The following is a 72,089-nucleotide window of genomic DNA, read 5'->3' as shown; positions in this document are numbered from 1 at the left end:
ACCAACAGGGTTTTCAAGGGAAAACTGCAGGAACTTCGATCCGGCACTAGAAAACAGAATGAGATACCAGAGAAAGTTTTTCTCCTGCTACAAGATTCCTTTGTGCTAGATGAACAACCATTTCTCCACATGATCTGTTCTGATGGAAAAGTGTTTCTTAAAGCTGCCCTTCACATAGCTTTTTGGGAACACAAGTTTCTTTTCAGTTAGAAAATACATGACAGATAAAAATACGGGGAGATACAAGCTCCAACTCAGTTTTACAGTGACAACTGCAGGAACTTCAATCTGGTACTAAGAAAAATTCTGAGAAACCAAAGTAAGTTTTTCTCATGCAACCCATTCCCTTTGTGCTAGTTGAATGAACGTGTGTCCACTTTCTAATTTCTAAGAGATAACTGTGTGTTAAAGCCGCACTTCAACTAGCTTGTTGGGAACACAAAGATTGTTTTCAGTTGGAAACTACACTACATACATATATATGGTGTGGTACTAGCTCCAAAACGGTTTTCAGGGGAAATCTGCAGGAACTTCGATCCGGCACTAGGAAACAGAATGAGATACCAGAGAAAGTTTTTCTCCTGCTATGAGATTCCTTTGTGCTAGATGAAAGACCATCTCTCCACATGATTAGTTCTGATGGAAAACTGTTTCTCAAAGCGGCCAATCACCTAGCTTGTTGGGAACACAAAGTTTCTGTTCAGTTGGAAACTTCACTGCATACATATTATGGGGAGGGTCTAGATCCATCTCGATTTTACATTGAAAATGCAGGAACCTGAACCTGGCACTAGGAAACAAAGTGAGAAACCAGAGTGTGTGTTTCCCTTGCAACTCGTTCCATTTGTGCTAGTTGAATGAACGTCTCTGCATGCTCAGGTCTGAGAGATAAGTGTGTGTGTAAGCCGCCCATCACTTAGGTTGTTGGGAACACAAAGATTCTTTTAAGTTGGAAACAACAATACATACCTATATAAGGGGATGTTCTACCTCCAATTAAGTTTTACAGTGAATACTGCAGGAAATATAAGCAGCACAAGGAAACAGAGTGAGAAATCAGAGTAAGTGTTTTCCCGCAACCTGTTCCCATTATGCTAGATGAAATAACGTCTCTCCACATGCTCAGTTGTGAGAGTGTAGTGTGTGTGAAATCAGTCCTTCAACTAGCTTGTTGGGAACACAAAGTTTCTTCCCAGTTGTAAACTACACTACATATATATATGGGGATGTACTAGCTTCAACTCGGTTTTACAGTGTGAACTGTAGGAACATCAAACCTGCCCTAGGAAACATACAGAGAAAACAGAGTAAGTGTTTCTCCTGCAACCCGTTCCCTTTGTGCTATTTGAAATAACGACTCCCCACATATTAGGTTCTGAGTGATAATTTGTGTGAAAGCAAACATTCAACTGGCTTGTTTGGAACACAAAGTTTATTTTCAGTTGGTTACTACACTACATACATATATATGGAAAGTAATAGCTCCAACACGATTTTACAATGAATATTGCAAGAAATTCAAACCGGCACTAGGAAACATATTGAGAAACCAGACAAGTTATTTCCCCTGCAATTCTTTCCCTTTATGCTAGTTGAATGAAAGTCTCTCCATATGCTCAGTTCTGAGAGATAAGTGTGTGTGAATGCCGTCCTTCACCTATCTTGTTGGATCACAAAGTTTCTTTTCAGTTAGATACTACACTAAGTACATATATATGGGGAGGTACTAGCTCCAACTAGGTTTTACAGTAAAACATGCAGGAACTTCAAACTGGAACTAGGAAACAGTCTGAGAAAACGGAGTAACAGTTTCTCCTGCAACCCAATCCTTTGTGCAAGTTGAACGAATGTCTCTCCACATGCTCAGTAATGAGTGACAATTGTGTGTGTAAGCCTCACTGCAACAAGCTTGTTGGGAACACAAAGATTCTTTTAAGTTGGGGGCTACACTACATATATTTATATGTGGAGGTTTTATCTCCTATTAACTTTTACAGTGAAAACTGCAAGAAAATCAAATTGACCCAAGGAAACAGACTGAGAATCTAGAGAAATTGTTTCTCTTGCAACCCGTTCCATTTGTGATAGATGAACGAAATTCTCACCACATGCTCAGTTCTCAGAGATAAGTGTGTATGAAAGTCATTTTTCACCTAGTTTGTTGTGAACAAAAAGTTTCTTTTCAGGTGGAAACTGCACTACATACGTATATTTGGGGAGGGATTAGATCCATCTCGGTATTACAGTGAAAAATGCAGGAACTTCAAACAGACACTAGGAGTCAAACTGAGAAACCAAAGAAAATGTTTTTCATGCAACCCGTTCCAATTGTGCTAGTTGAACGAACGTCACACAACATGCTGTGGTGTCAGAGATACGTGTGTGTGAAAACCATCCTTCACCTAGTTTGTTGGGAACACAATGTTTCTTTTAAGTTGGCATTTACTCTACATACATACATACGGCTAGGTCCAAGCTCCAATATGGTTTTACAGTGAAAACTGCAGAAACTTCAAACCGGCACTAGGAAATAGTATGAGAAATCAGAGTAAGTGAATCTCCTGCAAACCTTTCTATTTATGCTACATGAAAGAACGTCTCTGCTCATGCTCAATTTTGAGAGATAATTGTGTGTGAAAGCCGTACTTCAGCTAGATTGTTGGGAACACAAAATTTCTTCTCAATTGGAAACTACACTACATACATATATATATAGGGTGGTACGAGCTCCAACTCGGTTTTACTGTGTAAACTGCTGAAAACTCTAACCGGCACTAGGAAACAGACTGAGAAACCAGAGAAAGTGTTTCTCCTGCAACCTGTTCCATTTGTGCTAGATGAAAGAACGTCTCTCCACATGGTCAGTTTTGACAGATAAGTGTGTGTGAAAGCCATTCTTCAACTAGCTTGTTGGGAATACAAAGTTTCTTTTCAGTTGGAAACTACAATGCATACAAAAATATTTGGAGGTACTAGCTCCAACTCGGTTTTACAGTGAAAACTGCAGGATGTTTAAACCGGCACTAGGAATGACACTGAGAAAGCAGAGTATGTGTTTCTCCTGCAACCCTTTCCCCTTGTGCCAGTTGAATGAACATTCCTCCACATGCTCAGTTCTGAGAGATGTCTGTGAAAGCCGTCCTTCACCTAGCTTGTTGGGAACACAAAGTTTCTATTTAGATGGAAACAACACAAAAGACATATATATGTGGAGGTTCTGGCTGCAACTCGGATTTACAGTGAAAACTGCACTAATTTCCAACCATCACACGGAAACCAACTGAGAAATCAGAGAAAATTTTTCTCCTGCAACACGTTCCTTTTGTGCTAGTTGAACAAAAGACTCTCCACATACTCAGGTCTGAGAGTTAATTGTGTTTAAAAGCAATCCTTCACCTACCTTGTTGGGAAAAATGTTTCTTTTCAGTTGGAAACTACACTACATAAATATATATGGGGAGGAAATAACACCAACTCGGTTTTACAGTGAAAACTGCTGGGACTTCAAACCGGCTCTAGGAAACAGACTGAGAAACCAGAGTAAGTGTTTCTCCTGCAACCTGTTCCCCTTGAGCTAGTTGAATGAACGTCTCTCCACGTGCTCATTTCTGAGAGATAATTGAGTGTTATGCTCCACTTCAAATATCTTGTTGGAAACAAAAAGGTTGTTTTCAGTTGGAAACTACTCTACAAACATATATATGGGGAGGTACTAGCTCCAGCTCAGGTTTACAGTGAAAACTGCAGGAACGTCAAACCGGCACTAGGAAACAGACTGGGAAACCAGAGTATGTGTTTCTCCTTCAAACCGTTCAATTTGTGCTTGTTGAACGATAGTCTCCCAACACTCTCATTTCTGAGAGATAAGTGTGTGTGAAAGCAGTCCTTCACCTAGCTTGTTGGGAAAACAAGTTTCTTTTCAGTTGGAATATACACTACATACAAATATATGGGAAGGTACTAGCTCCAAATAGGTTTTACATTGAAAACTGCAGGGAATTCAAACTGGCTCTAGGAAACAGACTGAGAAACAAGAGTCAGTGATTCTCCTCCAACCCTTTTCCTTTGTGCTAGTTGAATGAACGTCTCTCCACATGCTCAGTTCTGAGATAAAATATTGTGTGAAAGCCGTTCTTCACATAGCTTGTTGGGAACTCAAAGTTTCTTTACTTTTGGAAACTATACTACCTATATGTATATTTGGGACGTACTAGTTCCAGATCCACTTAACAGTGAATACTGCAGGAACCTGTAACCGGCACTAGCAAACACACTGAGAAAAATGAGTAAGTGTTTCTCCTGCAAACTGTTCCATTTGTGTTAGATGAATGAAAGTCTCTCCACATGCTCACTTCTGAGTTAAAATTGTGTGTTAATGCCTCACTTCAACTAGCTTTTTGGGAACAAAATGTTACTTTTCTGTTGGAAAATACACTTCATAGAGATATATTGTTAGGTACTAGCTTCAACTTGGGTTTACAGTGAAAAATGCAGGATCCTGAACCTGGCACTAGGAAAGAGACTGAGAAACCTGAGTAAATCTTTCTTCTGCATCCCGTTCCCATTGTGCTAAATGAAAGAAAGTCTGTCCACATACTTAGTTCTGTGAAATAAATGTGGGTGAAGCTTTCCTTCAACTAGTTTGTTGGAACACAATGTTTCCTTTCTGTTGGAAACTACACTACATACATATATATGGGGAGGTACTAGCTGCAGCTCAGTTTTACAGTGAAAACTGCAGGTACTTTTAATCGACACTAGGAAACAGACTGAGAAAGAAGAATATGTGTTTCTACTGCAAACCGTTCCCTTTTGGCTAGTTGAAAGAACGTCTCTTCACATGCTCAATTCTGAGGGAAAAGGGTTTGTGAATGCCTTCTTTCACCTAGCTTGTTGGGAACACAAAGTTTCTATTCAGTTAAAAACTACACTACATTCATATTTATTGTGAGGTACTAGCTCCAAGTCAGTTTTACAGAGAAAACTGCAGGAACTTCAAACCGGCACTAGGAAACAGAATGAGAAACAAGAGTCAGTGATTCTCCTCCAACCATTTTCCTTTGTGCTAGTTTAACGAACGACTCTCCACATGCTCAGTTCTGAAATAAAGTATTGTGTGAAAGCTGTTCTTCACATAGCTTGTTGGGAACTCAAAGTTTCTTTACTTTTGGAAACTATACTACATATATTTATATTTGGGACGTACTAGTTCCAGATCCATTTAACAGTGAATACTGCAGGAACCTGTAACCAGCACTAGCAAACACACTGAGAAAAAAGAGTAAGTGTTTTTCCTGCAAACCGTTCCATTTGCATTAGATGAATGAAAGTCTCTCCACATGTTCAGTTCTGAGAGATAAGTGTGTGTGAATGCAGAACGTCAACAAGCTTGTTGGGAAAACAAAGCTTCTTTTCATTGGGTAACTGCACTACATACATATATATGGGAAGGTACTAGCTCTACATCACTTTTATAGTGAAAACTGCAGGAACATCCAAACAGCAGTAGGAAACAGACTGAGAAACTAGAGAAATTGTTCTCCTGCAAAAAGTTCCTTTTGTGCATGTTGAACAAACGTCTCTTCACATGCTCAGTTCTGAGAGTAAAGTGTGTGTGAACACCGTCCTTCAGCTAACTTTTTGGGAAAACAAAGTTTCTTTTCAGTTGGATATTTCAATACATACATATATATAGGGAGGTACTAGCTCGAACTCGGTTTTACAGTGAAAAATGCAGGAACATCAACTGGCTCTAGGAAAAAGACTGAGAATCCAGAGTAAAAGTTTCTCCTACAACCCGTTCCCTTTGTGCTAGATGAACGAACTTCTTTCCACATGCTCAGATCTGAGAGATAAGTGTGTGTGAATGCAGCCCTTCACATACCTTGTTGGGAACACAAAGATTTTTTTCAGTTGGAAAATACAATACATATATATATATATGGGGTGGTACTAGCTCCAACACTTTTCTGCAGTGAAAATTGCAGGAACGTTAAACAGGCAATAGGAAACAGACAGAGAAACCAGAGTAAGGGTATCTACTGCAACCCGTTCCTTTACTGCTAGTTGAATGTTCATCTCTACATATGCTCAGATGTGAGAGATAATTGTGTGTGAAAGCCGTCCTTCACCTTGCTTGTTGGGAACCCAAAGTTTCTTTTCAGTTGGGAACTGCGCTATATTCATATATATGTGGAGGTACTAGCTCCAAATTAGTTTTATATTGAAAACTGCTGGATAGTCAAATTGGCACTAGAAAACACACTACGAAACCACAGTAATTGTTTCTCCTGCAATCAGTTCCCTTTGTACTACTTGAACGAAAGTCTCTCCACATGCTCTGTTCTGAGAGGTTATTGTGTGTGAAAGCCATCCTTCAACTTGTTTGTTGGGAACTCAGAGATTCTTTTCATTTGGAATCTACACTTCATACATACATATGGGTAGTTATTAGCTCAAACTCGGTTTTACAGTTAAGAATGCAGGAACCTGAAACCGGCACTAGCAAACAGACTGAGAAAACAGAGTAAGTGTTTCTCCTGAAAAACATTCCCTTTGTGTTAGATGAGAGAACTCCTCTCCACATCCTTTGTTCTGAGAAATAAGTGTGTGTGACAGCCCATCTTCACCTAACTTGTTAGGAACAAAAATTTCTTTTCATCTTGAATCTACATTACATACATATATATGGTGACGTAGTAGTTACAACATGATTTTACAGAGAAAACTGCAGGAACTTCAAATCGGCACTAGGAATCAGACTGAAAAACCAGAGGAATTTTTTCCCTTGAAACACATTCCTATTGTGCTAGTTGAAAGAACGTGTCTCCACATGCTCAGTTCTGAGAGTTAAGTGTGTGGAAAAGCTGTCCTTCACCTAACTTGTTGGGAATACAAGTATTCTTTTCAGTTGGAATACACACTACATACATATATATGGGAAGGTACCAGCTCCAACTACGTTTTACAGTGAATACTGAAGGGAATCCAAATCGGCACTGGAAAACAGACTGACAAACGTGATTAAATGTTTCTCCAGCAAGCCATTCCTTTGGGCTAATTGAACGAACGTCTTTCCAAATGATCAGTTCTGAGAGATAAGTGTGTGTGAAAGCTGTCCTTCATCTTGCTGTTTGGGAACACAAAATTTCTTTTCATTTGGAAACTACAGAACTTACATATATATAGTTTGGTTCAAGCTCCAACTCGGGTTTATATTGAAAAATGCAGGAAATTCAAACCAGCACTAAGAAAAAGACTGAGAAACCAGAGTAACTGTTTCACCTGCAACTCGTTCAGTTTGTGCTAGTTGAACGAACGTTTCTCCACATACTCTGTTCTGAGAGATATGGTTGTGTTAAATCCGACCATTAACTAGCTTGTTGTGAACAAAAAGATCCTTTAATTTGGAAACTACAATGCATACATTTATATGGGGAGGTTCAATGTCCAATTAAGATTTACATTGAAATCTGAAGGAAATTGAACCCGGCAGAAGGAAATAGACTGAGAAACCAGAGTAAATATTTCCTATACAACCCGTTCCCTTTATGCTAGTTGAATGAATATTCTCCACATGCTCAGTTCTGAGAGATAATGTCTGAGAATGACTTACATCAAATAGCTTGTTGGGAAAAGAAAATTTCTCTTCAGAAGGAATCTACACTTCATACATGTGTATGGTGAGGTACTAGGTCCAAATTTGTTTTACAGTGAAAATTTCTGGAAGTTCAAAATTGCAGAGGTATCACAATGAGAAACCAGAGCATTTATTTCTCCTGCTACTCTTTCCTTTCTTCTAGTTGAAAGAAAGTCTCTCCACATACTCAGTTCTCAGGGATAATTTTGTGTTAAAGCCGTCCTTCTCCTAGATTGTTGGGAGCACAAATTTTCTTTTCAGATGGAAACAGCACTACATATATTTATAAGGGAATGTACAAGCTCACATTCAGTTTTACAGTGAAAACTGCAGTAAATTTAATCCGGATCTAGGGAACAGACTGAGAAACTCGAGTAACAGTTTCACCTGCAAATTGTTTTTTTGTGCAGTTGAACGAACGTCTCTCCACATGCTCCAATTTGAGAGATATGGTTGTGTGTAAGCCGAACATCAAATAGCTTGTTGGGAACCCAAAAGTTCCTTTAATTTGGAAACTACAATACATAAATACATTTATATGGGGAGGTTCAATTGCCAATTAAGATTTACAGTGAAATCTGAAGGAAATTGAACCCGGCAGAAGGAAACTGACTGACAAACCACAGTAAGTGTTCCCCCCTGAAACCCGTTCCATTTCTCTTAGATGAACAAAATTTTCTCTCCATGCTCAGTTCTGAGAGATAAGTGTGTGTGAATGCAGCCCTTCAAAAATTTTCTTGGGAAAACAAAGATTATTTTCAGTTGGAATCTACATTACATACATATATATAGAGAATAAGATTCTCCAATTCATTTCGACAGTGTAAAGTGTAGGAATGTCAAACCGGCACAATGAAACAGACTGAGAAACCAAAGTAAGTGTTTATCCTACAAACCAATCCCTTTGTAGTAGTTGAACAAACGTCTCCCAACATGCTCAATTTTGAAAGATAGGTGTGAGTGAAAGCCGTCATTCAACAACTTGGTTGGGAAAAATGTTTGTTTTCATTTGCAAAATACACTACATACATATATATGGTGTGGTACTAGCTTTAAATCGGTTTTACAGAGAAAACTGCAGGAAATTCAGACCAGCACTAGGAAACATTATGAGAACCAAGAGTAAACGGGTCTCCTGCAACCAGTTCCCTTTGTGCTAGATGAACTAACATCTCTCCACATGCGAAGTTCTGAGAGATAAGTGTGTGTGAAAGCCGTCCTTAAATTACCTTGTTGGGAACAAAGTTTCTTTTCAGTTGGAAACTACACTAAGTAAATATATATGGGGAGGAAAAAACACCAAATGTGTTTTACACTGAAAAAGGCAGGAATTTCAAACCAGAAGTAGGAAACAGACTGAGAAACCAGAGAAAGTGTTTCCCATGCAACAAATTCCCATTTTGCTAGTTGAAAGAAAGTCTCCCTACATGCTCAGTTCTGAGAGATAAGTGTGTGAGAAAGCCGTCCTTCACACAGATTGTTTGGAACAAAAAGTTTCTTTTCAATTGTTATATATACTACATACATATGTAAGGGAAGGTACAAGCTCCAACATTGTGTTACTGTGAAAACTGCAGCAACTTCAATCCAGCACTAGAAAACAGACTGAGGAAATAGAGTAATTGTTTCTCCTACAACCCGTTTGGGCTTGTTGAATGAACGTCTCTCTATATGCTCAGTTCTGAGAGATAAGTGTGTGAACGCCGTCCTTCAACTAACTTGTTGGGAACACAAAGATTCTTTTCAGTAGGATACTTCACTACACACATATCTAAGGTGAAGTACTACCTCAAACTCTCATTTACAGTGAAAATTGCAGGAACTTCAAACTGGCACTCGGAAACAGACTGAGAACCAGAGTAAATTTTTGTCCTGCAATCCGTTCCCTTTGTGGTATTTGAACGAATTTCTCTTCACATGCTCAGTTCTGAGAGATAAGTGTGTGTGTAATCCGCTCTTTATCTTGCTTGTTGGGAACACAAAGTTTCTTTAGGTTGGAAACTACAATAAATACATATATATGGGGAGGTACGAACTCCAAATCGGTTTTACAGTGACAACTGCGGGAACTTCAATCCTGCACTAGGAACCTGACTGAGAAACAGAGTAAATTTTTCTCCTGCATTCAGTTCCGCTTGTGCTAGATGAACGATCGTCTCTCCACATGCTCAGTTTTGAGAGATAAGTGAGTGTGAAAGCCGTACTACAACAAGATTTTTGGGAACACAAAATTATTTTCACTTGGATAATTCACTACTTATATATATATATGGGGAGGTTCTATCTCAAAATAAGTTTTACAGTGAAATCTGAAAGAAATTCAAACAGGCAGAAGGAAACAGACGGAGAAACCTGAGTAAGTTTTTTTCCTGAATCACTAATCCATTGTGCTTGATGAACGAACCTCTCTCCACATCCTCACTTCTGAGAAAAAACTGTGCGTGAAAGCCGTCTTTCACATAATTTGTTAGCAACAAAAAAGTTTCCTTTCAGTTGCAAACTACATAACATATATATATTTGGGTAAGATCTAGATTTAACTCGGCATTTTAGTGAAAACTGCAGGAATTGCAAACCGACACTAGGAAACAGAATGTGAAACCAGAGTATGTGTTTCTCCTGCAAACCGTTCCCTTTGTGCAAGATGAACGGTCGTCCCTACACATGCTTAGTTCTGAGAGATAAGTCTGTGTGAAAGAAATCCTTCACCTAGCTTGTTGGGAACACAAAGTTTCTTTTCAGTTGGAAACTACAGAACTTACATATATATATTTTCGTTCAAGCTCCAACTCGGTTTTATATTGAAAAATGCAGGAACTTCAAACCGGCACTAAGAAACAGACTGAGAAACCAGAGTAACTGTTTCACCTGCAACTCATTCCGTTTGTGCTAGTTGAACGAAAGTCTCTCCATATGCTCAGTTCTGAAGGATAATTATGTTTTAAAGACACACTTCAACTAGATTGTTGGGAACACAAAGTTTCTTTTCAGTTCAAACCTACCCTTCATACATTTATATGGGGAGCTACCAGATCCAGCTTGGTTTTACAGTGAAAACTGCAGGAACATAAAACTGTTACTAGGAAACTATATGTGATACTAGACTAATTGTTTCTCCTGCTACCAGTTGTCTTTTTGAAAGAAGAATGAACATCTCTCCAGATGCTCAGTTCTGAGAGATACCTGTGTGTAAAAGCTGTCCTTCACCTAGCTTGTTGGGAACAAGGACATTCTTTTCAGTTGGAATCTACACTTCATACATATATATGGAGAGTTATTAGCTCCATTATTTTCGACAGTGAAAACTGCAGGAACATCACATTGGCAGTAGGAAACAGGCTGAGAATCCAGAGTAAGTGTTTCTCCTGCAACCCTTTCCCTTTGTGCTAGATGAATGAACGTCTATCCACATGCTCAGTTCTGAGAGATAAGTGTGTGTGATGCCATCTTCGCGTAGTTTGTTGGGAACACAAAACTTATTTTCAGTAAGGAATTACACTACTTACATATATATAAGGAGATAATAGCTCCAACACGGCTTTAAGGTGAAACTGCAGGAATGTGACACCAGGACTAGGAAACAGTCTGAGAATCCAGAGTAAGTTTTTACCCTGCAAACTGTTCCTTTTTGGTAGTTGAACGAAAGTCTCTCCACATGCTCATTTCTGAGGGATAAGTGTGTGTGAAAGCTGTCCTTCATATAAGTTGTTGGGAACACAATGTTTCTTTTCATTTGGATAGTACGTTAAATACAAATGTATTGGGAGATAATAACTCCAACTCGGATTTTCAGTGAAAACTGCAGGCAGTTCAAACCGGCACGGGATACAATACTAAGAATCCAGAGTAACTGTTTCCCATGCAACCTTTACGTTTGTGTTAGGTGAACGAACATCCCTCCACATGCTTAGTTCTGAGAGGTAATTGTGTGTGAAAACCGTCCTTCACCTAGATTGTTGAGAACACAAAGATTTTTTTCCGTTGTAAATTACACAACAGATATATATATGGTGAGGTACTAGCTCCAACTGTGTTTATCTGTGAAAATTTGAGAAACCTGAAACCGGCATTAGGAAATAGACGGAGAAACCAGAGTAAGTGTTTGACTTCTAAACCGTTCCCATTGAGTTAGTTGAATGAACGTCTCACCACATGCTCAGTTCTCAGACATAATTATGTGTTAAAGCCACCCTTCAACTAGATTGTTGAGAACACAAAGTTCCTTTTTATTTGGATGCTACCCTTAATACATTTATTTGGGAGCTACCAGCTCCAAATCGGTTTTACAGGGAAAACTGCAGGAACATCAAACCGGCACTAGGAAACAGACTGAGAAACCAGAGAAAGTGTTTCCCCTGCAAAAAGTTCCCATTGTGCTAGTTGAACGTACGTCTCTCCAAATGCTCAGTTTTGAGAGATAAGGGAGTGTGAAAGCTGTACTTCAACAAGCTTGATGGGAACACAAAATTTCTTTTCAGTTCGATAATTCACTACTTATATATATATGGGGAGGTTCTATCTCAGAATAAGTTTTACAGTGAAATCTGAAAGAAATTCAAACCGGTAGAAGGAAACAGACTGAGAAACCAGAGAAATAGTTTCTCCTGAAACCCTAATCCATTGTGCTTGTTGAACGAACCTCACTACACATCCTCAGTTCTGAGAAATAGCTGTGTGTGAAAGCCGTCTTTCACATAGTTTGTTGGGAACACAAAGTTTTTTTCAGTTGGAAACTACATAACATACATATATTAGGGGAAGAACTAGATCTAACTCGGCATTTCAGTGAAAACTGCAGGAATATCAAACAGACACTAGCTAACAGAATGTGAACCGGAGTATGTGTTTCTCCTGCAAACCGTTCCCTTTGTGCAAGATGAACGATCGTCCCTACACATGCTCAGTTCTGAGAGATAAGTCTGTGTGAAGAAGACCTTCACCTAGCTTGTTGGGAACACAAATTTTCTTTTCAGCTGGAAACTACAGAACTTACATATATATAGTTTGGTTCAAGCTCCAACTTGGTTTTATATTTAAAAATTCAGGAACTTCAAACCGGCACTAAGAAACAGACTGAGAAACCAGATTAACTGTTTCACCTGCAACTCGTTCCGTTTGTGCTAGTTGAATGATCATCTCTCCACATACTCTGTTCTGAGAGATATGGTTGTGTGTAATCCGACCATTAACTAGCTTGCTGGGAACACAAAATTTCCTTTAAGTTGGAAACTACAGTGCATACAATTATATGTGGAGGTTCAATCTCCAATTAATATTTACATTGAAATCTGAAGGTAATTGAACCCGGCAGATAGAAACAGACTGAGAAACCAAAGTAAATATTTCCCATGCAACCCGTTCCCTTTGTGCTAGTTGAATGAACATTCTCCACATGCACAGGTCTGAGAGATAATTTCTGAGAATGACTTACATCAAATAGCTTGTTGGGAAATGAAAATTTCTCTTCAGAAGGAATCTACACTCCATACATGTATATGGTGATTTACTAGCTCCAAATTGGTTTTAAAGTGAAATCTTCTGGAAGTTCAAAATGGCACAAGGAAACAAAATGAGAAACCAGAGCAATTATTTCTCTTGCTACACTTTCATTTGTGCTAGTTGAATGAACGTCTCTCCACATACTCAGTTCTCAGAGAAAAATTTGTGTTAATGCCATCCTTCTCCTAGATTGCTTGGAGCACAAATTTTCTTTTCAGTTGGAAACAGCACTACATACATTTATAAGGGAATGTACAAGCTCAAATTTAGTTTTACAGTGAATACTGCAGTAAATTCAATCTGGCACTAGGGAAGAGACTGAGAAATCAGAATAACTGTTTCACCTGCAACTCGTTCTTTTTGTGCTAGTTGAACGAACGTCTCTCCACATGCTCCATTCTGACAGATATGGTTGTGTGTAAGCCGACCAGCAACTAGCTTGTTGGGAACCCAAAAATTCCTTCAAGTTGGATACTACAATACATACATTTATATGGGGATGTTCAATCACCAATTAAGATTTACAGTGAATACTGAAGGAAATTGAACCCGGCAGAAGGTAACTGACTGAGAAACCAGAATAAGTGTTCCCCCTGAAACCCGTTCCATTTGTGTTAGATGAACGAAAGTTTATCTCCATGCTCAGTTCTCAGAGATGTGTGTGTGAATGCACCCCTTCAAAAATTTTGTTGGGAAAACAAAGATTCTTTTCATTTGGAAACTACATTACATACATATACATGGAGAGTTACTAGCTCCAATTCTTTTTGACAGTGTAAACTGCAGGAATGTCAAACCAGCACTAGGAAACCGACTGAGAAACCAAAGTAAGTGTTTCTCCTTAAAATCATTCGCTTTGTAGTAGTTGAACGAACGTCTCCCCACATGCTCATTTTTGAGATATAGGTGTGAGTGAAAGCTATCCTTCAACAACTTGTTTGAGAACAAAGTTTGTTTTTATTTGAAAACTACTCTATAAACATATATATGGTGAGGTACTAGCTCCAAATCTGTTTTACAGAGAAAACTGCAGGAACATCAAACAGGCACTAGGAAACAGACTGAGAAAATACAGAAAGTGTTTTCCCTGCAACAAGTTCCCATTGTACTAGTTGAACGAACTTCTCCTACATGCTCAGTTCTGAGAGATAAGAGTGTGAGAAAGCCGTCCTTCACATAGCTTGTTTGGAACAAAAAGTTTGTTTTCAGTTGTTAAATACACTACATACATAAGTAAGGGAAGGTACAAGCTCCAACAGTGTTTTACTGTGAAAACTGCAGGAACTTCAATCCAGCACTAGGAAACAGACTGAGGAAATAGAGTAATTGGTTCTCCTTCAACCCATTTGTGCTTGTTGAATGAACATCTCTCTATATGCTCAGTTATGGGTTATAAGTGTGTGTGAACGCCAAACTTCAACAATCTTGTTGGGAACACAAAGTTTCTTTTAAGTTGGATACTTCACTACGTACATATATAAGGTGAAGTACTAGCTCAAACTCGGATTTACAGTGAAAATTGCAGGAACTTCAAACTGGCACTCGGAAACAGACTGATAACCTGAGTAAATTTTGTCCTGCAGTCCGTTCCGTTTGTGGTAGTTGAACGAACTTCTCTTCCCATACTCATTTCTGAGAGATAAGTGTGTGTGTAATCCGCTCTTTATCTTGCTTGTTGGGAACACAAAGTTTCTTTAAGTTGGAAACTACAATACATACATATATATGTGGAGGTACGAACTCCAACTCGGTTTTACAGTGACAATTGCAGGAACTTCAATCTGGCACTAGGAACCTGACTGAGAACCAGAGTAAATTTTTCTCCTGCATTCCGTTCCGTTTGTGCTACATGAACGAAATTATCTCCACGTGCTCAGTTTTGAGAGATAAGTGAGTGTGAAATCCATACTTCAACAAGCTTGTTGGGAACACAAAATTTCTTTTCACTTCGATAATTCACTACTTATATGTGTATATGGGGAGGTTATATCTCAAAATAAGTTTTACAGTGAAATCTGAAAGAAATTCAAACCGGCAGAAGGAAACAGACTGAGAAACCAGAGTAAGTGTTTCTCCTGAAACCCTAATCCATTGTGCTTGATGAACAAACCTCTCTCCATATCCTCAGTTCTGAGAAATAACTGTGTGTGAAAGCCGTTTTTCACATAGTTTGTTGGAAACACAAAGTTTCTTTTCTGTTGCAAACTACATAACATACATATATTTGGGAAAGAACTAGATCTAACTCGGTATTTCAGTGAAAACTGCAGGAGTTACAAACCGATACTAGGAAACAGAATGTCAACCCAGAGTATGGGTTTCTCCTGCTAACCTTTCCTTTTGTGCAAGATGAACGATCGTCCCTACACATGCTCAGTGCTGAGAGATTAGTCTGTGTGATAGAATTCCTTCACCTAGCTTGTTGGGAACACAAAGTTTCTTTTCAGTTGGAAACTGCAGAACATACATATATATAGTTTTGTTCAAGCTCCAACTCGGTTTTATATTGAAAAATGCAGAAACTTCAAACCAGCACTAAGAAACAGACTGAGAAACCAGAGTAACTGTTTCACCTGGAACTCGTTCCGTTTGTGCTAGTTGAACGAACGTCTCTCCACATACTCTGTTCTGAGAGATATGGTTGTGTGTATTCCGAACATTAACTAGCTTGTTGGGAACACAAAATTTCCTTTAAGTTGGAAACTACAATGCATACATTTATGTGGGGAGGTTCAATTTCCAATTAAGGTTTACATTGAAATCTGAAGGAAATTGAACCTGGCAGAAGGAAACAGACTGAGAAACCAGAGTAAATATTTCCCATGCAACCCGTTCCATTTGTGCTAATTGAATGAACATTCTCCACATGCTCAGTTCTGAGAGATAAGTGTGTTTGATGCTATCTTCAACTAGTTTGATGGGAACACAAAGCTTATATTCAGTAGAAAATTAAACTAATTACATATATATAGGGAGATAATAGCTCGAACACGGCTTTAAATGAAACTGCAGGAACGTGACACCAGGACTAGGAAACAGTCTGAGAAACCAGAGTAAGTTTTTAACCTGCAAACGGTTCCTTTTTGGTAGTTGAACGAAAGTCTCTCCACATGCTCATTTCTGAGGGATAAGTGTGTGTGAAAGCCGTCCTTCATATAACTTGTTGGGAACACAATATTTCTTTTCATTTGGATAGTACATTACATACATATATATTGGGAGGTAGTAATTCCAACTCGGTTATTCAGTGAAAACTGCAGGCAGTTAAAACCAGCATGGGATACCATACTAAGAATCCAGAGTAACTGTTTCCCGTGCAACCTTTACGTTTGTGCTAGTTGAACGAACATCCCTCCTCATGCTTATTTCCGAGAGGTAATTGTGTGTGAAAACCGTCCTTCACCTAGATTGTTTGGAACACATAGTTTATTTTCAGTTGTAAATTACACAACAGACATATATATGGTGAGGTACTAGCTCCAACTGTGTTTTACAGTGAAGATTTCAGGAACCTGAAACCGGCATTAGGAAATAGAATGAAAAACCTTTGTAAGTGTTTGACTTCTAAACCGTTCCCTTTGTGTTAGTTGAACGAACGTCTCCCTACATGCACAGTTCTGAGACATAAATGTGTGACAAAGCCATCCTTCACATAGCTTGTTTGGAACCGAATGCTTCTTTTCAGTAGCAAAATACACTACATACATATTTAAGGGAAGGTACAAGCTACAACACTCTTTTACTGTGAAAATTGCAGGAACTTCAATCCAGCAGTAGGAAACAGACTGAGGAAATAGGGTAATTGTTTCTCCAGCAACACGTTTCTGCTTGTTGAATGAACGTCTCTCTATATGCTAAGTTCTGAGTGATAAGTGTGTGTGAACGGGGTCCTTCAAATAACTTGTTGGGAACACAAAAATTTTTCCAGTTGGATACTTCACTACGTGCATATATATGTTGAAGTATTAGCTTAAACTCGTATTTATAGTGAAAATTGCAGGAACTTCAAACTGGCACTCGGAAACAGACTGAGTACCAGAGAAAATTTTTGTTCTGCAGTCCGTTCCTTTTGTGGTAGTTAAACGAACTTCTCTTCACATGCTCAGTTCTGAGAGATAAGTGTGTGTGTAATCCGCTCTTTATCTTGCTTGTTGGGAACACAAAGTTTCTTTAGGTTGGAAACTACAATAAATACATATATATGGGGAGGTACGAACTCCAACTCAGTTTTACAGTGACAACTGCAGGAACTTCAATCCGGCGCTAGGAACCTGACTGAGAACCAGAGTAAATTTTTCTCCTGCATTCCGTTCCTTTTGTGCTAGATGAAAGAACCTCTCTCCACATGCTCAGGTTTGAGAGATAAGTGAGTGTGAAAGCAGTACTTCAAAAAGCTTGTTGGGAACATAAAATTTCTTTTCAGTTGGGTAATTCACTACTTATATATATATGGGGAGGTTATATCTCAAAATAAGTTTTACAGTGAAATCTGAAAGAAATTCAAACCGGCAGAAGGAAACAGACTGAGAATCCAGAGTAAGTGTTTCTCCGGTAACCCGTTCCTTTTGTGCTACTTGAACGAGCATCTCTTCACATGCTCATTCTGAGAGATAAGTGTGTGTGAATGCAGCCCTTCACCAAGCTAGTAGGGAACACAAATTTTCTCTTCAGTTGGAAAACACACTACATACATATATACGGAGAGTTATTAGCTCCAAATGTTTTCGACTGTGAAAACTGCAGGATCATAAAACTGGCACTAGGAAACTGACTGGGAAACCAGAGTATCTGTTTCCCAGCAAACCGTACCCATTGTGCTGGTTGAACGAAAGTCTCCCCACATGCTCAGCTCTGAGAGATAAGTGTGTGAGAAAGCCGTCCTTCATATATATTTGGGAACAAAAAGTTCTTTTCAGTTGGTAAATACACTACATACATATGTATGGAGAGGTACAAGCTCCAACCCGGTTTTACAGTGAAAACATCAGGGACTTCAACCCGGCATTGGGAAACAGAATCAGGAACCAGAGTAAGGGAATCTCCTGCAAACAATTTCATTTGTGCTAGTTGAATGAACGTCTCTCCAAATGCTCAGTTCTGAGAGGTAATTGTGTATGAAAACCGTCCTTCACCTAGATTGTTGGGAACACAAAGTTTCTTTTCAGTTGGAAATTACACGACAGACATATATATGGTGAGTTATTAGCTCCAAATCTTTTCGATAGGGGTAACTGCAGGAATGTCAAACCGGTACCAGGAAACAGACTGAGAAACCAGAGTATGTGTTTCCCCTGCAAACCTTTCCCATCGTGCTAGTTGAACGAGAGTCTCCCCACATGCTTAGTTCTGAGAGATAGGTGTGTGAGAAAGCCGTCCTTCACATAGCTTGTTTGGAACACAAAGTTTCTTTTCAGTTGTTAAATACACTGCATATATATGTAAGGGAAGGTACCAGCTCCAACACTGTTTTACTGTGAAAACTGCAGGAACTTCATCCAGCAATAGGAAACAGACTGAGGAAATAGGGTAATTGTTTCTCCTGCAACCCGTTTGTGCTTGTTGAATGAACGTCTCTCTATATGCTCAGTTCTGAGAGATAAGTGTGTGTGAACGCTGTCCTTCAAATAACCTGTTGGGAACACAAAGTTTCTTTTAAGTTGGATACATCAGCACGTACAAATCTAAGGTGTAGTACTATCTCAAACTCGGATTTACAGTGAAAATTACAGGAACTTCAAACTGGCAGACGGAAGCAGACTGAGAACCAGAGTAAATTTTTGTCCTGCAATCCATTCCGTTTGTGGTATTTGAATGAAGTTCTCTTCACATGCTCAGTTCTGAGAGATAAATGTGTGTTTAATCCACCCTTTAACTTGCTTGGTGGGAACACAAAGTTACTTTAGGTTGGAAACTACAATACATACATACATATGGGGAGGTACAAACTCCAACTCGGTTTTAAAGTGACAATTGCAGGAACTTCATTCCGGCACTACGAACCTGACTGAGAACCACAGTAAATTTTTCTCCTGCAAACTGTTCCTTTTGTGCTAGATGAACGAACGTCTCTCCACATGCTCAAAGTTTAGAGATATCTTTGTGTGAAAGACGTCCTTCAAGAAGCTTGTTGGGAACACAAAATTTCTTTTCAGTAGGATAATTCACTACATACATGTATGGGGAGGTAGTAGTTCAAACTTGGTTTACAGAAAACTGCAGGAACTTCAAACCAGACCTAGGAAACAGACTGAGAAACCAGAGTATGGGTTTTTCCTGCAGCCTGACACTTTGTGCTAAATGAATGAACGTCTCTCCACATGATCATTTCTAAGAGAGAAATGTTTGTAAAAGCTGTCCTTCACTTAGATTGTTGGGAACACAAAGGTTCTTTACAGTTGTAAAGAACAATACTTACATATAAGTTGAAGGTACTATCTCCAACACCGTTTTAAAGTGAAAGTTGCAGAAATGTCAAACCGGCACTAGGAAGCAGACTGAGAGATCAGAGTATGTGTTCCTCAAGGAAAATGTTCCCTTTTGCTACTTGAACGTACGTCTCTCTACATATTCATTTCTGAGAGATAGTGTGTGTGAAAGCCGTGCTTCATATATCTTGTTGGGAACAGAAAGTTTCTTTTCACTTGGAATCAACAAAACATACATATATATGGGGATGAAGGAGCTCCAGCTCGGTTTTACAGTGAAAAATGCAGGAAATTCAAAGCGACACTAGGAACCAGACTGAGAAACCAGAGTAAATGTTTCTCCAGCAAACCGTTCCGTTTGTGCTAGTTGAACAAACACCTCTCCACATGCTCATTCTGAGAGATAAGTGTGTGTGAATGCAGCCCTTCATCAAGCTAGTAGGGAACACAAATTATCTCTTCAGTTGGAAAATCCACTACATACATATATACGGAGAGTTATTCGCTCCAAATCTTTTCAACAGTGAAAACTACAGGATCATAAAACTGGCATTAGGAAACAGACTGAGAAACCAGAGTATCTGTTTCCCTGCAACCCATACCCATTGTGCTAGTTGAATGAACATCTCCCCACATGCTCATTTCTGAGAGATATGTGTGTGAGAAAGCCGAACTTCACATAGCTTGTTGGAAAAAAAGTTTCTTTTTATTTGTTAAATACACTACATACATATGTAAGGGAAGGTACAAGCTCCAACACTGTTTTACTGTGAAAACTGCAGCAACTTCAATCCAGCTCTAGGAAACAGACTGAGGAAATAGAGTAATTGTTTCTCCTGCAACCCGTTTGTGCTTGTTGAATGAAAGTCTCTCTATGTGCTCAGTTCTGAGAGATATGTGTGTGTCAAAGCCGTCCTTCATATATCTTGCTAGGAACAGAAAGTTTCTTTTCATTTGGAATCTACAAAACATACATATACATGGGGATATAGGAGCTCAAACTCGGTTTTACAGTGAAAAATGCAGGAAATTCAAACCGGCACTAGGAACCAGACTGAGAAACCAGAGTAAAGGTTTCTCCAGCAACCCGTTCCTTTTGTGCTACTTGAACGAACATCTCTCCACATCCTCATTCTGAGAGATAAGTGTGTGTGAATGCAGCCTTTCACCAAGCTAGTAGGGAACACAAATTTTCTCTTCAGTTGGAAAATCCACTACATACATATATACGGAAAGTTATTAGCTCCAAATGTTTTCGACAGTGAAAACTGCAGGATCGTATATCCGGCAGTAGGAAACAGTCTGAGAAACCAGAGTATCTTTTTCCCTGCAAACCATACCCATTGTGCTGGTTGAACGAACGTCTCCCTACATGCTCAGCTCTGAGAGATTAGTGTGTGAGAAAGCCGTAGTTCACATAACTTGTTGGGAAAAAAAAGTTTCTTTTCAGTTGGTAAATACACTACATAACTATGTAAGGGAAGGTACAAGCTCCAAACCTGTTTTACAGTGAAAACATCAGGGACATCCAACCGGCACTGGAAAACAGAATCAGAAACCAGAGTAAGGGTATCTCCTGCAAACCGTTCCGTTTGTGCTAGTTGAAAGAACGTCTCTAAAGATGCTCAGTTCTGAGAGGTAATTGTGTGGGAAAACCATCCTTCACCTAGATTGTTGGGGAACACAAAGTTTCTTTTCAGTTGGAAATTACACATCAGACATATATACAGTGAGTTATTAGCTCCAAATCTATTCGACAGTGAAAATTGCATGAATGTCATACCAGCACCAGGAAACAGACTGAGAAACAAGAGTATGTGTTTGACGTCTAAACCGTTCCCTTTGTGTTAGTTGAACGAACGTCTCTCCACATGCTCAGTTCTGAGAGATAGATATGTGTTAAAGCCGCCCTTCATCTAGATTGTTGGGAACACAAAGTTTCTTTTTAGTTGGAAGCTACCTTTCATATATTTATTTGGGAGCTACCAGCTCCAAATCGGTTTTACAGGGAAAACTGCAGGAACATCAAACTTGCACTAGGAAACCGACTGAGAAACCAGAGAAACTGTTTCACCTACAACAAGTTCCCATTGTGCTAGTTGAAAGAACGTCTCCTTACATGCTCAGTTCTGAGAGATAGGTGTGTGAGAAAGCCGTCCTTCACATAGCTTGTTTGGAACATAAAGTTTCTTTTCAGTTGTTTAATACACTACATATATATGTAAGGGAAGGTACAAGCTCCAAAACTGTTTTACTGTGAAAACTGCAGGAAATTCATTCCACCACTACGATACAGACTGAGGAAATACAGTAATTGTTTCTTGTAAACCCGTTTGTGCTTGTTGAATGAACGTCTCTCTATATGCTCAGTTCTGAGAGATAAGTGTGTGTGAACGCCGTCCTTCAACTAACTTGTAGGGAACACAAAATTTCTTTTCTGTTGGATAGTTCACTGCGTACATATATAAGGTGAAATACTAGCTCAAACTCGGAATTACAGTGAAAATTGCAGGAACATCTAACTGGAACTCGGAAACAGACTGAGAACCAGAGAAAATTTTTGTCCTGCAATCCGTTCCATTTGTGGTAGTTGAACGAACTTCTCTTCACATGCTCAGTTCTGAGAGATAAGTGTGTGTGTAATCCGCCCTTTACCTTGCATGTTGGGAACACAAAGTCACTTTAAGTTAGAAACTACATTACATAAATATATATGGGGATGTACGAAATCCAACTCTGTTTTACAGTGACAACTGCAGTATCTTAAATCCGGCACTAGGAAATTGACTGAAAAACAGAGTAAAATTTTCTCCTGCATTCCGTTCCACTTGTGCTAGAAAAACGAACGACTCTCCACATGCTCAGGTTTTAGATATAAGTGAGTGTGAAAGCCGTACTTCAACAGGCTTGTTGGGAACACAAAATTCTATTTCAGCTAGATAATTCACTACTTATATATATATGGGGTGGTTCTATCTCAAAATAAGTTTTACAGTGAAATCTGAAAGAAATTCAAACCGGCAGAAGGAAACAGACTGAGAAACCAGAGTAAGTGTTTCTCCTGAAACCCTAATCCATTGTGCTTGATGAACGAATCTCTCTACACATCCTCAGTTCTGAGAAATAACTGTGTGTGAAAGCCGTCTTTCACATAGTTTGTTGGGAACACAAAGTTTCTTTTCAGTTGCAAACAACATAACATACATATATTTGGGGAAGAACTAGATCTAACTGTATTTCAGTGAAAACAGAAGGAATTGCAAACCGACATTAGGAAACAGAATGTGAAACCAGAGTATGTGTTTCTCCTGCAAATCGTTCCCTTTGTGCAAGATGAACGATCGTCCCTAAACATGCTCAGTTCTGAGAGATAAGTGTGTGAAAGAAATCCTTCACCTAGCTTGTTGGGAACACAAAGTTTCTTTTCAGTTGGAAACTACAGAACTTACATATATATATATTTTGGTTCAAGCTCCAACTCGGTTTTATATTGAAAAATGCAGGAACTTCAAACCGGCACTAAGAAACAGACTGAGAAACTCGTGTAACTGTTTCACCTGCAACTCGTTCTGTTTGTGCTAGATGAATGAAAGTCTCTCCAAATACTCAGTACTGAGAGATATTGTTGTGTGTAATCCGGCCATTAACTAGCTTGTTGGGAACACAAAATTTCCTTTAAGTTGGAAACTACAATGCATACATTTATATGAGGAGGTTCAATCTCTAATGAAGATTTACATTGAAATCTGATGGAAAATGAACCCGGCAGAAGGAATAAGACTGAGAAAAGAAAGTAAATATTTCCCATGCAACCCATTCCCTTTGTGCTAGTTGAATGAACATTCTCCACATGCTCAGTTCAGAGAGATAATGTCTGAGAATGACTTACATCAAATAGCTTGTTGGGAAATGAAAATTTCTCTTCAGAAGGAATCTACACTTCATACATATATATGGTGAGGTACTAGCTCCAAATTTGTTTTACAGTGAAAACTCCTGGAAGTTCAAAATGGCAGAGGGAAACAGAATGAGAAAACAGAGCAATTATTTCCCCTGCTACACTTTCTTTGAGCTAGATGAATGAACGTCTCTCCATATACTCAGTTCTCAGAGATAATTTTGTGTTAAGCCGTCCTTCTCCTAGATTGTTGGGAGCACAAATTTTCTTTTCAGTTTCAAACAGAACTACATACAATTATAAGGGATTATACAAGCTCAAATTCAGTTTTACATTGAAAACTGCAATAAATTCAATCCGGCACTAGGGAATAGACTGAGAAACCAGAGTAACTGTTTCACAATCATCTCGTTCATTTTGTGCTTGTTGAACGAACGTCTCTCCACATGCTCCATTCTGAGAGATATGGTTGTGTGTAAGCCGACCATCAACTAGCTTGAAGGGAACACAAAATTTCCATTAAGTTGGAAAATACAATAGATACATTTATATCGGGAGGTTCAATCGCCAATTAAGTTTAACTGTGAAATCTGAAGGAAATTGAACCCGGCAGAATGAAAGTGACTGAGAAACCAGAATACATGTTCCCCCTTAAACCCGTTCCATTTGTGTTAGATGAACAAATGTTTCTCTCCATGCTCAGTTCTGAGTGATATGTGTGTGTGAATGCAGCACTTCAAAAATTTTGTTGGGAACACAAAGATTCTTTTCAGTTTGAATATACATTAAATACATACATATGGAGAGTTACTAGCTCCAATTCTTCTCGACATTGTAAACTAAGGAATGTCAAACCGGCACTAGGAAACAGACTGAGAAACCAATGTAAGTGCTTCTCCTTCAAACCATTCCCTTTGTAGTAGTTGAACGAACGTCTCCCCACATGCTCAGGTTTGAGAGATAGGTGTGAGTGAAAGCTCTCCTTCAACAACTGTGTTGGTAACAAAGTTTGTTTTCATTTACAAACTACACTACATACATATATATGGTGAGGTACTAGCACCAAATCGGTTTTACAGAGAAAACTGCAGGAAAGTCAAACCAGCTCTAGGAAACAATATGAGAACCAAGAGTAAATGGGTCTCCTGCAACCAGTTCCCTTTGTGCTAGAAAAACGGACATCTATCCACATGCTAAGTTCTGAGAGGTAAGTGTGTGTGAAAGCCGTCCTTAACATACTTTGTTGGGAAAACAGTGTCTATTCAGTTGGAAACTACACTACGTAAATATATATGGGGAGGAAATAACACCAACTCGGATTTACAGTGAAAAAGGCAGGAACTTCAAACTGGACCTAGGAAAAAGACTGATACCAGAGTAAATGATTCCCATGCAACCCGTTCCCTTTGTGCTAGTTGAACGAACGTCTCTCCACATGATCATTTCTGACACATGATTGTGTGTGAAAGACTTCCTTCACCTAGCTTGTTGGGAACACAAAGTTTGTTTTCTGTTGGTAAATACACTACATACATATATATGAGAAGGTAAAAGCTCCAACATTCTTTTACTGTGAAAACATCAGGAACTTCATAGCGACACTAGGGAACAGCCTGAGAAACTAGAGGAAGTGTCTCTACTTCAATCCATTTCTTTTCTGCAAGTTGAAAGAACTTCTCTCCTCATGCTCAGTTCTTAGAGATAAGTGTGTGTTAATCCGTTCTTCGCTTACCTTCTTGGGAACACAAGGTTTCTTGTCAGTTGGAAACAGCAATACATATATATATATGGGAAAGTATGACCTCCAACTTGGTTTTAGAGTGATAACTGCAGGAACTTCAAACAAGCACTAGGAACTTGACTGAGAAACCAGAGTAAATTTTTCTCCTGCATTCCGTTCATTTTGTGCTAGTTGAATGAACATCACTCCACATGCTCAAATTTGAGAGATAACTCTGTGTGAAAGCCATCGTTCAAGAAGCTTGTTGGGAACACAAAATTTCTTTTCAGTAGGATAATTCACTATATACATATATATGGGGAGGTACTAGTTCAAACTTGTTTTACAGTGAAAACTGCAGGAACTTAAAACCGGACATAGGAAACAGACTGAGGAACCAGAGTAAGTGTTTCTCCTGCAGCCTGACACCTTTGTGCTAAATGAATGAACGTCTCTCCACATGATCATTTCTAAGGGAGAAATGTGTGTAAAAGCCGTCCATCACGTAGTTTGTTGGGAACACAAAGGTTCTTTTCAGTAGTAAACAACAATACTTACATACAAGTTGGAGGTACTATCTCCAACACCGTTTTAAAGTGAAAATTGCAGAAACGTCAAACCGGCAGTAGGAAGCAGACTGAGAAATCAGAGTATGTGTTCCTCAAGGAAAATGTTCCCTTTTGCTACTTGAACGAACGTCTCTCTACATGTTCATTTCTGAGAGATAGAGTGTGTGAAAGCCGTCCTTCATATATCTTGTTGGGAACAGAAAGTTTCTTTTCATTTGAAATCTACAAAACATACATATATATGGGGATGGTGGAGTTCCAACTCGGTTTTACAGTGAAAAATGCAGGAAATTCAAACCGACGCTAGGAACCAGAATGAGAAACCACAGTAAACGTTTCTCCGGCAACCCGTTCCATTTGCGCTAGTTGAACGAACATCTCTCCATATGCTCATTCTGAGAGATAAGTGTGTGTGTGAATGCAGCCCTTCACCAAGCTAGTAGGGAACTCAAATTTTCTCTTCAGTTGGAAAATCCACTACATACATATATACGGTGAGTTATTAGCTCCAAATCTTTTCGACAGAGAAAACTGCAGGAACATCAAACCGGCACTAGGAAACAAACTGAAAAACCAGAGAAAGTGCTTCACCTGCAACAAGTTCCCATTGTGCTAGTTGAACGAACGTCTCCCTACATGCTCAGTTCTGAGAGATAAGTTTGTGAGAAAGCCGTCCTTCACATAGCTTGTTTGGAACAAAAAGTTTCTTTTCAGTTTTTAAATACACTACATAACTATGTAAGGGAAGGTACAAGATCCAAAACTGTTTTATTGTGAAAACTGCAGGAATTTCAATCCAGCACTAGGAAACAGTCTGAGGAAATAGGGTAATTGTTTCTACCACAACCCATTTGTGCTTGTTGAATGAACGTCTCTCTGTATGCGCAGTCTGAGTGATTAGTGTGTGTGAACGGCGTCCTTCAACTAACTAGTTGAGAACACAAATTTTCTTTTCAGTTGTATTCTTCACAACGTACATATCTAACGTGAAGTACTAGCTCAAACTCGGATTTACAGTGTAAATTGCAGGAACATCAAACTGGAACTCAGAAACAGACTGAGAACCAGAGAAAATTCTTTTCCTGCATTCCGTTCCGTTTGTGGTAGTTGAACGAAATTCTCCTCACATGCTCAGTTCTGGGAGTTAAGTGTGTGCCTAATCCGCCCTTTACCTTGCTTGTTGGGAACACAAAGTTTCTTTAAGTTGGAAAGTACAATACATACATATATATGGGGAGGTAAGAACTCCAACTCGTTTTTACAGTGACAACTGCAGGAACTAAAATCCGGCGCTAGGAACCTGAATGAGAACCAGAGTAAATTTTTCTCCTGCATTCGGTTCCACTTGTGCTAGATGAACATACGTCTCCCCACATGCTCAGTTTTGAGATATAAGTGAGTGTGAAAGCCGTTCTTCAACAAGCTTGTTGGGAACACAAAATTTCTTTTCAGTTGGATAATTCACTACTTATATATATATATGGGTAGGTTCTATCTCAAAATAAGTTTTACAGTGAAATCTGAAAGAAATTCAAACTGGCAGAAGGGAACAGACTGAGAAACCAGAGTAAGTGTTTCTCCTGAAACCTAATCCATTGTGCTTGATGAACGAACCTCTCTCCACATCCTCAGTTCTGAGAAATAACTGTGTGTGAAAGCCACCTTTCACATAGTTTGTTGGGAACACAAAGTTTCTATTCAGTTGCAAACTGCATAACATACATATATTTGGGGAAGAACTAGATCTAACTCTGTATTTCAGTGAAAACTGCAGGAATTGCAAACTGACACTAGGTAACAGAATGTGAACCCGGAGTATGTGTTTCTCCTGCAAACCGTTCCCTTTGTGCAAGATGAACGGTCGTCCCTACACATGCTCAGTTCTGAGAGATAAGTCTGTGTGAAAGAAATCCTTCACCTAGCTTGTTGGGAACACAAAGTTTCTTTTCAGTTTGAAACTACAGAAATTACATATATATTTTTTGGTTCAAGCTCCAACTCGGTTTTATATTGAAAAATGCAGGAACTTCAAACCAGCACTAAGAAACAGACTGAGAAACTCGAGTAACTGTTTCACCTGCAACTGGTTCCGTTTGTGCTATTTGAACGAACGTCTCTCCACATGCACCATTCTGAGAGAAATGGTTGTGTGTAAGCCGAACATCAACTAGCTTCTTGGAAATATAAAATTTCCTTTAATTTGGAAACTACAATACGTACATTTATATGGGTAGGTTCAATCGCCAATTAAGATTTACAGTGAAATCTCAAGGCAATTGAACCTGGCAGTAGGAAACTGAGAAACCAGAGTAAGTGTTCCCCCTGAAGCCCGTTCCATTTCTGTTAGATGAACAAAAGTTTCTCTCCATGCTCAGTTCTGAGAGATAAGTGTGTGTGAATGCAGCCCTTCAAAAATTTCGTTGGGAACAAAAAGAATCTTTAAAGTTGAAAAATACATTTCATATATAAATATGGAGAGTTACTAGCTCCAATTATTTCGACAGTGAAAACTGTAGGGATGTCTAACCGGCACTAGGAAACAGACTGAGAAACCAAAGTAAGTGTTTCTCCTTCAAACCATTCCCTTTGTAGAAGTTGAACGAACGTCTCCCCACATGCTCAGTTTTGAGAGATAGGTGTGAGTGAAAGCTCTCCTTCAACAACTGTGTTGGTAACACAGTTTGTTGTCATTTACAAACTACACTACATAAATATATATGGTGAGGTACTAGCACCAAATCGGTTTTACAGAGAAAACTGAAGGAAATTCAAACCAGCACTAGGAAACAATATGAGAACCAAGAGTAAATGGGTCTCCTGCCACCAGTTCCCTTTGTGCTAGATGAACGAACATCTCTCCACATGCTAAGTTCTGAGAGATAAGTGTGTGTGAAAGCCGTCCTTATCTTTCCTTGTTGGGAAAACAGTTTATTTTCAGTTGGAATCTACACTACGTAAATATATATGGGGAGGAAATAACACCAACCAGGTTTTACAGTGAAAAAGGCAGGAACATCAAACCGGCACTAGGAAACAGACTGATACCAGATTAAATGTTTCTCATGCAACCAGTTCCCTTTGTGCTAGTTGAACGAACGTCTCTCCACATGCTCATTTCTGACACATGATTATGTGTGAAAGACTTCCTTCACCTAGCTTGTTGGGAACACAAAGTTTGTTTTCTGTTGGTAAATACACTACATAATTATGTATGAGAAGGTAAAAGCTATAACACTCTTTTACTGTTAAAACAGCAGGAACTTCATAGCGACACTAGGGAACAGCCTGAGAAACCAAAGGAAGGGTTTCTACTGTAATCCGTTACTTTTCTGCTAGATGAAAGAACTTCTCTCCTCATGCTCAGTTCTTAGAGATAAGTATGTGTGAAAGCCGTTCTTCACTTAGCTTGCTGGGAACACAAGGTTTCTTTTCAGTTGGAAACTACAATACATACATATATATGGGGAGGTACGAGCTCCAACTCGGTTTTACAGTGATAACTGCATGAACTTCAAACCGGCACTAGGAACCTGACTGAGAAACCAGAGTAAATTTTTCTCCTGCATTCCGTTCATTTTGTGCTAGTTGAATGAACGTCTCTCCACATGCTCAAATTTGAGAGATAACTCTGTGTGAAAGCCGTTGTTCAAGAAACTTGTTTGGAACACAAAATTTCTTTTCAGTAGGATAATTCACTATATACATATATATGGGGAGGTACAAGTTCAAACATGGTTTACAGTGAAAACTGCAGGAACTTCAAACCGAACATAGGAAACAGACTGAGGAAACAAAGTAATTGTTTCTCCTGCAGCCTGACACCTTTGTGCTAAATGAATGAACGTCTCTCCATATGATCATTTCTAAGAGAGAAATGTTTGTAAAAGCCGTCCTTCACGTAGATTGTTGGGAACACTAAGGTTCTTTTCATTTGTAAAGAATAATACTTAAATATAAGTTGGAGGTACTATCTCCAACACCATTTTAAAGTGAAAATTGCAGAAACGTCCAACCAGCACTAGGAAGCAGACTGAGAAATCAGAGTATGTGTTCCTCAAGGAAAATGTTCCCTTTTGCTACTTGAACGAACGTCTTTCTACATGTTCATTTCTGAGAGATAGTGTGTGTGAAAGCCACCCTTCATTTATCTTGTTGGGAACAGAATGTTTCTTTTCATTTGAAATCTACAAAATATACATATATATGGGGATGCAGGAGCTCCAACTCGGTTTTACACTGAAAAATGCAGGAAATTCAAACCGGCACTAGGAACCAGACTGAGAAATCAGAGTAAATGTTTCTCCGGCAACCCGTTCCATTTGCGCTAGTTGAACGAACATCTCTCCACATGCTAAGTTCTGAGAGATAAGTGTGTGTGTGAATGCAGCCCTTCACCAAGCTAGTAGGGAACACAAATTTTCTGTTCAGTTGGAAATTCCACTACATACATATATACGGAGAGTTATTAGCTCCAAATCTTTTTGACAGAGAAAACTGCAGGAACATCAAACCAGCACTAGGAAACAAACTGAAAAACCAGAGAAATTGCTTCCCCTACAACAAATTCCCTTTGTGCTAGTTGAACGAACGTCTCCCTACATGCTCAGTTCTGAGAGATAAGTGTGTGAGAAAGCCGTCCTTCACATAGCTTGTTTGGAACAAAAAGTTTCTTTTCAGTTGTTAAATATACTACATACATATGTAAGGGAAGGTACAAGCTCCAACACTTTTTTACTGTGAAAACTGCAGGAATTTTAGTCCAGCACTAGGAAAGAGTCTGAGGAAATAGGGTAATTGTTTCTCCTGCTACCTGTTTGTGCTTGTTGAATGAACGTCTATCTATATGCTCAATTCTGAGTGATAAGTGTGTGTGAACGCCGTCCTTCACCTAACTAGTTGGGAACACAAAATTTCTTTTCATTTGGATACTTCACTACGTACATATCTAAGGTGAAGTACTAGCTCAACCTCGGATTTACAGTGAAAATTGCAGGAACTTTAAACTGGCCTTCGGAAACAGACTGAGAACCAGAGAAATTATTTTACCTGCTATCTGTTCCATTTGTGGTAGTTGAACGAACTACTCTTCACATGCTCAGTTCTGGTCGATAAGTGTGTGTATATTCCGCCCTTTATCTTGCTTGTTGGGAACACAAAGTTTCTTTAAGTTGGAAACTACAATACATACATATATATAGGGAGGTATGAACTCCAACTCGATTTTACAGTGACAACTGCAGGAACTTCAATACGGCGCTAGGAACCTGAATGAGAACCACAGTAAATTTTTCTCCTGCATTCCGTTCCACTTGTGCTAGATGAATGAATGTCTCTCCACGTGCTCAGTTTTGAGAGTTAAGTGAGTGTGAAAGCCGTACTTCAACAAATTTGCTGGGAACACAAAATTTGTTTTCAGTTGGGTAATTCACTACTTATATATATATGGGGATGTTCTAACTCAAAATATTTTTACAGTGAAATCTGAAAGAAATTCAAACCGGCAGAAGGAAACTGAGAAACCAGAGTAAGTGTTTCTCCTGATACCCTAATCCATAGTGCCTGATGAACAAACCCCTCTCCACATCCTCAGATCTGAGAAATAACTTTGTGTGAAAGCCATCTTTCATATAGCTTGTTGGGAACAAAAGGTTTCTTTCAGTTGGTAAATACACTACATACATATATATGGGGAGGTATCAGCTCCAAACCGGTTTTACAGTGAAAACATCAGGGACATCAACCCGGCCCTGGGAAACAGCATCAGAAACCAGAGTAAGGGTATCTCCTGCAAACCGTTCCCTTTGTGCTAGTTGAACGAACGTCTCTCCAGATGCTCAGTTCTGAGAGGTAATTGTGTTTGAAAACAGTCCTTCACCTAGATTGTTGGGAACACAGTTTCTTTTCAGTTGGAAATTACACGACAGACTTATATACGATGAGTTATTAGCTCCAAATCTTTTCGACAGTGAAAACTGCAGGAATGTCATCCTGCACCAGGAAACTGACTGAGATACCAGAGTATGTGTTTCCCTTGCAACCCGTTCCCATCGTGCTAGTTGAATGAACGTCTCCCCACATGCTCAGTTCTGAGAGATAAGAGTGTGAGAAAGCCATCCTTCACATAGCTAGTTGGGAACAAATACTTTCTTTCAGTTGGTAAATACACTACATACATATGTATGGGGAGCTACAAGGTCCAACCCGGGTTTACAGTGAAAACTTCAGGGACTTCAAACCGGCACTGGGAAACACAATCAGAAACAAGGCTAAGCGTATCTCCTGCAAACTGTTCCCTTTGTGCTAGTTAAATGAACGTCTCTCCACATGCTCAGTTCTGAGAGATATTTAAGAGTTAAAGCCGAACTTCAACTAGATTGTTGGAAACACCATGTTTCTTTTCTGTTGGAAACTACCCTTGATACATTTATATGGGGAGCCACCAGCTCCAGCTCGGGTTTACAGTGAAAACTGCAGGAACATCAAACCGGCACTAGGAAACCATATGTGATACCAGAGTAATTGTTTCCCCTGCTACCCGTTCTCTTTGTGAAAGAAGAATGAATGTCTCTCCAGATGCTCAGTTCTGAGAGATAACTGTGTGTAAAAGCTGTCCTTCACCTAGCTTGTTGGGAACACGGACAATCTATTCAGTTGGAATCTACAGTTCATACATATATATGGAGAGTTATTTGCTCCAATCTCTTTGACAGTGAAAACTGCAGGAACGTCAAACCGGCAGTAGGAAACAGGCTGAGAAACCAGAGTAAGTGTTTCTCCTGCAACCCTTTCCCTTTGTGCTAGATGAATGAACGTCTATCCACATGCTCAATTCTGAGAGATAAGTGTGTGTGATGCCATCTTCACCTAGTTTGTTGGGAACACAAAGCTTATTTTCAGTAGGAAATTACACTACTTACATATATATAGGGAGATAATAGCTCGAACACGGCTTTAAAATGAAACTGCAGGAACGTGACACCAGGACTAGGAAACAGTCTGAGAAACCAGAGTATGTTTTTACCCTGCAAACGGTTCCTTTTTGGTAGTTGAACGAAAGTCTCTCCACATGCTCATTTCTGAGGGATAAGTGTGTGTGAAAGCCGTCTTTCATATAACTTGTTGGGAACCCAATGCTTCTTTTCATTTGGATAGTACATTTCATACATATTTATTTTGAGGTACTAACTCCAACTCGTTTTTTCAGTGAAAACTTCAGGCAGTACAAACTGGCACGGGATACCATAATAAGAATCCAGAGTAGCTGTTTCCCATGCAACCCTTACGTTTGTGCTAGTTGAACGAACATCCCCCCACATGCTTAGATCTGAGAGGTAATTTTGTGTGAAAACTGACCTTCACCTAGATTGTTGGGAACACAAAGATTTTTTTCAGTTGTAAATTACACAACAGACATATATATGGTGAGGTACTAGCTCCAACTGTGTTTAACTGTGAAAATTTCAGGAAGCTGAAACTGGCATTAGGAAATAGACTGAGAAACCAGAGTAAGTGTTTGACTTCTAAACCGTTCCTTTGTGTTAGTTGAATGAACGTCTCTCCACATGCTAAGTTCTGGGAGACAATTATGTGTTAAAGCTGCCCTTCAAGTAGATTGTTGGGAACACAAAGTTTCTTATTAGTTGGAAGCTACCCTTCATACATTTATTTGGGAGATAACAGCTCCAAATCGGTTTTACAGAGAAAACTGCAGGAACATCAAACCGGCACTAGGAAACCGACTGAGAAATCAGAGAAATTGTTTCATCTGCAACAAGATCCCTTTGTGCTAGTTGAACGAACGTCTCAATACATGCTCAGTTCTGAGAAATAACTGTGTGAGAAAGCCATCCTTCACATAGCTTGTTTGGATCTAAAAGTTTCTTTTCAGTTGTTAAATACACTGCATACATATGTAAGGGAAGGAACAAGCTCCAACACTGTTTTACTGTGAAAACTGCTGGAACATCAATCCAGCATTAGCATACAGTCTGAGGAAATAGAGTAATTGATTCACCTGCAACCCGTTTGTGCTATTTGAATGAACATCTCTCTATATGCTCAGTTCTGAGAGAAAAGTTTGTGTGAACGCCATCATTCAACTAACTAACTTGTTGGGAAAACAAAGATTCTTTTCAGTTGGATACTTCACTACGTACATTTATAAGGTGAAGTACTAGCTCAAACTCGGATTTACAGTGAAAACTGCAGGAACTTCAAACTGGCACTCGGAAACAGACTGAGAACCAGAGTAAATTTTTGTCCTGCAATCCGTTCCGTTTGTGGTAGTTGAACGAACTTCTCCTCACATGCTCAGTTCTGAGAGATAAGTGTGTGTGTAATCCGCCCTTCACCTTGCTGGTTGGGAACACAAAATCAGTATAAGTTGGAAACTACAATACGTAAATATATATGGGGAGCTATGAACTCCAAATCTGTTTTACAGTGAGAACTGCAGGAACTTCAATCCGGCACTAGGAACCTGTCTGAGAACCAGAGTAAATGTTTCTCCTACATTCCGTTCCTTTTGTGCTAGATGAACGTACGTCTCTCCACATGCTCAGTTTTGAGGGATAAGTGAGTGTGAATGCCATACTTCAAAAAGCTTGCTGGGAACACAAAATTCCTTTTCAGCTGGATAACTCACTACTTATATTTATATGGGGAGGTTCTATCCCAAATTTGTTTTACACTGAAATCTGAAAGGAATTCAAACCACCAGAAGGAAACAGACTGATAAACCAGAGTAAGTGTTTCTCCTGAAACCTAATCCATTGTGCTTGATGAACGAACATCTCTGCACATACTCAGTTCTGAGAAATAACTGTGTGTGAAAGCCATCTTTCACATAGTTTGTTGGGAACACAATGTTTCATTTCAGTTGCAAACTACATAACATACATATATTTGGGGAAGAACTAGATCTAACTCGGTATTTCAGAGAAAACTGCAGGAAATGCAAACCGACACTAGGAAAGAGAATGTGTACTCGGAGTATGTGTTTCTCCTGCAAACCGTTCACTTTGTGCAAGATGATCGATCGTCCCTACACGTGCTCAGTTCTGAGAGATAAGTCTGTGGGAAAGAAGCACTTCACCTATGTTGTTGGGAACACAAATTTTCTTTTCACATGGAAACAGCACTACTAACATTTATAAGGGAATGTACAAGCTCAAATTCAGTTTTACAGTGAAATCTGCAGTAATTTCAAAACAGCACTAGGAAACAGTATGAGAACCAAGAGTAAATGGGTCTCCTGCAACCAGTTCACTTTGTGCTAGATGAACGAACATCTCTCCACATGCTATGTTCTGAGAGGTAAATGTGTGTTAAAGCCGTCCTTAACTTTCCTTGTTGGGAAAAATGTTTCTTTTCAGTTGGAAACTACACTACATAAATATATATGGGGAGGAATTAACACCAAATCGGTTTTACAGTGAAAAAAGCAGGAACGTCAAACCGGCACTAGGAAACATACTGAGATACCAGAGTAAATGATACTCATGCAACCCGTTCCCTTTGTGCTAGTTGAACGACCGTCTCTCCACATGCTCCATTCTGAGAGATATGTTTGTGTGAAAGAAGTCCCTCACCTAGATTGTTGAGAACACAAAGTTTCTTTTCAGTTGGAAACTACAGAAATTACATATATATAGTTTGGTTCAAGCTCCAAATCGGTTTTATATTGAAAAATGCAGGACCTTCAAACCGGCAGTAAGAAACAAACTGAGAAACAAGAGTAACAGTTTCACCTGCAACTCGTTCCGTTTGTGCTAGTTGAACGAACGTCTCTCAACATACTCTGATCTGAGAGATATGATTGTGTGTAATCTGATCATTAACTAGCTTGTTTGGAACAAAAAAAATTTCCTTTAAGTAGGAAAGTACCATGCATAAATTTATATGAGGAGGTTCAATCTCAAATTAAGATTTACATTGAAATCTGAAGGAAATTGAACCCGGCAGAAGGAATCAGACTGAGAAAAAAGAGTAAATATTTCCCATGCAACCCATTCCCTTTGTGCTAGTTGAATGAACATTCTCCACATGCTCAGTTCAGAGAGATAATGTCTGAGAATGACTTACATCAAATAGCTTGTTGGGAAATGAAAATTTCTCTTCAGAAGGATTCTACACTTCATACATATATATGGTGAGGTACTAGCTCCAAATTTGTTTTACAGTGAAAACTCCTGGAAGTTCAAAATGGCAGAAGGAAACAGAATGAGAACAGAGAGCAATTATTTCTCCTGCTACACTTTCTTTGAGCTAGATGAATGAACGTCTCTCCATATACTCAGTTCTCAGAGGTAATTTTGTGTTAAGCTGTCCTTCTCCAAGATTGTTGGGAGCACAAATTTTCTTTTCAGATTGAAACAGAACTACATACAATTATAAGGGACTATACAAGCTCAAATTCAGTTTTACATTGAAAACTGCAATAAAATCAATCCGGCACTAGGGAACAGACTGAGAAACCAGAGTAACTGTTTCACCTGCACCTCGTTCTTTTTGTGCTAGTTGAAGGAACGTCTCTCCACATGCTCCATTCTGAGAGATATGGTTGTGTGTAAGCCGACCTTCAACTAGCTTGAAGGGAACACAAAATTTCCATTAAGATGGAAACTACAATACATACATTTATATCGGGAGGTTCAATCGCCAATTAAGATTAACGGTGAAATCTGAAGGAAATTGAACCCGGCAGAATGAAAGTGACTGAGAAACCAGAATACATGTTCCCCCTTAAACCCGTTCCATTTGTGTTAGATGAACAAATGTTTCTCTCTATGCTCAGTTCTGAGTGATATGTGTGTGTGAATGCAGCACTTCAAAAATTTTTTTGGGAACACAAAGATTCTTTTCAGTTTGAATATACATTAAATACATACATATGGAGAGTTACTAGCTCCAATTCTTCTCGACAGTGTAAACTAAAGGAATGTCAAACCGGCGCTAGGAAACAGAATAAGACACTAAAGTAAGTGCTTCTCCTTCAAACCATTCCCTTTGTAGTAGTTGAACGAACGTCTCCCCACATGCTCAGGTTTGAGAGATAGGTGTGAGTGAAAGCTCTCCTTCAACAACTGTGTTGATAACAAAGTTTGTTTTCATTTACAAACTACACTACATACATATATATGGTGAGGTACTAGCACCAAATCGGTTTTACAGAGAAAACTGCAGGAAATTCAAACCAGCTCTAGGAAACAATATGAGAACCAAGAGTAAATGGGTCTCCTGCAACCAGTTCCCTTTGTGCTAGATGAACGGACATCTCTCCACATGCTAAGTTCTGAGAGATAAGTGTGTGTGAAAGCCGTCCTTAACTAACTTTGGTGGGAAAACAGTGTCTTTTCAGTTGGAAACTACACTACGTAAATATATATGGGGAGGAAATAACACCAACTCGGATTTACAGTGAAAAAGGCAGGAACTTCAAACTGGACCTAGAAAACAGGCTGACACCAGAGTAAATGATTCCCATGCAAACTGTTCCCTTTGTGCTAGTTGAACGAACGTCTCTCCACATGATCATTTCTGACACATGATTGTGTGTGAAAGACTTCCTTCACCTAGCTTGTTGGGAACACAAAGTTTGTTTTCTGTTGGTAAATGCACTACATAGATATGTATCAGAAGGTAAAAGCTCCAACACTCTTTTACTGTGAAAACAGCAGGAACTTCATAGCGACACTAGGGAACAGCCTGAGAATCTAGAGGAAGTGTCTCTACTGCAATCCGTTTCTTTTCTGCTAGTTGAAAGAACTTCTCTCCTCATGCTCAGTTATTAGAGATAAGTGTGTGTAAATCCATACTTCAATTAGCTTGTTGGGAACACAAGGTTCCTTTTCAGTTGGAAATGCAATACATATATATATATGGGAAGGTACGACCTCCAACTCAGTTTTACAGTGATAACTGCAGGAATTTCAAACCAGCACTAGGAACCTGACTGAGAGACCAGAGTAAAAGTTCCACCTGCAACACGTTCCCTTTGTGCTAGATGAACGAACGTCTCTCTGCATGCTCAGTTCTGAGAGATAAGTGTGTGTGAAAGCCATCCTTCACCTAGCTTGTTGGGAACACAGAGTTTCTTTCTAGTTGCAAACTGCTCCCCATACATATATATGGGGAGGTACTCGCTCCAACACGATTTTACAGTGAAAACTGAAGGAACGTCAAACAGGCACTAGGAAACAGACTGAGAAATCAGATTAAGTGTTTCTCAAGCAAACCATTCCCTTGTGCTAGTTGAACAAGCTTCTCTCCACATGTCCATTTCTGTGAAATTGTGTGTGTGAAAGTCTTCCTTCACATAGCTTGTTGGGAACACAAAGTTCCTTTTCAGTTGGAAACTACAGTACATTCATATATATGGGTAATTACTAGATCCAATCGGTTTTACAGTGAAAACTGCAGAAATTTCAACCCGGCACTAGGAAACAAACTGTGAAAAGAGAGTAAGTTTTTCACATGCATAACGTTCCCCTTGGGCAAAATGAATGAACGTCTATCTTCATGCACAGTTGTGAGATATAATTGTGTGTGAAAGCAACCCTTCACCTAGCTTGTTGGGAACACAAAGATTCTTTTTATTTTGAAACTGCACTACAAACATATATATATGGGGAGGTACAAGCTGCAACTCTTTTCTACAGTGAAAAATGCAGGTACTTCAAACCGGCACTAAGAAACAGACTGAGAAACAAGAGTCAGTGTTTCACCTGAAACCCTTTCACATTTTGCTAGTTGAATGAACTTCTCTCCAAATGCCCAGTTCTGTGAGGTAATTGTGTGTGAAAACCGTCAATCACCTATATTGTATGGAACACAAAGATTCTTTTCAGTTGGAAATTACATGACAGACATTTATACGGTGAGTTATTAGCTCCAAATCTTTTCGACAGTGAAAACTGCAGGAATGTCAAACCGGCACTAGGAAACAGACTGAGAAACCAAAGTAAGTGTTTCTCCTTCAAACCATTCCTTTGTAGTAGTTGAACGAACTTCTCCCCACATGCTCAGTTTTGAGAGTTAGGTGTGAGTGAAAGCCATCCTTCAACAACTTGGTTGGGAACAAAGTTTGTTTTCATTTGCAAACTACACTACATACATATTTATGGTGAGGTACTAGCCCCAAATCAGTTTTACAGGGAAAACTGCAGGAAATTCAAACCAGCACTAGGAAAAAGTATGAGAACCAAGAGTAAATGGGTCTCCTGCAACCAGTTCCCGTGGTGCTAGATGAAAGAACATCTCTCCACATGCTAAGTTCTGAGAGATAAGTGTGTGTGAAAGCCGTCCTTAACTTTCCTTGTTGGGAAAACAGTTTATTTTCAGCTGGAAACTACACTACGTAAATATATATGGGGAGGACATAACACCAACTCGTTTTTACAGTGAAAAAGGCAGGAATGTCTAACCGGCACAAGGAAACAGACTGAGAAACCAGAGAACGTGTTTCCCCTGCAACAAATTCCCATTGTGCTAGTTGAAAGAACATCTCCCTACATGCTCAGTTCTGAGAGAAAAGTGTGAGAGAAAGCCGTCCTTCAGATACCTTGTTTGGAACATAAAGTTTCTTTTCAGTTGTTAAATACACTACATACATATGTAAGGGAAGGTACAAGCTCCAACAGTGTTTTACTGTGAAACATGCAGCACCTTCATTCCAGCACTAGGAAACAGACTGAGGAAATAGAGTAACTGTTTCTCCTGCAACCCGTTTGTCCATGTTGAGTGAACGTCTCTCTATATCCTCAGTTCTGAGAGATAAGTGTTTGTGAATGCTGTCCTTCAACTAACTTGATGGGAACACAAAGTTTCTTTTCAGTTGGATACTTCACTACGTACATATATAAGGTGAAGTACTAGCTCAAATTCGGATTTACAGTGAAAATTGCAGGAACTTCATACTGGCACTCGGAAACAGACTGAGAACCAGAGTAAATTTTTGTCCTGCAATCTGTTCCATTTGTGGTAGTTGAACGAAATTCTCTTCATATGCTCAGTTCTGAAAGATAAGTGTGTGTGTAAACCGCCCTTTTCCTTGCTTGTTTGGAACACACGGTTTGTTTAAGTTGGAAACTACAATACATACATATATATGGGGAGGTATGAACTCCAACTGGGTTTTACACTGAGAACTGCAGGAAAATCAATCTGGCACTAGGAACCTGACTGAGAACCAGAGTAAATTTTTCTCCTGCATTCCGTTCCTTTTGTGCTAGATGAAAGAACCTCTCTCCACATGCTCAGGTTTGAGAGATAAGTGAGTGTGAAAGCCGTACTTCAACAAGCTTGTTGGGAACACAAAAGTTCTTTTCTGTTGGATAATTCACTACTTATATATATATGGGGAGTTTCAATCTCAAAATTTGTTTTACAGTGAAATCTGAAAGAAATTCAAACCGGCAGAAGGAAACTGACTGAGAAACCAGAGTAAGTGTTCATGCTGAAACCCATTCCATTTGTGCTAGATGAACGAACGTCTCTCCACATCCTCAGTTCTGAGAAATAACTGTGTGTGAAAGCCGTCTTTCACATAGTTTGTTGGGAACACAGAGTTTCTTTTCAGTTGCAACCTACATAACCTAAATATATTTGGGGAAGAACTAGATCTAACTCAGTATTTCAGTGAAAACTGCAGGAATTTCAAACTGACACTAGGAAACAGAATGTGAACCCGGAGTATGTGTTTCTCCTGCAAACCATTCCCTTTGTGCAAGATGAACTATCGTCCCTACACATGCTCAGTTCTGACAGATAAGTCTGTGTGAAAGAAGTCCTTCACCTAGCTTGTTGGGAACGCAAATTTTGTTTTCAGTTGGAAACTACAGAACATATATATATATATATATAGAATTGTTCAAGCTCCAACTCGGTTTTAAATTGAAAAATGCAGGAACTTTAAACCGGCACTAAGGAACAGACTGAGAAACCAGAGTAACTGTTTCACCTGCAACTCGTTCCGTTTGTGGTAGTTAAACGAACATCTCTCCACATGCTCATTTCTGACACATGATTGTGTGTGAAAGACTTCCTTCACATAGCTTTTTGGGAACACAAAATTTGTTTCCTGTTGGTAAATACACTACATACATATGTATGAGAAGGTACAAGCTCCAACACTCTTTTACTGTGAAAACAGCAGGAACTTCAAACTGACACTAGGAAACAGACTGAGAAACCAGAGAAAGTGTTTCTACTGCAATCCGTTTCTTTTTTGCTAGTTGAAAAATCTTCTCTGCTCATGCTCATTTCTTAGAGATAAGTGTGTGTGAAAGCCGTACTTCACCTATCTTGTTGGGAACACATGGTTTCTTTTCAGCTGGAAACAACAATACATACATATATATGGGGAGCTACGAGCTCCAACTCATTTTAGCAGTGATCACTGCAGGAACATCAAACCGGCACTAGGAACCTGACTGAGAAACCAGAGTAAATTTTTCTCCTGCATTCCGTTCATTTTGTGCTAGTTGAATGAAATTCTCTCCACATGCTCAAATTTTAGAGAAAACTCTGTGTGAAAGCCGTCGTTCTAGAAGCTTGTTTGGAACACAAAATTTCTTTTCAGTAGGATAATTCACTACGTACATATATATGGGGAGGTATTAGTTCAAACTTGGTTTACAGTGAAAACTGCAGGAACTTCAAACCGGACCTAGGAAACAGACTGAGAAACCAGAGTAAGTGTTTCTCCTGCAACCTGACACCTTTGTGCTAAATTAATGAACGTCTCTCCACATGATCATTTCTAAGAGAGAAATGTGTGCAAAAGCCGTCCTTCACGTAGTTTGTTGGGAACACAAAGGTTATTTTCAGTTGTAAACAAAAATACTTACATTTAAATTGGAGGTACTATCTCCAACACCGTTTTAAAGTGAAAATTGCAGAAACGTCAAACCGACACTAAAGCAGACTGAAAAATCAGAGTATGTGTTCCTCAAGCAAATCGTTCTCTTTTGATACTTGAATGAACGTCTCTCTACATTTTCATTTCTGAGAGATAGTGTGTGTGAAAGCCGTCCTTCATATATCTTGTTGGGAACATAAAGTTTCTTTTCATTTGGAATCTACAAATCTTACATATATATGGGGATGTAGGAGCTCCAACTCGGTTTTAGAGTGAATATGCAGGAAATACAAAACAGCACTAGGAACCAGACTGTGAAACAAGAGTAAATGTTTCTCCGGCAACCCGTTCCGTTTGTGCTAGTTGAACAAACGTGTCTCCACATGCTCAGTTCTGAGAGATAAGTTTGTGTGAAAGCCGTCCTTCACCTAGGTTGTTCAGAACACAAAGTTCCTTTTCAGTTGGAAACTACAGTACGTACAACTATATGGGTAGTTACTATATCCAAATCAGTTTTACAATGAAAACTACAGGTTTTTCAACCCGGTACTAGGAAAGAAACTGTGAAACCAGAGTAAGTGTTTCTCCTGCATACGGTTCTCTTTGGGCTAAATGAACGAAATTTTCTCTTCATCCTCAAATCTGAGATATATGTTTGTGTCTATGCAGACCTTCACCTAGCTTGTTGGGAACACAAAGATTCTTTTTACTTGGAAATTATATTACATACATATATATGGGGAGGAACTAGCTCCAACACATTTCTACATTAAAAAATGCAGGAACATCAAACGGGCACTAGGAAACAGACTGAAAAATCAGTGTAAGTGTTCCTCAAGCATCCCATTCCCTTTGTGCTATTTGAACGAACGTCTCCACATGCTCATTTCTGAAAGTTAACTGTGTGTGAAAACCGTCATTCACCAAGCTTGTAGGGAACACAAAATTTCTTCTCATTTGGAAAGTACAATACATACATATATATAGGGTGGTACGAGCGCCAACATGGTTTTACAGTGAAAAATGCAGGAAGTTAAAACAGGAAGTTGGAACCAGACTGAGAAACAAGAGTATCTGTTTCAAATTCAACACGTTCCGTCTGTGCTAGATGAATGAAAGTCTCTCCTCATGCTCAGTTCTGAGGGATAAGTTTGTGTGAAAGCCTTCCTTCACCTAGCTTGATGGGAACACAAGGATTCTTTGAAGATGGAAACTACAGTACATACATATATATCGGTAGTTACTAGATCCAAGTCAGTTTTACAGTGAAAACTGCAGGAATTTCAACCCGGCACTTGGAAACAAACTGAGAAAACAGAGTATGTGTTTCTTCTGCAAACCGTTCCCTTTGTGCTTGATGAAAGAACGTCTCTCCACATTCACAGTTTTGAGAGATAATGTGTGTGGAAACCAAATTTCACCAAGCTTTTTGGGAATACACAGTTTCTTTTCAGTGGGAAACAAATCTGCATACATATATATGTGGATGTACAACTCGGTTATACATTGAAAACTGCAGGAACCTTTAACCGGCTCTAGCAAACAGACTGAGAAATCAGAGTACGTGTTTATCCTGCAAACCGTTTGTTTTGTGATAGCTGAAATAACGACTCTCCACATGCTCATTTCGGAGAGATGAATTTTTGTAAAAACAGTCCTTCACCTAGCTTGTTGAGAACACAAAGTTTCTTTTCACCAGTTATCTACACTGCATACATATATATGGAAGGTACTAGCTCCAACTCGTTTTTAAAGACAAAAATGCAGGAAAGTCAACCTGGCATTAGGAAACAGCTGAGAAACCAGAGTAAATGTTTCTCATACAAAACGTTCCCTTTGTGCTAGTTGAAATGAACGTCTCTCCAGATACACATTTCTGAGAGATAAGTTTGTGTGAAACAAGCCCTTCAACTAGCTTATTGGGAACACAAAGTTTCTTTTCAGTTGGAAACTACAATATATACATATATATGGGTAGGTTCGAGCTCCAAATCGTTTCTACAGTGAAAAGTGCAGGAACTTCAAACCGGCACGAGGAAACAGACTGAGAAACCAGAGTAAATGTTTCTCCTGCAACTTGTTTCGTTTGTGCTAGTTCAATGAATTTCTCTCCACGTGCTCAGTTCTGAGGGATAAATGTTTGTGTAAGCTGAACTTCACTTAGCTTCTTGGGAACACAAAGTTTCTTTAAAGATGGAAACTACAAAACATACATATATAAGGGGAGGTTGTGTCTCCAAATAATGTTTACAGTGAAAACTGCAGGAAATTCAAACCTGCAGAAGGAAACAGACTGAGAATCCAGAATGTTTCTCCTGCAAAACATTTCGTTTGTGCTGGATGAATGAACGTCTCTACACTTGCCCAGTTTTGAGAGATAAGTGTGTGTGAAACACGTCCTTCACCTAGCTTGTAGGGAACACTAAGTTTCTCTACAGTTGGAAACTAACTACATATATATATATGGGGAGGTACTAGCTCCAACTCCATTTAAAAGTGAAAACTGCAGGAACCTTTAAGCGGCACTCACAAACCGACTGAGAATACAGAGTAATTGTTTCTCCTGTAAACCGTTCCCTTTGTACTAGTTGAACGAACATCTCTCCACATGCTCATTCTGAGAGATAAGTGTGTGTGAATGCAGCGCTTCACCAAGCTAGTAGGGAACACAAATTTTCTCTTCAGTTGGAAAATCCACTACATACGCTTATATGGAGAGTTATTAGCTCCAAATCTTTTCGACAGTGAAAACTGCAGGATTGTAAAACCGGCACTAGGAAACAGACTGAGGAACCAGAGAATATGTTTCCCTGCAACCCATACCCATTGTGCTGGTTGAACGAACGTCTCCCCACATGATCAGTTCTGACTGATAAGTGTGTGAGAAAGCCGTACTTCACATAACTTTTTGAGAACAAAGAGTTTCTTTTCAGTTGGTAAATACCATAAATACATATGTATGGATAGGTACAAGCTCCAACCCGGTTTTACAGTGAAAACTTCAGGGACTTCAAACCGGCACTGGGAAACACAATCAGAAACCAGAGTAAGGGTATCTCCTGCAAACCATTCAGTTTGTAATAGTTGAACGATCATCTCTCCACATGCTCAGGTCTGAGAGGTAAAATTTTGTGAGAACTGCCTTCACCTAGATTGTTGGGAACACAAAGTTTCTTTTCAGTTGGAAATTACACGACGGACATATATATGGTGATGTACTAGCTCCAACTGTGTTTTAAAGTGAAAATTTCAGGAACCTGAAACCGGGACTTGGAAATAGACTGGGAAAACAGAGTAAGTGTTTGACTACTAAACCGTTCCCTTTGAGTTAGTTGAATGAACATCTCTCCACATGCTCAGTTCTGAGAGATAATTATGTGTTAATGCCACACTTCAAGTAGATTGTTTGGAACACAAAGTTTCTTTTCAGTTAGAAGCTACCCTTCATAAATTTATTTGGGAGCTACCAGCTCCAAATCGGATTTACAGAGAAAAATGCAGGAAGACAAAACTGGCACTAGGAAACAGACTTAGAATCCAGAGAAAGTGTTTCCCCTGCAACAAGTTCCTATTGTGCTAGTTGAATGAACTTCTCCCTACTTGCTAAGTTCTGAGGGATAAGTGTGTGAGAAACCAGTCCTTCACATAGCTTGTTTGGAGCAAAAAGTTTCTTTTCAGTTGTTAAATACCGTAAATAACTAAGTAAGGGAATGTACAAGCTCCAACACTTTTTAACTGTGAAAACTGCAGGAACTTCAATCTGGTACTAGGAAACTGACTGAGGAAATGGAGTAAATGTTTCTCCTGCAACCCGTTTGTTCTTGTTGAATGAACGTCTCTCTATATGCTCAGTTCTGAGAGATAAGTGGGTGTTAACGCCGTCCTTCAACTAACTTGTTGGGAACACAAAATTTCTTTTCAGTTGGATACTTCACTACGTACATATATAAGGTGAAGTACTAGCTCAAACTCGCATTTACAGTGAAAACAGCAGGAACTTCTAACTGGCACTCGGAAACAGACTGAGAACCAAAGTAAATATTTGTCCTGCAATCCATTCCGTTTGTGGTAGTTGAACGAACTTCTCCTCACATGCTCAGTTCTGAGAGATAAGTGTGTGTGTAATCCGCCATTTACCTTGCTTGTTGGGAACACAAACTCTTTACATTGGAAATTAAAATACGTACATATATATGGGGAGGTACGAACTCCAACTCGGTTTTACAGTGACAACTGCAGGAACTTAAATCCGGCACCAGGAACCTGACTGAGAACCAGAGTAAATTTTTCTCCTGCATTCCAATCCGTTTGTGCTAGATGAACGAATGCTTCTCCAAAAGCTCAGATTTGAGAGATAAGTGAGTGTGAATGCCGTACTTCAACAAGCTTGTTGGGAACACAAAATTTCTTTTTAGTTGGGTAATTCAGTACTTATATATATATGGGGAGGTTCTATCTCAAAATAAGTTTTACAGAGAAATCTGAAAGAAATTCATACCGGCAGAAGGAAACAGACTGAGAAACCAGAGTAAGTGTTTCTCTTGAAACCCTAATCCATTGTGCTTGATGAACAAACCTCTCTCCACATCCTCAGTTCTGAGAAATAACGTGTGTGAAAGCCCTCTTTCACATATCTTGTTGGGAACACAAAGTTCCTTTTCAGTTGAAATCTACATAACATACATATATATCGGGAAGAACTAGATCTAACTCGGTATTTCAGAGAAAACTGCAGGAATTTCAAACCGACACTAAGAAACAGAATGTGAACCCAGAGTATGTGTTTCTCCTGCAAACCATTCCCTTTGTGCAAGATGAGCGATCGTCCCTACACATGCTCATTTCTGAGAGATAAGTCTGTGTGTAAGAAGTCCTTCAACTAGCTTGTTGGGAACACAAAAGTTCCTTTAATTTGGAAAATACATTGCATACATTTATATGAGGAGGTTCAATCTCCAATTGAGATTTACAGTGAAATCTGAAGGAAATTGAACCCGGCAGAAGGGTACATACTGAGAAACTAGAGTAAATATTTCCCATGCAACCCGATCCCTTTGTGCTAGTTGAATGTACATTCTCCACATGCTCAGTTCTGAGAGATAATGTCTGAGAATGACTTACATTAAATTGCTTGTTGGGAAAAGAAAATGTCTCTTCAGAAGGAATCTACACTTCATACAGTTATATGGTGTGATACTAGTTCTAAGTTGGTTTTACAGTGAAAACTTCTGGAAGTTCAGAAATGCACAAAGAAACAGACTGAGAAACCAGAGCAATTATTTCTCCTGCTACACTTTCTTTTGTGCTAGTTGAATGAACGTCTCTACACATAATCAGTTCTCAGTGATCATTTTGTGTTAAAGCCGTCCTTCTCCTAAATTGTTGGGAGCACAAATTTTCTTTTCAGTTGGAAACAGCACTACATACATTTATAAGGGGATGTACAAGCTGAAATTCGGTTTTACAGTGAAAACTGCAGTAAATTCAACCCAGCACTAGGGAACAGACTGAGAAACCAGAGTAACGGTTTCACCTGCATCTCGTTCCTTTTGTCCTAGTTGAACGAACATCTCTCCACCTGCTCAATTCTTAGAGATATGGTTGTGTGTAAGCCGACATTCAAAAAGCTTGTTGGGAACACAAAAGTTCCTTTAATTTGGAAACTACAATACATACAATTATATGGGGACGTTCAATCGCCAATTAAGATTTACAGTGATATCTGAAGGAAATTGAACCCGGAAGAAGGAAACTGAGTGAGAAACCAGAGTGAGTGTTTCCCCTGAAACCCGTTCCATTTGTTTTAGATGTACGATTGTTTCACTCCATGCTCAGTTGTGAGATAAGTATGTGTAAATGCAGCCCTTCAAATATGTTGTTGGGAACACAAAGATTCTTTTCAGTTGGAAACTACCATACATACATATATATGGAGATTTACTATCTCCAATTCTTTTTGAAAGTGTAAACTGCAGGAATGTCAAACCGGCACTAGGAAACAGACTGAGAAACCCAAGTAAGTGTTTCTCCTTCAAACCATTCCTTTTGTAATAGTTGAAAGAACGTCTCCCCACATGCTCTGTTTTGAGTAATAGGTGTGAGTGAAAGCCGTCCTTCACCAACTTGGTTGGGAACAAAGTTTATTTTCATTTGCAAACTACACTACATACATATATATGGTGAGGTACTAGCTCCAAATTGGTTTTACAGAGAAAACTGCAGGAAATTCAAAACAGCACTAGGAAACAGTATGAGAACCAAGAGTAAATGGGCCTCCTGCAACCATTTCCTTTGTGCTAGATGAACGAACATCTCTCCACATACTAACTTCTGAGAGATAAGTGCGTGTGAAATCCGTCCTTAACTTACTTTGTTGGGAAAACAGTTTCATTTCAGTTGGAAACTACACTACGTAAATATATACGGGGAGGAAATAACACCAAATCGGTTTTACAGTGAAAAAGGCAGGAAAGTCAAGCCGGCACTAGGAAACAGACTGAGATACCAGAGTAAATGTTACTCATGCAACCCGTTCCCTTTGTGATAGTTGAACGAACTTCTCTCTAAATGTTGATTTCTGAGAGATAGTGTGTGTGAAAGCCGTCCTTCATATATCTTTTTGGGAACAGAAAGTTCTTTTCATTTGGAATCTACAAAACATACATATATATGGGGATGTAGGAGCTAGTACACGGGTTTACAGTGAAAATTGCTGGAAATTCAAACCGGCCATAGGAACCAGACTGAGAAACCAGAGTAAATGTTTCTCCGGCAACACGTTCCGTTTGTGCTAGATGAACAAACGTCTCTCCACATGCTCAGATCTTAGAGATAAATGTGTGTGTAAGCTGCACTTCACCTAGGTTGTTGTGAACACAAAGTTTCTTTTAACTTTGAATCTACATTTCAAATATTTTTATGGTGTGGTTGTATCTCCAAATAAGACTTACATTGAAACTATCAGGAAATTCAATTTGGCAGAAGGAAACAGACTGAGAAACACAGTAAATGTTTCTCCTGCAACCCGTTCCATTTGTGCTATATGAACAAACGTCTCTCCACATGCTCAGTTCTGAGAGATAATTTTGTGTGAAAGCAGTCCTTCACCTAGGTTGTTCAGAACACAAAGATTCTTTTAAGTTGGAAACTACAGTACGTACATATATATGGGTAATTACTAGATCCAAATCAGTTTTACAATGAAAACTACAGGAATTTCAACCCAGTTCTAGGAAAGAAACTGTGAAACCAGAGTAAGTGTTTCTCCTGCATACCATTCTCTTTGGGCTAAATGAACAAAAGTTTCTCTTCCTCCTCAATTCTGAGAGATATGTGTGTGTGAATGCAGCATTTCATCTAGCTTGTTGGGAACACAAAGATTCTTTTAACTTGGATATTATACTACATACATATATATGGGGAGGTACTAGCTCCAACACTTTTTTACATTAAAAAATGCAGGAACATCAAAATGGCACGAGGAGGCAGACTGAGAATTCAGTGTAAGTGTTCCTCAAGCATCCCATTCCCTTTGTGCTATTTGAACGAACGTCTCCACATGCTCATTTCTGAAAGTTAACTGTGTGTGAAAACCGTCTTTCACCAAGCTTGTAGGGAACACAAATTTTTTTCTCATTTGGAAAGTACAATACATACATATATAGGGAGGTACGAGCGTCAACTTGGTTTTACAGTGAAAACTGCAGGAAGTTAAAACGGGAATTTGGAACCAGACTGAGAAACAAGAGTAACTGTTTCAACTTCAACACGTTCCGTTTGTGCTAGATGAATGAAACTCTCTCCACATGATCAGTTCTGAGGGATAAGATTGTGTGAAAACCGTCCTTCACTTAGCTTGTTGGGAACACAAGGATTCTTTTAAGTTGGAAACTACAGTACATACATATATATCGGTAGTTACAAGATCCAAGTCGGTTTTACAGTGAAAACTGCAGGAATTTCATCCCGGCACTAGGAAACAATCTCTGAAACCACAGTAAGTTCTTCACATGCATACCGTTCCCTTTGGGTTAAATGAATGAACGTTTAACTTCATGCACAGTTCTGAGATATAATTGTCTGTGAAAGCAACACTTCACCTAGCTTGCTGGGAACAGAAAGATTCTTTTCACTTGGAAATTATAATATATACATATATAAGGGGAGGTTCGAGCTTCTACTCGTTTCTACAGTGAAAAATGCAGGAACTTCAAACCGGCATGAGGAACCAGACTGAGAAACCAGAGTATATATTTCTCCTGCAACCAGTTTCGTTTGTGCTTGTTGAATGAACTTCTCTCCACGTGCTCAGTTCTGAGGGATAAATGTTTGTGTAAGCCGCCCTTCACTTAGCTTCTTGGGAACACAAAGTTCATTTAAGATGGAAACTACAAAACATACATATATATGGGGAGGTTGTGTCTCCAAATAAAGTTTACAGTGAAAACTGCAGGAAATTCAAACCTGCAGAAGGAAACAGACTGAGAATCCAAAGTGTTCCTCCTGCAACACATTCCGTTTGTGCTGGATGAATGAACCTCTCTACACATGCCCAGTTTTGAGAGATAAGTGTGTGTGAAACACGTCCTTCAACTAGCTTGTAGGGAACACTAAGTTTCTTTACAATTGGAAACTAAACTACATATATATATATGGGGAAGTTCTAGCTCCAACTCTGTTTAAAAGTGAAAACTGCAGGAACCTTTAAGCGGCACTCGCAAACCGACTGAGAATACAGTGTAATTGTTTCTTCTGTAAACCGTTCCCTTTGTACAAGTTGAACGAACATCTCTCCACATGCTCATTCTGAGAGATAAGTGTGTGTGAATGCAGCGCTTCACCAAGCTAGTAGGGAACACAAATTTTCTCTTCAGTTGGAAAATCCACTACATACATATATATGGAGAGTTATTAGCTCCAAATCTTTTCGACAGTAAAAACTGCAGGATGTAAAACCGGCACTAGGAAACAGACTGAGAAACAACAGTATCTGTTTCCCCTGCAACCCATAACCATTTTGCTGGTTGAACGAACGTCTCCCCCACATGCTCAGTTCTGAGAGATAAGTGTGTGAGAAAGCAGTACTTCACATAACGTTTTGGGAACAAAAAGTTTCTTTTAAGTTGGTAAACACACTACAAACATATGTATGGAGAGGTACAAGCTCCAACCCTGTTTTAAAGTGAAAACTTCAGGGACTTCAAACCGGCACTGGGAAACAGAATCAGAAACCAGAGTAAGGGTATCTCCTGCAAACTATTCCCTTTGTGCTAGTTGAACGAACGTCTCTCCACATGCTCAGTTCTGAGAGGTAAATGTTTGTGAAAACCGTTCTTCACCTAGATTGTTGGGAACACAAAGATTCTTTTCAAATGGAAATTACACAACAGACATATATATGGTGAGGTACTAGCTCCAACTGTGTTTTACAGTGAAAATTTCAGGAACCTGAAACCGGCATTAGAAAATAGACTGAGAAACCAGAGTAAGTGTTTGACTTCTAAACCGTTCCCTTTGTGTTAGTTGAATGAACGTCTCTCCACATGCTCAGTTCTGAGATATAATTATGTGTTAAAGCCGCCCTTCAACTAGATTGTTGGGAACACAAAGTTTCTTTTTAGTTGGAAGCTAACCTTCATAAATTTATTTGGGAGCTACCAGCTCCAAATCGGTTTTACAGAGGAAACTGCAGGAACATCAAACCGGCACTAGGAAACAGACTGAGAAACCAGAGAAAGAGTTTCCAATGCAACAAGTTCCTATTGTGCTAGTTGAACGAACATTTCCCTACATGCTCAGTTCTGAGAGATAAGTGTGTGAGAAAGCCGTCCTTCACATAGCTTGTTTGCAACGAAAAGTTTCTTTTCAGTTGTTAAATACACTACATAACTATGTAAGGGAAGGTACAAGCTCCAACACTGTTTTACTGTGAAAACTGCAGGAACTTCAATCTAGCACTCGGAAACACACTGAGGAAATAGAGTAATTGTTTTTCCTGCAACCCGTTTGTGCTTTTTGAATGAACGTCTCTCTATATGCTTAGTTCTGAGAGATGAGTGGGTATGAACGCCGTCCTTCAACTAACTTGTTGGGAACACAAAGTTTCTTTTCAGTTGGATACTTCACTATGTACATCTATAAGGTGAAGTACTAGCTCAAAGTCGGATTTACAGTGAAAACATCAGGAACTTCTAACTGGCACTCGGAAACAGACTGAGAACCAGAGTAAATTTTTGTCCTGCAATCCATTCCGTTTGTGGTAGTTGAAAGAACTTCTCTTTACATGGTCAGTTCTGAGAGATAAGTGTGTGTCTAATCCGCCCTTTACCTTTCTTGTTGGGAACACAAACTTTCTTTAAGTTGGAAACTACAATACGTACATACATATGGGGAGGTACGAACTCCAACTTGGTTTTACAGTGACAATTGCAGTAACTTCAATCCGGCACCAGGAACCTGACTGAGAACCAGAGTAAATTTTTCTCTTACATTACATTCCTTTTGTGCTAGATGAAGTAACTCCTCTCCACATGCTCAGTTTTGAGGGATGAGTGAGTGTGAACGCCGTAATTCAACAAGCTTGTTGGGAACACAAAATTTCTTTTCTTTTGGATAATTCACTATTTATATATATATGGGGAAGTTCTATCTCAAAATAAGTTTTACAGAGAAATCTGAAAGGAATTCATACCGGCAGAAGGAAAAAGACTGAGAAACCAGAGTAAGTGTTTCTCCTGAAAACCTAATCCATTGTGCTTGATGAATGAACCTCTCTCCACATCCTCAGTTCTGAGAAATAACTGTGTGTGAAAGCCGTCTTTCACATAGTTTGTTGGGAACACAAAGTTTCTTTTCAGTTGCAAACTACATAAAATACATATATTTGGGGAAGAACTAGATCTAACTCGGTATTTCAGTGAAAACTGCAGGAATTTCAAACCAACACTAGAAAACAGAATGTGAACCCGGAGTATGTGTTTCTCCTGCAAACCGTTCCCTTTGTGCAAGATGAACGATCGTCCCTACACATGCTCAGATCTGAGAGATAAGTCTGTGTGAAAGAAGTCCTTCACCTAACTTGTTGGGAACACAAAGTTTCTTTTCAGTTGGAAACTACAGAACTTACATATATAGAGTTTGGTTCAAGCTCCAACTCGTTTTTATATTGAAAAATGCAGGAACTTTAAACCCAAACTAAGAAACACACTGAGAAACCAGAGTAACTTTTTCACCTGCAACTCTTTCCGTTTGTGCTAGTTGAACGAACGTCTCTCCACATACTCTGTTCTGAGAGATATGGTTGTGTGTAATCCGAACATTAACTAGCTTGTTGGGAACACAAAAGTTCCTTTAAGTTGGAAAATACATTGCATACATTTATATGAGGAGGTTCAATCTCCAATTAAGATTTACATTGAAATCTGAAGGAAATTGAACCCAGCAGAAGGAAACACACTGAGAAACTAGAGTAAATATTTCCAAAGCAAACCGATCCCTTTGTGCTACTTGATGAACATTCTCCACATGCTCAGTTCTGAGAGATAATATCTGAAAATGACTTACATCAAATAGCTTGTTGGGAAAAGAAAATTTCTCTTCAGAAAGAATCTACACTTCATAAATATATATAGTGTGGTACTAGCTCCAAATTGGTTTTACAGTGAAAACTTCTGCAAGGTCAAAATGGCACAAAGAAACAAAATGAGAAACCAGAACAATTATTTCTCCTGCTACACTTTCCTTTGTGCTAGTTGAATGAACGTCTCTCCACATACTCAGTTCTCACAGATAATTTTGTGTTAAAGCCCTCCTTCTCCTAGATTGTTGGGAGCACAAATTTTCTTTTCAGTTGGAAACAGCACTACATACATTTATAAGGGAATGTAGAAGCTCAAATTCGGTTTTACATTGAAAACTGCAGTAAATTCAATCCGGCACTAGGGAACAGACTGAGAAACCAGAGTAACGGTTTCACCTGTAACTCGTTCCTTTTGTCCTAGTTGAACGAACATCTCTCCACCTGCTCAATTCTTAGAGATATGGTTGTGTGTAAGCCGATATTCAAGTAGCTTGTTGGGAACACAAAAGTTCCTTTAATTTGGAAACTACAATACATACAATTATATGGGGACGTTCAATCGCCAATTAAGATTTACAGTGATATCTGAAGGAAATTGAACCCAGCAGAAGGAAACTGACTGAGAAACCAGAGTAAGTGTTCCCCCTGAAAACCGTTCCATTTGTTTTAGATCTACGAAAGTTTCACTCCATGCTCAGTTCTGAGAGATAATTATGTGTGAATGCAGCCCTTCAAAAATTTTGTTGGGAACACAAAGATTCTTTTCAGTTGGAAACTACCATACATACATATATATGGAGAGTTACTATCTCCAATTCTTTTTGAAAGTGTAAACTGCAGGAAAGTCAAACCGGCACTAGGAAACAGACTGAGAAACCAAAGTAAGTGTTTCTCCTTCAAACCATTCCTTTTGTAATAGTTGAAAGAACGTCTCCCCACATGCTCTGTTTTGAGAGATAGGTGTGAGTGAAAGCCGTCCTTCACCAACTTGGTTGGGAACAAAGTTTGTTTTCATTTGCAAACTACACTACATACATATATATGGTGAGGTACCAGCTCCAAATCGGTTTTACAGAGAAAACTGCAGGAAATTCATACCAGCACTAGGAAACAGTATGAGAACCAAGAGTAAATGGGTCTCTGGCAACCATTTCCCTTTGTGCTAGATGAACGAACATCTCTCCACATGCTAACTTCTGAGAGATAAGTGTGTGTGAAATCCGTCCTTAACTTACTTTGTTGGGAAAACAGTTTCATTTCAGTTGGAAACTCCACTACGTAAATATATATGGGGAGGAAATAACACCAAATCGGTTTTACAGTGAAAAAGGCAGGAACGTCAAACCGGCACTAGGAAACAGACTGAGATACCAGAATAAATGTTTCTCATGCAACCCGTTCCCTTTGTGCTAGTTGAATGAATGTCTCTCTACATGTTCATTTCTGAGAGATAGTGTGTGTGAAAGCCGTCCTTCACATATCTTGTTGGGAACAGAAAGTTTCTTTTCAATTGGAATCTACAAAACATACATATATATGGGGATGTAGGAGCTAGTACACGGGTTTACAGTGAAAATTGCTGGAAATTCAAACCGGCCATAGGAACCAGACTGAGAAACCAGAGTAAATGTTTCTCCGGCAACCTGCTTCGTTTGTGCTAGTTAAACAAATGTCTCTCCACATGCTCAGATCTTAGAGATAAATGTGTGTGTAAGCTACACTTCACCTAGCTTGTTGGGAACACAAAGTTTCTTTTAAATTTGAATCTACATTTTATACATTTATATGGTGTGGTTGTATCTCCAAATAAGTCTTACATTGAAAATATCAGGAAATTCAAATTGGCAGAAGGAAACAGACTGAGAAAACAGAGTAAGTGTCTCTCCTGCAACCCGTTCCATTTGTGCTAGTTGAATGATCGTCTCTCCACATGCTCAGTTCTGAGAGATAATTTTGTGTGAAAGCCGTCCTTCACCTATGTTGTTCAGAACACAAATTTTCTTTTCAGTTGGAAACTACAGTACGTACATATATGTGGTTATTTTCTAGATCCAAATCAGTTTTACAATGAAAACTACAGGAATTTCAACCTGGTACTTGGAAAGAAACTGTGAAACCAGAGTAAGTGTTTCTCCTGCATACCATTCTCTTTGGGCTAAATGAAAAATCGTTTCTCTTCATCCTCAAATCTGAGAGGCATGTGTGTATGAATGCAGCCCTTCACCTAACTTGTTGGGAACACAAAGATTCTTTTTACTTGGAAATTATACTACATACATATATATGGGGAGGTACTAGCTCCAACACTTTTCTACATTAAAAAATGCAGGAACATCAAACTGGCACTAGGAAGCAGACTGAGAAATCAGAGTAAGTGTTCTTCAAGCATCCCATTCCCTTTGTGCTATTTGAACGAACGTCTCCACATGCTCATTTCTGAAAGTTAACTGTGTGTGAAAACCATCCTTCACCAAGCTTGTAGGGAACACAATTTTTCTTCTCATTTGGAAAGTACAATACATACATATATATAGGGAGATACGAGCGCCAACATGGTTTTACAGTGAAAACTGCAGGAAGTTAAAACAGGAAGTTGGAACCAGACTGAGAAACAAGAGTAACTGTTTCAACTTCAACACGTTCCGTTTGTGCTAGTTGAACGAAAGTCTCTCCACATGCTCAGTTCTGAGGGATAAGATTGTGTGAAAACCGTCCTTCACCTAGCTTGTTGGGAACACAAGGATTCTTTTAAGTTGGAAACTACAGTACATACATATATATCGGTAGTTACTAGATTCAAGTCGGTTTTACAGTGAAAACTGCAGGAATTTCAACCCAGCACTTGGAAACAAACTTAGAATACAGAGTATGTGTTTCTCCTGCAAACCGTTCCCTTTGTGCTAGATGAAAGAACGTGTCTCCACATTCTCAGTTTTGAGAGATAATGTGTGTGAAAACCAAATTTCATCAAGCTTTTTGGGAATACACAGATTCTTTTCAGTGGGAAACTAATCTGCATACATATATAAGTGGAGGTACAACTCGGTTATACAGTGAAAACTGCAGGAAACTTTAACCGGCTCTAGTAAACAGACTGAGAAATCAGAGTAAGTTTTTATCCTGCAACCCGTTTATTTTGTGATAGCTGAAAGAATGACTCTCCACATGCTCATTTTGGAGAGATGAGTTTTTGTAAAAGCCGTCCTTCACCTAGCTTGTTGGGAACACAAAGTTTCTTTTCACCAGTTATCTACACTGCATACATATATATGGGAAAGTACTAGCTCCATCTCATTTTTACAGACAAAAATGCAGGAAAGTCAACCCGGCATTAGGAAACAGGCTGAGAAACCAGAGTAAAAGTTTCTCATGCAAAACATTCCCTTTGTGCTAGATGAACAGAACGTCTCTCCAGATACTCATTTCTGAGAGATAAGTTTGTGTGAAAGAAGTCCTTCAACTTGCATGTTGAGAAAACATATTTTCTTTTCAGTTGCAAACTACAGAACTTACTTATATATAGGGAGGTTGAAGCTCCAACTCTGCTTATATTGAAAATGGCAGGAATTTGAATCCGGCACTAGGAAACAGACTGAGAAACCAGAGTAACTGTTTCACCTGCAAATCGTTCCGTTTGTGCTAGTTGAAGGAACCTTTCTCCACATGCTCTGTTCTGAGAGATATGTGTTGTGTAAGCTGCCCATCACCTAGCTTCTTGGGAACACAAAAGTTCTTTTAAGTTGGAAACTACAATACATACATATATATGGGTAAGTTAAATCTGCAATTAAGTTTTACAGTGTAATCTGTAGGAAATTGAAACAGGCAGAAGGAAACAGACTGAGAAACCACATTAAGTGTTTCTCCTGAAACACGTTCCCTTTGTGCTAGATGAACGAATGTCTCTACACATGCTCAGTTCCGAGAGAAAATTGTGTGTGAATGTAGCCCTCCACAAAGCTTGTTGGGAACACAAAGTTCCTTTTCAGTTGGAAACTACAGTACATTCATATATATGGGTAGTTACTAGATCCAAGTCGGTTTTACAGTGAAAACTGCAGGAATTTCAACCCGGCACTAGGAAACAAACTGTGAAACCAGAGTAAGTTTTTCACATGCATACCGTTCCCTTTGGGCTAAATGAATGGACGTCTATCTTCATGCACAGTTCTGAGATATAATTGTGTGTGAAAACAACACTTCACCTAGCCTGTTGGGAACACAAAGATTCTTTTCACTTGGAAACTGCACTACATACATATATATGGGGAGGTACAAGCTGCAACTCTTTTCTACAGTGAAAAATGCAGGTACTTCAAACCGGCACTAGGAAACAGACTGAGAAACAAGAGTCAGTGTTTCCCCTGCAACCCTTTCCCATTGTGCTAGTTGAACGAACGTCTATACATATGCCCAGTTCTGTGACATAATTGTTGTGTGAAAGACGTCCATGACCTAGCTTGTTGGGAACTCAAAGTTTCCCTTCATTTGGAAACTAAATTACATACATATATATGGGGAGGTACTAGCTCCAACTCGATTTTACAGTGAAAACTGCAGGACCCTGTAACCGGCATTAGCAAACCAACTGATTAAACAGAGTAAGTGTTTCTCCTGCAAACAGTTCCCTTTGTGCTGGATGAAAGAACGTGTCTACACATGCTCAGTTCTGAGAGATAAGTGTGTTTGAAAGCCATCCTTCACCGAACTTGTAGTGAAAACATAGTTACTTTTACGTGGCAAACAACAATATATACATATATATGGGGAGATTCTAGCTCCAACTCTTTTCTACAGTGAAAAATGCAGGAACATCGATGCGGCACTAGGAAACAGACTGAGAAACCAGAGTAATTGTTTCACAAGCATCCCGTTCACTTTTGCTAGTTGAACGAACGACTCACCTCATGCTCATTTCTGAGAGATAAGTGTGTGTGAGAGCCGTCCCTCATCTAGCTTGTTGGGAACACAAAGTTTCTTTTCAGTTGGAAACTACAATATATGCATATATATGGGGAGGTTCGAGCTCCAACTAGGTTCTACAGTGAAAAATGCAGGAACTTCAAACCGGCATGAGGAACCAGACTGAGAAACCAGAGAAAATATTTCTCCTGCAACTTGTTTCATTTGTGCTAGTTGAATGAACGTCTCTCCACGTGCTCAGTTCTGAGGGATAAATGTTTGTGTAAGCCGCCCTTCACTTAGCTTCTTGGGAACACAAAGTTCATTTAAGATGGAAACTACAAAACATACATATATATGGGGAGGTTGTGTCTCCAAATAATGTTTACAGTGAAAACTGCAGGAAATTCAAACCTGCAGAAGGAAACAGACTGAGAATCCAGAGTGTTTCTCCTGCAACCCATTCCTTTTGTGCTGGATGAATGAACGTCTCTACACATGCCCAGTTTTGAGAGATAAGTGTGTGTGAAACACGTCCTTCAACTAACTTGTAGGGAACACTAAATTTCTTTACAGTTGGAAACTAAACTACATATATATATGTGGGGAGGTACTAGCTCCAACTCCATTTAAAAGTGAAAACTGCAGGAACCTTTAAGCGGCACTCGCAAACTGACTGAGAATACAGAGTAATTGTTTCTCCTGTAAACCGTTCCCTTTGTACTAGTTGAACGAACATCTCTCCACATGCTCAATCTGAGAGATATGTGTGTGTGAATGCAGTGCTTCACCAAGCTAGTAGGGAACACAAATTTTCTCTTCAGTTGGAAAATCCACTACATACATATATAGAGAGTTATTAGCTCCAAATCTTTTCGACAGTGAAAACTGCAGGATTGTAAAACCAGCACTAGGAAACACTGAGAAACCAGAGTATCTGTTTCCCCTGCAACCCATAACAATTGTGTTGGTTGAACGAACGTCTCCCCACATGCTCAGTTCTGAGAAATAAGTGTGTGAGAAAGCCGTCCTTCACATAATTTTTTGGGAACAAAAAGTTTCTTTTAAGTTGGTAAATACACTACATACATATGTATGGAGAGGTACAAGCTCCTACCCGGTTTTACAGTGAAAACTTCAGGGTCTTCAAGCCGGCACTGGGATCAGAATCAGAAACCAGTGTAAGGGTATCTCCTGCAAACCGTTCCCTTTGTGCTAGTTGAACGAACGTCTCTCCACATGCTCAGTTCTGAGAGGTAAATGTTTGTGAAAACTGTTCTTCACCTAGATTGTTGGGAACACAAAGTTTCTTTTCAGTTGGAAATTACACAACAGACATTTTTATGGTGATAAACTAGCTCCAGATTTGTTTTACACTCAAAATTTCAGGAACCTGAAACCGGCATTTGGAAATAGACTGTGAGAACATTCTGAATGTTCCACCTGCAAAACTTTCCCTTTGTGCTAGTTTAACAAAAGTCTCTTCACATGCTCAGTTTTGAGAGATAAGTTTGTGTGAAAGGTGTCTTTCACCTTGATTGTTGGGAACACAAAGTTTCTTTTAAGTTGGAAGCTACACGACAGACATACATATGGCGAGGTCCTGGCTCCAATACGGTTTTACAGTGAATACTGCCAGAAGATCATTCCGGCACTAGGAAACAGACTGAGAAACCAGAGTAAGTGTTTCTCCTGCAACCCGATCCCTTTGTGCTAGTTGAACGAACATCTCTCCACATGCTCAGTTCTGAGAGATAAAGTCTGGGAATGACATACATCAAATAGCTTGTTGGGAAAAGAAAATTTCTTTTCAGAACGAAACTACACTTCATGCATATATATAGTGGAGTACTTGCTCCAAATCGGTTTTACATTGAGAACTTCTGTAAGTTCAAAATGGCAATAGGAAACAGAATGAGAAAACAGACTAATGTTTTCTCCTGCTACCATTTCCTTAGTGCTAGTTGAATGACCGTCTTTCCACATGCTCAGTTCTGAGAGATATTTCTGTGTTAAAGCCGCCCTTCAACTATATTGTTGGGAACACAAAGTTTCATTTTAGTTCAAAACTACCCTTCATACATTTATATGGGTAGCTACCAGCTCCAGCTCGGTTTTACAGGGAAAACTGTAGGAACATCAAACCGGCATTAGGAAACAATACGTGATATCAGAGTAATTGTTTCTCCTGCTACCCATTTTCTTTGTGAAAGAAGAATGAACGTCTCTCCAGATGCTCGGTTCTGAGAGATATATTTGTGTAAAAGCTGTCCTTCACCTAGCTTGTTGGGAACACGGACATTGTTTTCAGTTGGAATCTACACTTCATACATATATATGGAGAGTTATTAGCTCCATTCTCTTCCACAGTGAAAACTGCAGGAATGTCAAACCGGCAGTAGGAAACAGGCTGAGAAACCAGAGTAAGTGTTTCTCCTTAAACCCTTTCCCTTTATGCTAGATGAATGAACGTCTATCCACATGCTCAGTTCTGAGAGATAAGTGTGTGTGATGCCATCTTCACCTAGTTTGTTGGGAACACAAAACTTATTTTCAGTAGGAAATTACACTATTTCATATATATAGGGAGATAATAGCTCCAACATGGCTTTAAAGTGAAACTGCAGGAAAGTGAAACCAGCACTAGGAAACAGTCTGAGAAACAAGAGTAAGTTTTTACCCTGCAAACGTGTCCTTTTTGGTAGTGGAATGAAAGTCTCTCCACATGCTCATTTCTGAAGGATAAGTGTGTGTGAAAACCGTCCTTCATATAATTTGTTGGGAACACAATGATACTTTTCATTTGGATAGTACATTACATACATATGTATTGGGAGGTATTAACTCCAAGTCGGTTTTTCAGTGAAAACTGCAGTCAGTTCAAACCGGCATGGGATACCATACTAAGAATACAGAGTAAATATTTCCCATGCAACCCGTACGTTTGTGCTAGTTGAACGAACATCCCTCGACATGCTTACATCTGAGAGGTAATTGTGTGTGAAAACCAAACGTCACCTAGATTTTTGGGAACACAAAGTTTCTTTTCAGTTGTAAATTACACAACAGACATATATATGGTGAGGTACCAGCTCCAACTGTGTTTTACAGTGAAAATTTCAGGAACCTGAAACCGGCACTAGGAAACAGACTGAGACACCAGAGAAAATGTTTCCCCTGCAACAAGTTCCCATTGTGCTAGTTGAACGAACGTCTCCCTACATGCTCAGTTTTGAGAGATAAGTGTGTGAGAAAGCTGTCCTTCACATAGCTTGTTTGGAACAAAAAGTTTCTTTTCAGGTGTTAAATACACTACATACATATGTAAGGGAAGGTACAAGCTCCAACAGTGTTTTACTGTGAAAACTGCAGGAACTTCAATCCAGTACTAGGAAACAGACTGAGGAAATAGAGTAATTGTTTCTGCTGCAACCCGTTTGTGCTTGTTGAATGAACGTCTCTCTATATGCTCAGTTCTGAGAGATAAGTGTGTGTGAACGCCATCCTTCAACTAACTTGTTGGGAACACAAAGTTTCTTTTCAGTTGGATACTTCACTATGTACCTATCTAAGGTGAAATACTAGCTCAAACTCGGATTTACAGTGAAAATTGCAGGAACTTTAAACTGGCACTCGGAAACAGACTGAGAACCACAGTAAATTTTTGTCCTGCAATCCATTCAGTTTCTGGTATTTGAACGAACTTCTCTTTACATGCTCAGTTCTGAGAGATAAGTGAGTGTGTAATCCACCCTTTACCTTGCATGTTGGGAACACAAAGTTTCTTTTAGTTGAAACTACAATACATACATATATATGGGGAAGTATGAACTCCAACTCGGTTTTACAGTGACAACTGCAGGAACTTCAATTCCGCACCAGGAACCTGACTGAGAACCAGAGTAAATTTTTCTCCTGCATTCCATTCCGTTTGTGCTAGATGAACGAACGCCTCTCCACATGCTCAGTTTTGAGAGATAAGTGAGTGTGAAAGCCGTACTTCAACAAGCTTGTTGGGAACACAAAATTTCTTTTCATTTGGATAATACACTACTTATATATATATGGGGAGGTTCTATCACAAAAAAACTTTTACAGTGAAATCTGAAAGAAATTCAAACCGGTAGAAGGAAACAGACTGAGAAACCAGAGTAAGTGTTTCTCCTGAAAACCTAATCCATTGTGCTTGATGAACGAACCTCTCTCCACATCCTCAGTTCTGAGAAATACCTGTGTGTGAAAGCCGTCTTTCACATAGTTTGTAGGGAACACAAAGTTTCTTTTCAGTTGCAAACTACATAACATACATATATTTGGGGAAGAACTAGATCTAACTCGGTATTTAAGTGAAAATTGCAGGAATTTCAAACCGACACTAGGAAACAGAATGTGAACCCGGAGTATGTGTTTCTCCTGCAAACCGTTCCCTTTGTGCAAGATGAACGATCGTCCCTACACATGCTCAATTCTGAGAGATAAGTCTGTGTGAAAGAAGTCCTTCAGTTAGCTTGTTGGGAACACAAAGTTTATTTTCAGTTGGAAACTACAGAACATAAATATATAGAGTTTGATCCAAGCTCCAACTCGTGTTTATATTGAAAAATGCAGGAACTTCAAACCGGCACTATGAAACAGACTGAGAAACCACAATAACTCTTTCACCTGCAACTCGTTCCGTTTGTGCTAGTTGAACGAACATCTCTCCACATACTCTGTTCTGAGAGATATGGTTGTGTGTAAACCGAACCTTAACTAGCTTGTCGGGAACACAAAAGTTCCTTTAAGTTGGAAACTACAATGCATACATTTATTTGAGGAGGTTCAAAATCCAATTAAGATTTACATTGGAATCTGAAGGAAATTGAACCCGGCAGAATTAAACAAACTGAAACCAGAGTAAATATTTGCCATACAACCCGATCCCTTTGTGCTAGTTGAATGAACATTCTCCACATGCTCATTTCTGAGAGATAATGTCTGAGAATGACTTACATCAAATAGCTTGTTGGGAAAAGAAAATTTCTTTTCAGAAGGAATCTACACTTCATAAATGTATATGGTGAGGTACTAGCTCCAAATTGGTTTTACAGAGAAATCTTCTGGAAGTTCAAATGGCACAAGGAAACAGAATGAGAAACCAGAGCAATTATTTCTCCTGCTACACTTTCCTTTGTGCTAGTTGAATGAACGTCTCTCCACATAAACATTTCTCAGATATTGTTTTGTGTTAAAGCCGTCTTTCTCCTAGATTGTTGTGAGCACAAATTTTCTTTTCAGATGGAAACAGCACTACATACATTTATAAGGAATTGTACAAGCTCAAATTCATTTTTTCAGTGAAAACTGCAGTAAATTCAATCCGACACTAGGGAACAGACTGAGAAACCAGAGTAACGGTTTCACCTGCATCTCGTTCCTTTTATGCTAGTTAAATGAACGTCTCTCAACATGCTCCATTCTGAGAGATATGTTTGTGTGTAAGCTGACCATCATCTATCTTGTTGGGAACACAAAAGTTCCTTTAATTTGGAAACTACAATACATACATTTATATGGGGAGGTTCAATCGCCAATTAAGATTTACAGTGAAATCTGAAGGAAATTGAACCCTGCAGAAGGAAACTGACTGAGAAACCAGAGTAAGTGTTCCCCTTGAAACCCGTTCCATTTGGGTTAGATGAAAGAATTTTTCTCTCCATGCTCAGTTCTGAGAGATAAGTGTGTGTGAATGCAACCCTTCAAAAATTTTGTTGGGAACACAAAGATTCTTTTCAGTTGGAAACTACATTACATACATATATATGGAGATCAACTAGCTCCAATTTTTTTGACAGTTTAAACTGCAGGAATGTTAAACCGGCACTAGGAAACAGACTGAGGAACCAAAGTAAGTGTTTCTCCTTCAAACAATTCCATTTGTAGTAGTTGAACGAACGTCTCCCCACATGCTCAGTTTTGAGATATAGGTGTGAGTGAAAGCCGTCCTTCAACAAATTGGTTGGGAACAAAGTTTGTTTTCATTTGCAAACTAGACTATATACAATTATATGGTGAGATACTACCTCCAAATCGGTTTTACAGAGAAAACTGCAGGAAATTCAAACCAGCACTAGGAAACAGTATGAGAACCAAGAGTAAATGGGTCACCTGCAACCAGTTCCCTTTTTGCTACAAGAACGAACATCTCTCCACATGATAAGTTCTGAGAGATAAGTGTGTGTGAAAACCATCCTTATCTTACCTTGTTGGGAAAACAGTTTCTTTTCAGTTGGAAACTACACTACGTAAATACATATGGGGAGGAAATAACACCAACTCGGTTTTACAGTGAAAAAGGCAGGAACCTCAAACCGGCACTAGGAAACAGACTGAGGTACCAGAGTAATTGTTTCTCATGTAACCCGTTCCCATTTTGCTAGTTGAATGAACATCTCTCCACATGCTCATTTCTGACACATGATTGTGTGTGAAAGACTTCCTTCTCCTAGCTTGTTGGGAACACAAATTTTGTTTTCTGTTGGTAAATACACTACATACATATGTATGAGAAGGTACAAGCTCCAACACTCTTTTACTGTGAAAACAGCAGGAACTTCAAACTGACACTAGGAAACAGACTGAGAAACCAGAGTTAGTGTTTCTCCTGCAAACCGTTCCCTGTGGGCTAGAAAAATGAAAGTACCTCCACATGATCATGTCTAAGAAATAAGTGTATGAGAAAGCCGTACTTCAACTAGCTTGTAGGGAACACAAAGTTTCTTTTCAGTTGGAAATTACACTACATAGATATATATGGTGTGTTACTAGCTGCACTGGGGTTTTAAAGTGAAATCTGCAGGAACTTCTACCCATCACTATAAAAAGACAGAAATCAGAGTTATTGTTTCTACTGCAAACTATTCCATTTGTGCTGGATGAACGAACATCTCTCCACAGGCTCAAGTCTCAGAAATAACAGTGTGATAAAGTCGTCCTTCACCTAACTTGTCGGGAACACAAAGTTTCTTTTCAGATTGAAACTACACTACATACGTATATATGGCGAGTTACTAGCTCCAACACGGTTTTACAGTGAAAACTGCAGGAAATTCAAATTAGCACTTGGAAACAGACTGAGAAAACAGAGTAATGGTTTTCCTGCATCCCATTCCCTTTGTGCTAGATGAACGAACATCTCTCCATTTGCTCAGTTGTGAGAGATATCAGTGTGTGAAACCCATCCATCAACTAGCTTGTTGGGAACACAAAGTTTCTTTTAGGTTGGAAACTACCCCACATACATATATATCTGTAGGAACAAGCTCCAACTCCGGCTTACAGTGAAAACTGCAGGAACTTCAAACCAGCAATTGGAAACACACTGAGAAAGCATTGTAAGTGTTTCCCCTGCTGCACGTTCCCTTTGTGATAGATGAACAAACGTCTCACCACTTGCTCATTTCTGAGACATAATTGTGTGTGAAAGCCCTTCTTCTTCTAGCTTGTTGATAAAACAAAGGTTATTTTCTGATGGTATTTACAATTCATACACATATATGGGGAGGTACAAGTTCTATATCATGTTTATAGTGATAAGTGCAGGAACATCAAACCAGCACTAGGAAACAGGCTGAGTAACCAAAGTAAATGTTTCTCCTGCAACTCATTCCCTTTGTGCTTCATGAACAAACATCTCTCCACATGTCTGGTTCTGAGAGAAAATTGTGTGTGAAAGCCGAACTTCACCTAGGTTGTTGGGAACACAAATTTTCTTTACATTTGGTAACTACACTACATAAATATATATTGGGATTTACAAGGTCCGACTCTGTTTTATTTTGAAAACTGCAGGAATTTTCAACCAGTACTAGGAAATAGACTGAGAAACCAGAGTAAGTGTTTCCCCTGTAACACGTTCCCTTTGTGATAAATAAATGAAATTCTCACCACATTCTCAGTTCTGACAGAGTATTGTGTGTGATAGCCGAACTTTACATACCTTGTTGGGAACACAAAGTTTCTTTTCATTTGAAAACTAATCTACATAAATATATATGGGGAAGAACTAACACCAACTTGGTTTACAGTGAAAACTGCAGGAACTTCAAACCGGCACTAGGAAACAGACTGAGGAACCAGAGTTATCGGTTTCTACTAAAACCCTTTCCGTTTGTGCTAGATGAATGAAATTCTCTCCATATGCTCATTTCTGAAAGATAAGTTGTGTGAAAGCACTCCTTCAACTAGCTTGTTGATAACACAAAAGTTCTATACTTTGGTATCCACAATACATACATATATATGGGGAGGTACAAGTTTCACATTGGTTTACAGTTTTAACTGCAGGAACTTCAATCCAGCACTAGGAAACCGACTGAGAAAACAAAGTAAGTGTTTCTAGTGCAAACTTCCATTTTTGCGAGATGAACGAACGTCTCTACACATGCTCAGTTCTGAGAGATAATTGTTTGTGAAAGAAGACCTTCACATAGCTTGTTGGGAAAACAAAGTTTCTATTAGTTGGAAACTAGAGAACTTACATATATATAGGGATGTTAAAGCACCAACTCAGTTTTACATTGAAAACTGCAGGAACTTCAAACCAGCACTAGGAAACAGAATGAGAAACCACAGTAACTTTTTGTGCTGCAACTCATTCCGTTTGTGCTAGTTGAACGAACGTCTCTCCACATGCTCAGTTCTGAGAGATATATGTGTGGGTAGGCTGCACATCACTTAGAGTGTTGGGAACACAAAAGTTCTTTTAAGTTGGAAACAACAATACATAAATTTATATGGGCATGTTCAATCGCCAATTAAGATTTACAGTGAAATCTGAAGGAAATTGAAACCGGCAGAAGGAAACAGACTGAGAAACCAGAGTAAGTGTTTCTCCTGGAAACCGTTCCATTTGTGTTAGATGAACGAAAGTCTCTCCAGATGCTCAGATCTTAGAGAAAATTGTGTGTGAATGCAGCCCTTCACAAAGCTTGTTGGGAACACAAAGTTTCTTTTCAGTTGGAAATTACACTAGATACATATATATGAGAGTTACTAGCTCCAATTCTTTTCGACAGTGAATACTGCAGGAACGTCAAACTGGCACTATGAAACGGACTGAGAAACCAGAGTAAGTGTTTCTCCTGCAACTCATTCCCTTTGTGCTAGTTGAACGAACATCTCCCCACATGCTCAGTTCGGAGAGATAAGTGTGTGTGAAAGCCGTCCTCATATACCTTGTTGGGAACAAACAGTTTCTTTTTAGTTGGAATCTACACTGCATACATATATATGGGAAGGTACTAGCTCCAAATCGGTTTTACAGTGAAAACTGCAGGAACTTCAAAGCAGAACTGGGAAACAGAATGGGAAACAAGAGTAATTGTTTCTCCAGCAACCCGTTCCCTTTGTGCTAGTTGAACGAAGGTCTCTCCCCATGTTCAGTTCTGAGAGAAAAGTGTCTGTGAAAGTGGTCCTTAAACTATCTTTTTGGGAACCCCAAGTTTCTTATCAGATGGAATCTACAATACATACATATATAAGGGGAGGTTCAAGGTCCAATTCAGTTTTACAGTGAAAACTGCAGGAACTTCAAACCGACACTAGGAAAGAGACAGATAAATCAGAATAATTGTTTCTCCTGCAACCCGTTCACTTTGTGCTAGATGAAAGAAAGCCTCTCCACATGCCCTGTTCTAAGAGAAAATAGTTGCATGAAAGCCGTTCATCACATAGCTTGTTGGGAACACAAAATTTCATTTCAGTTGTAAACTAAACAACATACATATATATGGGGAGGTACTAGCTCCAACTCGGTTTATAGTGAAAACTGTAGGAACCTGTAACCAGTATTAGCAAACCAACTGAGAAAACAGAGTAATTGTTTCCCCTGCAAACCGTTACTTTTATGCTAGATGAACGAACGTCACTAAACATACTCAGTTCTGAGAGATAAGTGTGTTTGAAAGCCATCCTTCACCTAACTTTTTGGGAAAACAAAGTTTCTTTTCAGTGGGAAACAGCACTATATACATATATATGGGGAGGTACTAGTTACAACTCAGTTTAATAGTGAAAATGCAGGAATTTTCAACCAAAACTAGGAAACAGACTGAGAAACCAGAGTAATTGTTTCTCCTGCAACCCGTTCCTTTGTGCTTGTTGAATGAACGTCTCTCCACATCCTCATTTCTGAGAGATAAGTTTGTGTGAATGCCAAACTTCACCTAACTTGTTGGGAACACAAAGCTTCTTTTCAGTTGTATACTTCACTACATAAATATGTATGGGGAGGTACTAGCTCAAACTCAGTTTCACAGTGAAAACTGCAAGAAATTCAAACCGGCACTAGGAAACAGACTGAGAAACCAGAATAAATGTTTCTACTGCAACCCGTTCCATTTGTGCTAGTTGAACGAACATCTCCCACATGCTAAGTTCTGAGGGATAAGTGTGTGTTTAAGAAGCCCTTCATCTTGCTTGTTGGGAACACAAAGTTTCTTTAAGTTAGAAACTACAATACATACATATATATGGGGAGGTTCTATCCCCAATTAAGTTTTACAGTGAAAACTGTAGGAAATTCAAACCGGCACAAGGAAACAGACTGAGAAATCAGAGTAAGGATTTTTCCTGCCAACCGTTCCCTTTGTGCTAGATGAACGAACGTCTCTCCACCTGCTAAGTTCTGAGAGATAATTGTGTTTGAAAGCCGTCCTTCACCTAGTTTGTTTGGAACACAAAGTTTCTTTTCAATTGGAAACTACACTACATGCATATATATGAGGATGTACATGAATCAGCTCGGGTTTACAGTGAAAACTGCAGGTACTACAAATCGGCAGTAGGAAACATACTGAAAAACTAGAGTAAGTGTTTCTCTTGCAACCCGTTTCCTTTGTGCTAGATGAAAGAACGTCACTCCACATGCTCAGTTTTGAGAGATTATATCTGTGAAAACCGTCTTTCACCAAGACTGTTGGGAATACACATTTTCTTTTCAGTTGGAAACTACACTACATAAACATATATATGGGGAGGTACAACTCCAACTCGGTTTTACAGTGAAAACTGCAGGAACCTGTAACCAGCACTAACAAACAGACTGAGAATCCAGAGTAAGTGTTTCTCCTGCAACCCGTTCCCTTTGTGCTACTTGAACGAACGTCTCTCCACATGCTCATTTTGAGAGATATGTGTGAGTGAAAGACATCTTTTACTTAGCTTGTTGGGAACACACATTTTATTTTCAGGTTAGAAACTACATTACATACATATATATGGGGAGGTACTAGCTTCAAAACGGTTTTAGAGAGAAAATTGTCGGAATTTCAACTGGCACTAAGAAACAGACTGAGAATCTAGAGTAATTTTTTCTCCTGCATCCCGTTCCTTTGTGCTTGTTGAATGAAAGTCTCCCCACATTCTCTGTTCTGAGAGATATGTGTGTTTGTCATCTGGACTTCACATAGCTTGTGGGGAACACAAAGTTTCTTTTCAGTTGGATAAAACACTACATACATATGTATGGGGAGGTAAAGATCCAATTCGGTTTTACAGTGAAAAAAGCAGGAACCTCAAACCAGAACTTGGAAACACACTGAGAAATTATAATAAGGGTTTCTCCTGCGAACTGTTCCCTTTGTGATAGATGAACGAACATTTCTCCACATGCGCTGTTCTGAGAGATAAGTGTGTGGGAAAGCCGTCCTTCACCTAGGTTGTTGGGAACACAATGTTTCTTTACAGTTGGGAACTACACTAAAAAATATATATGGGGTGGTACATGATGCAACTGGGTTTTACAGTGAATCTGCAGGGATTTCAAACTGGCACTAGCAAACAGGCTGAGAAACCAGAGTATTTTTTTCTGCTGAAACCTGTTCCATTTGTGCTGGATAAACGAAATTATCTCCACATGATCAGTTCTGAGAGATATGTGTGTGTGAAAGCCAACCTTCACCTAGCTTGTTGGGAAAACAAAGGTTCTTTTCAGTTGGAAAGTACACCCCAAACATATATATGATTAGGAAAAAGCTCCAACTCGGTTTTACACTGAAAAGAGCAGGACCTTCAAACTGGCACTGGGAAACAGACTTGGAAACCATAGTTAGGTTTTCTCCTGTGAACCGTTTCTTTTGAGATAGATGAACGAACGTCTCTCCACATGCTCATAACTGAGATATACTTGTGTGTGAAAGCCATCCTTCACCTAGCTTGTAGGGATAACAAAGTTTGTTTTCAGTTGGAAACTACACCATGTACATATCTATGGGAAGGAACAAGTTCCAATTCTGGTTTACAGTGAATACTGCGGGAACTTCAATCCAGCACTAGGAAACAGACTGACAAACAGAGTAACGGTTTTCCTGCCTTCCATTCCTTTTATGCTAGATGAATGAAAGCCTCTCCTCATGCTCAGTTCTGAGTGTTAAGTGTCTGTGAAAGCCTTCCTTCACCTAGCTTATTGGGAACACAAAGATTCTTTTTAGTTGGAAACTACACTTAATACATTTTTATGGGGAGTTTCTAGCTGCAGATTGGTTGTAGAGTGAAAACTGCAAGAACTTCAAACCGGCACTAGGAAACAGTCTGAGAAACCAGAGTAACTGTTTCTCCTGCAACACTTTCCATTTGTGCTTGATGAAAGAACTTCTCTCCACATGCTCAGTTCAGAGAGAAAATTGTATGTGAAAGCCGTCCTTCACATATCATATTGGGAACACAATGTTTCTTTTCATTTTGGAACTACACAACATAAATATATAATGATAGGTAGAAACTCCACCTCGGTTTTACAGTGAAAATGGCAAGAATATCAAACTGGCACTAGGAAACATACTGAGAAACGAGAGTAAGAGTCTCTCCTGCAAACCTTTCAGTTTGTGCTAAATGAATGAACGTCTCTACACATGCTCACTTCTGAGAGATAAGTGTGTGTGAAAGCCATTCTTCACCAAACTTTTTTGGAACACAAAGTTTCTTTTCAGTTGGAAACTACACTAAATACATATATTTGGGTAGGAACAAGCTCTAACTCAGATTTACAGTGAAAAATGCAGGAAGCTCAAATCAGCTCTAGGAAACAGACTAAGAATCTAGAGACAGTGTTTCCCCTGCAACTCGTTCCCTTTGTGCTAGATGAACGGAAGTCTGTCCACATGCTCTGTTCTGAGAGATAATTGTGTGTGAAAGCCGTCCTTTACCTAGGTTGCTGGGAACAGAAAGTTTCTTTTCAGTTGGAACTCCACTACATACAAATACATGGGGAGGTATTTGCATCAACTGTGCTTTACCTAGAAAACAGCAGGAACTTAAAACCGGCAATAGGAATCAGTCTGAGAAACCAGAGTAAGTTTTTCTCCTGCAAACCGTTACCATTGTGTAAATGAATGAACATCTCTCCAAATGCTCATTTCTGAGAGTTAATTTTATTGAATGCCATACTTAAACTAGCATTTGGGGAACACAAAATTTTTCTAAGTTGGAAAGTACACTTCATAAATATATATGGGAAGGTACTAGCTGCAAATTTGTTTTACAGAGAAACTGCCGGAATTTCAAACCAGCCCTAGGAAACAGACTGGGAAACCAGAGAATGTGTTTTCCCTGCAGACCATTCCCTCTGTGCTAGATGAACGAACGTCTCTACACATGCTCATTTCTGAGAGATAAGTGTGTGTGAGTACCATCCTTCACCTATCATGTTGGGAACACAAAGTTTCTTTTCAGTAGGAAACAACACTAAATAAATATATATGGGGTGTTATTGCTCCAACTCGGTTTTATAGTGAAAACAGCAGGAACTTCAAACTGGACCTAGGAAAAAGGCTGAGAAACCAGAGTAAGTGTTTCTGCTGTAACCCATTCCCTTTGTGCTACATGAACAAATGTTTCTCCACGTGCTCATTTCTGAGAGATTTGTGTGTGTGAAAGCCGTCCTTAACCTACCTTTTTGGGAACACATAGTTTCTTTTCAGTTGGAAACTACACTACATAGATATATATGGGCAGGAACAAGC

The 72,089-nt window shown here is 39.1% G+C and overlaps 2 long non-coding RNA genes across 2 annotated transcripts; one reads left to right on the top strand and one right to left on the bottom strand.

The window, feature by feature from the left end:
* Positions 1-13,258: 13,258 nt before the first annotated feature.
* On the bottom strand, positions 13,259-30,973 carry LOC116656859. The gene is made up of 3 exons (XR_004311866.1): positions 30,935-30,973; positions 28,903-28,906; positions 13,259-13,368 (listed from the first exon to the last, which is right to left on the bottom strand). It is a non-coding gene; the product is annotated as an uncharacterized LOC116656859 (long non-coding RNA).
* Positions 30,974-35,637: 4,664 nt separating this feature from the next.
* Positions 35,638-57,068, top strand: LOC116656861. Its single transcript, XR_004311868.1, has 3 exons — positions 35,638-35,658; positions 50,766-50,782; positions 56,980-57,068. It is a non-coding gene; the product is annotated as an uncharacterized LOC116656861 (long non-coding RNA).
* Positions 57,069-72,089: the final 15,021 nt, after the last annotated feature.

Source organism: Camelus ferus, chromosome 16 (genome assembly GCF_009834535.1).
Source record: "Camelus ferus isolate YT-003-E chromosome 16, BCGSAC_Cfer_1.0, whole genome shotgun sequence".
Taxonomy (NCBI): Eukaryota; Metazoa; Chordata; class Mammalia; order Artiodactyla; family Camelidae; genus Camelus; species Camelus ferus.
This window is presented reverse-complemented; position numbering and strand designations above follow the sequence as displayed.